General features: G+C 36.3%; 1 protein-coding gene, 1 long non-coding RNA gene and 1 other non-coding gene across 5 annotated transcripts; 1 reads left to right on the plus strand and 2 right to left on the minus strand.

Moving 5' to 3' along the window:
- Window positions 1–16,055: 16,055 nt before the first annotated feature.
- Window positions 16,056–23,755, minus strand: LOC125163915 (uncharacterized). 3 transcript variants are annotated; one of them, XR_007151584.1, is made up of 7 exons: window positions 23,668–23,755; window positions 22,216–22,297; window positions 21,665–21,728; window positions 20,303–20,323; window positions 20,203–20,229; window positions 19,030–19,131; window positions 16,056–16,215 (listed from the first exon to the last, which is right to left on the minus strand). It is a non-coding gene; the product is annotated as an uncharacterized LOC125163915 (long non-coding RNA). The 3 variants fall into 3 exon arrangements; XR_007151583.1 differs by lacking the exon at window positions 22,216–22,297; XR_007151585.1 differs by lacking the exons at window positions 22,216–22,297; window positions 23,668–23,755 and adding an exon at window positions 22,298–22,384.
- Window positions 23,756–28,973: 5,218 nt separating this feature from the next.
- On the minus strand, window positions 28,974–46,192 carry LOC125164007 (alpha-S2-casein-like). The gene is made up of 17 exons (XM_047856409.1): window positions 46,154–46,192; window positions 44,208–44,270; window positions 42,851–42,877; window positions 41,932–41,955; window positions 41,797–41,838; window positions 40,675–40,701; window positions 39,316–39,339; window positions 39,178–39,222; window positions 37,644–37,772; window positions 35,424–35,504; window positions 35,135–35,218; window positions 34,892–34,915; window positions 34,168–34,194; window positions 32,704–32,727; window positions 32,564–32,608; window positions 31,140–31,268; window positions 28,974–29,233 (listed from the first exon to the last, which is right to left on the minus strand). Exons 2-17 carry the CDS (start codon window positions 44,256–44,258, stop codon window positions 29,228–29,230), a joined length of 789 nt encoding a protein of 262 aa, XP_047712365.1. The 5' UTR covers window positions 44,259–44,270; window positions 46,154–46,192; the 3' UTR covers window positions 28,974–29,227.
- LOC125165028 (U6 spliceosomal RNA) lies at window positions 37,971–38,078 on the plus strand. Its single transcript, XR_007151935.1, has one exon. It is a non-coding gene; the product is annotated as a U6 spliceosomal RNA (small nuclear RNA).
- Window positions 46,193–55,423: the final 9,231 nt, after the last annotated feature.

The raw sequence follows: 55,423 nt of genomic DNA on the forward strand, positions 1-55,423 counted from the left end.
CAAAGAGAAAAAATGAGGCCAATTATACAGGGCTCTTGAGTATTGCCAGGACTTCAAGAAAGCAACTACACTGAATGGAAACTGATGTCAAGCAGAAGATAACTTGGGAAAAAACAGACTGAAGAGGTTAAGAGAAGAGACATGGCCCATTTAGAGACTGGAATAATAATCCAGATACATGATTATGGCAGCAGTGAGGGTGATGAGAAATTGTCACATTCTAATTATACTTTGAAGTTAGAGCAAATGGAATTTAATAGATTAGAAGTGAGGCATGAGAGAAAGGAAAGTTTCACTAATTACTCCAGATTTTTGGCTTGATCACCTGGAATAACCTGGTTACCATTGACTGAGATGGAAAAGATAGAGACAAGGCTGGTTTGTGGGGAAAACATGAGGAGATTAGTTTTCTAAGAAGTTAAGTTTCAGGTGCCAATTATAAATTTAATTAGAATATAGAGTAAACAGTGTACAATTACACTTACTTACCGAATGGAATTGATGACAATACTAATGGACATACTGCATACAAAACCCTTCTCAGTGTCAACTATCAACATCCCAGCCTTTGCTGACACGACTGATATGCAGCTAATAGGAGAATGGAAAGAAAAGGAAACTCTTACCATTAGTTAGAAATAAAAGGCGCAGAGTAGACAAGTTCAGTAGGATATAAATAAACTGAGAGAAAGGAAGTTCTATGGTATAAGAAGTCCTATATTATTTCACTGGGAATGTGTATGTACTTGTTGTCATATGTTTAATACCTTACAGTGATTATATCTATAGTTCATCAAGACACTCACACACAGAATGTCCTTAGGTATAAGAATCAGGTGGTCCAGAAAGAAAATAATGTGTAGAGGAGTTTGTGCAAAGTTGAGAGAATTAAGAGGTAGGTCATGAGAAAACAGGTACAAAGGCCAACGGTCCTGTGAGAATGGAAGAAAACTCAAACACGGGTTAATAAGAGCTAGGAATAATTCAAGAAATTTCAATTATTAAAAATGTCATAAATAGATTAGTGCATAAAATTAGTGAATATCATTAAAAATGTCAGTAACTGGCTAGTGAATGTTGATGCCTTGGAAATAATTTGGAACCTTTCATTAATTTCTAAGTCTGAGAGGAAGTGGCCTCTGGTAGGAAAACAAACATGAAATTAATGTGAGCTGTGAAGAATGATTTGTGAGAAATATATATAACTACTTCTATTTCTATAAAGGTTTAATTCAATATATTTTTGTATGTTTTGAGAAATCTATTAATACATTCTTATGCACGTTCCAAAAATACTTTTAAATTAAACATCTACTGTCTATTGTAATAGCAATGTGCATGTGTAGTACAAATATAAAGTAATGCCAGGGAAGGAGACAAATTTCAGAATCATGCTTACTGCTGAGGAGTTTGGTTGGAAATGGAACTGAGTGGGGAAAACAACACTTCAGTTGTATTGATGACAATTTCTCTTTTCATTAACTAAGAGTTTTTAAAAAATTAAGGTATAATTTATATTCAGTGAAATACACATATTCTAGGGTGTTGGAAGGCTGAGCAGACATGAAAATGAGAGAGACTATGGGGATCCTGGGGGCTCAGTCGGTTAAGTGCCCAACTCTTGATTTCGCCTCAGGTCACAATCTCAGGGTTCCTGAGACGGAGCCTTGCGTGGGCTCTGCACTGACAGCATGGAGCCTGCTTGAGATTCTCTCTCTCCCTCTCTCTTGGCCCCTTCCCTGCTCACATGGGTGCATGAACATTTGTGTGCTCTCTCTCAAAATAATTAACTAACTAACTAAATACATAAATAAATAAACATTAAAAGAGAGAGAGAGAAAGAGAGAGACTGACATGTGGGAGAAGAACCAAAAGTTTGATTGTGAGAGAAAGATTGGCAGGACCTGAGGTAAAGGCCCACAGGAGCTAAGGATTTATACCACATTTTGGGGATAGTGGGCAGTTATGAAATACTTTAAGCTGACATGTGACATGGGGAGAATTGCATTTTAAATTAATCATCATGGCATCAGTATAGAAAAGGACCGAAGGACAGGCAAAACAGAGGCCGCATAACCATCTAAGAGGGTGTGAATAGATTGCTATGTAATTATTTGTAGAAACGGCTCATTTGTAGAAACGGCATTAGGGGTGATGATTAAGACACAGACTGGAGAAATGTTTAGAGCAAGAGGTGGCAGACTGCTAAACAATCAATCAAACATTGCACAACACTTTTTCTTCTACTATGAGAAATAGAATTGGGGAAAAGTATTAACTTCTTTCTACTAATTTCTTAGAAAATAAAAGCATTTTTTACTGGCTTTACTGTAGTTCTCTAGCTCAGTTGTAAGCAAGGGAATTTAGAGCCAGTACAGTTAAAAATGAACCATATGTGAATTGGACATGTAAAAATTAAAAGTTAACACGAGGAATATTTTATAATTACAAAACTTACAAAACTTTTATATTTCATCTAGTTAAGAAATGTAAGAGAATAGTAAGTGGATTTCTCCTGCAATTTGTGTCGATAATGATAAAAGATTATGGAATGATATTACACCTGAAAATGGAAATATTACATTTCTGCTATCAGCATTTTTTCCATTTTAAGAGGTATTTATGTAGAGAAAAGTGCACCGTTTATAAGTATACAGTAGCTAAACTTTTTATATGCATTTACCTGTGGAACCTCAACTTAGTTCAAGGTATAGAAACTTTCAAGCACTGCAGAGGCTCACCCCTAACCCCTGTCAATAATCCATCCAAAAGGTGACTACTGTTATAACTTCTAAATCATGTTTAGTGGCACCTGATTTTGAACTTCATATAAATGGCATTATATAGTATATATCCTTTGTATTTGGTTTCTTTCACTCATATCTGTGAGGGTCATCCATATTATTGCATGTAGTGATAGTTGGTTTATTTCCATTGCTGAGTAATAATCCATTGTAGGACTAAGCTATAAATCATCTATTTTCCTACTGATAGACAGCTGGGTTGCTTGCATTTGTTTTTGCCTTTTGTGAATAGCACTGCTATGAACTTTCTTCAGTATGTCTATTGATGGGTGTTAGCACATATTTCTTTTGGTTATTAGAAAATTTTAATGATAAAACCTGTGAAAAAGTGATAATGACTCATGTATTATTTTACTTAGCACTTATCTGCCAGTTTTCACCATTTATTTACATTAAGAACATTGGGTGTTATTCAGAATATAAACTATTAAGAATATCTTAATGAAGTTTTCCAACATGCAAACACTGTTCATAATTTTTGACAATGTCATGATGTAAGAAAAAAATGCAAACATAGTCCTACTTTTCTTTGATATTATATTTAAATTAGAATAAGGAAGAAACTTAGAAAAACTGGTCTTTTCCTATCAAAAAATCTTATTTGCTGGCTTTGGAAAAACATTTTCAAGGATACAATTTTACACATGTAAGTAAGTGAAATTTTCTTTTTAAACAATTAAGATGTTAAGTATAGTGGTTGAGTAAAACAAGGATGAACAGTTAGTGCGTGTTATTAATAATGCAAAATAAAGGAAACTTTTTAATGATGAAAATAAAAATATAAAAAGGATGCAAAACTTAGATATGAGAATAAAATAACTTAAAAATGTCATGTCAAACTTTAAAACAATAGTTAATTTTGGGGCACCTGGGTGGCTCAGTTGGTTAAGCGTCCGACTTCGGCTCAGATCATGATTTCACAGTTCATGAGTTTGGCTTCCTGCTCTTAGTACAGAGCCTACTTTGGATCCTCTGTCTCCCTCTCTCTGCCCCTCCCCTGTTTGCTCTCTCTCTGTCAAAATAAATAAATAAAAATAAGTAAAAATAAAAAATAAAGAAATAAACAAAAAATATTTAAAAACAAAACAAAACAAAAGTTAATTTTGCAAAAAGACTATGGAAGCCAAGAGATAACATACATAAATTCTGAGTATAAATTCTGAATTTACCTTGAGGCTAAAAGTATAATTAATCATGGGGTGCCTCAGTGGCTCAGTTGGTTAATCATCCAACTAGATTTTGACTCAGGTCATGATCTCACAGTTTGAGATTGAGCCCCATGTGGGGTTCTGAGCTGACAACATGGAGCCTGGTTGAGATTCTTTCTCTTCCTCTTTCTCTGCCTCTCCCCTGTTTGTGTATGCACACTCTCGCTCTCTTTCAAAACAAACAAGGAAACAAACAGATTTAAAACTACAAACAAAGGTATAATTAATCACAAAATATATATTAGACTTTTAGGTAATAAATAAACTTACAAGCACTCACAAAAATAAATTAGTAACTCATCCTCCCTATTGGAAAGTGTCCTCTTTTTGGATCATAAAAACAATCTATATAACTATCTATATCTATATCTATATCTATATCTATATCTATAACTATCTATATCTATATCTATATCTGTATCTATATCTATATCTATCTATATCTACATATGATTGAGGGAGCTAAATAATTTAAATAACTTATTTTGCATTTGTTTTCTAAGTGTTCTAACTAAGTAGGCTTCCTTTAAATAACTATTGAATAAATCTGACTTTTAAAATATGCATTGTTAAGTCATGTACAATGTTCATTCTAATGTGATTATATTCTTTTTTTCCCCAGTTTTTCTTTATTCATTTTTTTCTTCTCTCTCTCTCCCTTCCTTTTTATATTTCCTTCTCTACTGTTTCAAACAACAGATATTCAGCACTATTATAGGCACTGAGATCACATTACTGAGTAGATAAAAACATATGGATAAAGTGAACATAAGGGATTTGGAATTAAAATTCAAATAATACTACTTTAATGTAAATGGAGATGTTTATAAACCACACTGAAATTTAACTCATCCTATATTTTATATTGGAATACTAAAGTGTTATATATTCTGTAAGGTATATTCAAATTACACTTAACAAAATAGGAAGTATGTGGAAAATGTTTGACATTCGTAAATAACAACTGGTGATTGTAAGCAAAGGAGTGGCATTCTTATTTTATATATTATCTTATATTCCATGACTAGTGGGTGATCTTAAAAAATCGATAGATCAGAATTTATACTGCTGTCTTCAAATAAAGAAGGAATGATTCATTTTCCTCCAAGACTAAATACTATGCCCTTGAAAATTTCAAGGTGTTTTATTTTTAGAATAGCTCAACAAAGAGATACTGATATCTCAAAGAATGGTACTCTAAGGGTGTAACCCATAGACAACTGTTATAATGAATTTTCTGGTTCTGTTTTGTAATCTCCTTTAATGACAAGATGATCTTTATTATCAATTCATACTAATGAAAGCTGGAGAGTCCCTGACAAATTCTTAGAGTATATTTTTAAGCCCCCAAAGAGCTTATATACATATAATATTACCGTTTCATTCTCTTGTAATATAGAAATATGAGAGGAAAAATTTGAAGCAATTTTTGAGTGCAACTACATATAAGATATAGTTTTGAGTACAAAGAATTCAAATGAAAACATATCGACACTGTGCTCAAGGTACTTACATATTAATCTGGGACATAAATATACATTTAGGAGATAGTTGAGTATATTTGGGGAATCATAAGATATAGATAGATGGTAGTTAATGTGGGTAAGTGATATAGGAAAAATGCAATCAGATAAGAAGTAGACCAAGGTCAGGGGCGCCTGGGTGGCTCAGTCGGTAGAGCGTCCGACTTCGGTTCAGGTCATGATCTCACAGTCTGTGAGCTCGAGCCCCGCATCTGGCTCTGTGCTGATGGCTCAGAGCCTGGAGCCTGCTTCAGATTCTGTGTCTCCCCCACTCTCTGCCCCTCCCCTGCTCATGCTCTGTCTCCGTCTCTCAATAATAAACAAATGTTAAAAAAATTTATAAAAAAAAAAGTAGACCAAGGTCAGAACCTTAGAGAACATTAATGTTATGTATGGGAAAAAGAAGATGAATCCGTGAAAACACCTGGAGGAAGTAACTACATGAAGAGATTTATGAGGAGAATTTCCAAGAAGACAAACATAACTAACAGAACTGAATAAAATGGGCATTACAAAGATAATTACTTATCTCTTTCAGCTTCAATTTTCTCATTTGCAAGATGTTATAATAACAGTTTTGAGGGAAAAAATGGTGAAAAAAATGCATATAAATCACACCGCACAATAAAGTTGATCACTAAATTTTAGAATTTATAACTGTCATTCTTATTTTTATCATTGTTATTATCATAATAAGAAAACAGATTGAGTAGGGAACAAACAGGCAGAGAAGTTCCCTTCAAAGTAGAGGAGAACCACACATCTTTTGAGACTGGAGAAAAAGCTAATATTCAGATATAGACTGAGCTATAGAAGGCTCTGACTAAAAGGTTGTCTATAGGTCTCAATATTTTCCACAAAGGAGGGCAATGAGAAAAACTATTAGAATAAAGCAAGTATAGAAATAAATTGAAATGTGGACACCTGTGTGGCTCAGTCGGTTAAGTGTCTGACTTTGGCTCAGGCTGTGTTCTCACAGTTCGTGGGTTCGAGCCTCACATGGGGCTCTGTACTGACAGCTCAGAGGCTGGAGCCTGAATTGGATTCTGTGTCTCCCTCTCTCTCTGCCCCTTCCCACTCGTACTTTGTCTCTATCTCTCCCTAAAAAATAAATAAACATTAGAAAAATTAAAAAAAAAATAAATGAATTGAAATACTGTGTGGCTATAAAATATCATCTTTTATATTTTAAAAACATTATGTGGAAGATGGACACCGTGTATCAGAAGGAAAATCCACAATTTTGTTAACTCTATCCATTTTCTCATATATGGAGATAAATGTCGCAATAAAATTGGAGCCTTGTTACTTATTTTGACTATTTAAATTAATATTTGACTATTGACTGTACTTATTTTGACTTATTAAAGTTAATATTTATTTTTTGTTATTTCATTTCCTGTCAACATTTTATAACAATAAAATAGATAGAGCTTCTGCCAAAATCCAATGTTCCACTAGGTTTGATCTGATAAATTTGTCTTCAACAAAATGCGCGCTTTGAGATCAGAACTTTATTGATGTCTCACTTAAAAAGTTGAACCCTATCGAATGAAATTTAATCTACTCAGTTTGGGTGTTGGAAGACCCATGTCCTTCAAGTGAGGCTGGTGACAAGTTTACATGTGATAGAAAAATAACTTTTCACCGCCTCTCCAAACAAATTCACTTAATTTAGTTCTTTTTGGTTGGATGATCACGTGTACTGAAAACGATCTTAATCCAAAGCAGGATCCAGGCTCTGAGCTGTCAGCACAGAGCCTGATGCGGGGCTTGAATTCATGAATTGTGAAATCATGACCTGAGATGAGGTTGGAAGCTCAACCAACTGAGCTACCCAGATAACCCTTGCAGTTTGATTTTGTATGTTTTAAGGAAATATTTCCAGAGCATATTAAAAAAACCCACTGGAATTCTCTCCCTTAGCCCCCTTTCAGCTAATATAAAGGAGAAGGTGTATATTTGAAGGAGGCAGCTAGATAATTTATACCAATAATTTTCACAAGAGGTTCCTAAACATTGTACATAGATGCATATAGGCTTTTCCCCAATGAACATCATCTTTTAAAATATTTTTTTTAACGTTTATTTATTTTTGAGACAGAGAGAGACAGAGCATGAAGGGGGCAGGGGCAAAGAGAGAGGGAGACACAGAATCGGAGCAGGCTCCAGGCTCTGAGCTGTCAGCACAGATCCTGACGCAGGTCTTGAACTCACAAACCGTGGGATCATGACCTGAGCCGAAGTCGGACACTTAACCGACTGAGCCACCCAGGCGCCCCAAAAACTAATTTTAAATGTAACTGGATCCTTATTTTAGCTTGTAACACTGAAATATATAGGTATTATTGATCCTTTTTAATTCAAACTATATGGGAAGTGTACAGATTATGCTTAACAGAAATAAGAACAGATGACAGACACAAAAGTAGCATTTTTATGTTATCTATAATCTCATACTCATGAACAGGAGATGGTTTTAGAAGACGGATGAGCAAGAGCATGTCCTACAACTTTGCAATAAAGGGGGAAATAAAGTATTTTTATCTCCAGTACTCAGTTCCATGTCCTTGAAAATGAAAGAGTGTTTCATTTGGAAGACGAATAAAGAAGAGCCAATGCAATTTCATAAAGATGGTGACCTAAGGATGCAGTACATGTGGAGGTTTTATCCTACTTTTCCCATTTTAATTGAACTACTCCAATTAGTAGGAAAAGAATCTCTTACTGCCAACCTATCCAAGTGAGAAAAATTAGTCTGGTGAGTGCTGGGGGAGAGCTCAAATCCTAGAAGCCTATTTAGTTATCTGCAAAAGCAACTACACTAAATAATGTATTCCTATTTCATATTAATATAATAAAAAAATAGAGACAACAGATTTGGGACAAAATGCAAATTCACTTGGATGTATTGGCTATTGTAAATACGCTGCAATAAACAGGGGTGCATATATCTTTTCAAGTTAGTGTTTTCTGCTTTCTTTGGGTAAATAGTAGTGGAATTACTGGATCATACAGTATTTTTATTTTTAATTTTTTGAGGAAACTCTGTACTGTTTTCCACAGTGACTGCACCAATATACACATTCCTACCAACAGTACATGAGGGTTCTTTTTTCTCTATATCCTCGCCAAGACTTGTTATTTCCTGTCTTTTTGATTCTAGCCATTCTGACAGGCATAATGTAATAGCTCATTGTGGTTTGATTTGTATTTCTCTGATGATTAGTGATGTTGAACATCTTTTTATGTGTCGGCCACATTTCTTCTTTAGAAAAATGTCTGTCCAGGTCCTCTGCCCATTTTTAAATGGATTATTTGTGTTTTCTATATTGAGTTTTAAATTCTTTATATATTTTGGTTACCAATCCCTTATCCAATATATCTGACTCACTTCATCTGGAGTGATATTGTGGGCTCTCTTGTGCGCAGACAGGAACTGTGACTGCCTACTTGAGAATTTAGGTGAAAGTTGTTTGGAATACACACATGGGAGCAGGAACAAATTAAAAAGATGTTACAGTGAGGACTAAATCTTCCTGCGAGATAGCTGTAGTGGGGCTTCTAAACTGAAGCTTCCAAGGCACTGGGTCTAAGAGGCACATGCGAGATAGAAGGCCCTGTGAGTTTACAAAGTTACTCCAGTGCCATCCACATGGCCTTAGTTGTTAGAGAACTGGTTATTCTGGTTACAGTGGCCTGGTCTCTAAATATGAGGAATGGAAATAGAAAGACCACACAGATAAAAATACATCCGATGAAATATGGCCTTTTGTAGCAACATGGATGGAACTGGAGAGTGTGATGCTAAGTGAAATAAGCCATACAGAGAAGGACAGATACCATATGGTTTCACTCTTATGTGGATCCTGAGAAACTTAACAGAAACCCATGGGGGAGGGGAAGAAAAAAAAAAAAAGAGGTTAGAGTGGGAGAGAGCCAAAGCATAAGAGACTCTTAAAAAACTGAGAACAAACTGAGGGTTGATGGGGGGTGGGAGGGAGGGGAGGGTAGGTGATGGGTATTGAGGAGGGCACCTTTTGGGATGAGCACTGGGTGTTGTATGGAAACCAATTTCACAATAAACTTCATATATTGAAAAAATAAAGAAAGAAAGAAAGAAAATCCATTAGAGAAAAAAAAAAAAGCATCCGAAATTTTAATGTTTTGGCGAGAGATGTGGGCTTCTGTGTCTCAGCCAGAGGCCTAGACACTGCAGTTAAGTGTCGATACAGTTAAAATGATAGCACAGTCCAGATCTAGCATATCCAACATGAACGGAAAGGAGGCATACAAACAATACAGACAATGTTACATACAATCTTCCTTTGGCTCAGGAGTGTTGCCTTTTCAACAAGCAAACATATTGATATATGAAGTGATATGATAGATATGGAAACTACGCAGAAATGACTTTTCCAATCAAACCTATCAATAAAGAAAACATACTTGGGGCGCCTGGGTGGCGCAGTCGGTTAAGCATCAGACTTCAGCCAGGTCACGATCTCGCGCTCTGTGAGTTCGAGCCCCGCGTCAGGCTCTGGGCTGATGGCTCAGAGCCTGGAGTCTGTTTCCGATTCTGTGTCTCCCTCTCTCTCTGCCCCTCCCCCGTTCATGCTCTGTCTCTCTCTATCCCAAAAATAAATAAACGTTGAAAAAAAATTTTTTTTAAATAAAAAAAAATAAAAAAAATAAAGAGAACATACAGGATTAGCTATAAAATTTATATTGCAGAATGTACGTATGTAATACGTATGCATTGTATGTGTACATATATGTATGCTTAATACATATAAGCATGCAAAGATACATTCTGGCTTAGCAGAAATATAATTGTTTATATGCATTACTAAATAATATTTACTAGTGCCAGCTATTTATTTTAATTATTCTTTTCTGAAATATCCAGATGAAGAAAGTGGTCTCGGGATCATAAACTAAGCAGCTGCTGGATTTCTAGAAGCATTTTAGAACATTACAACCCCTAGGATAGGTTATCTCAGAACTATTCAAACATTGTTTTTTCATGATATGGTAATTCTGTGGTTCAAAATACTTAAAAAACCAGTTGAATTCTAAGAAGACACTATGATTAGAAATATTTTTTCCAGATTACTTCCCTACAGATTCAAAGGAGTGCTTTAACACAGTTTGATTTAGAACATGATAACAGGAAACGAGGATGTTGTTGTGTATAATGATTACCTATATTTTGTGTGAAGTTTCTTCTGCTATGAACTAGTTTTTTGACTGAAGAAAAGTTTCTTTGTACTTTTTCTTCTTTTTGTCCTGGGACCTCCTTTCCTGTAAAACAGTATGGTGTTTTGGATAAAAATATTTCTCTAATGCTTTTCCAGCTGAATAAATATCTGGAATGAATTCTTAGTTTTCTTTTTATCTCTTGTTTTGCTTCTATAAAAATGAAATAATGATGATAAAAATAACAATATTACCTAATGTAAAGACTGTTGAAAAGTTGGTAATAATGAGTATAAAATACATATATATTTCTATGGAAACCACTAAAGCGGATTACAAATTCAAAAACCTACATTGACATTGCAGGTGATCTAAATGTATAATGAAGGTCCAGGTGTAAAAAAAAATAGGACATGGTGGGACCATGGCTTCCCTAAGAGTGGTCTTCATCTTGTAAAATGAAGAGTTAATAGTCTGCTCTAGAAAATTTTGACTTATACAATTAATGTCCTTGTCTTAGTACATCTTCTAATTTTGAAGGATAGGAAAATAGTTTATTTATTCATTATATATTGTGATTAAAAATATTTGAAATATTGTGCAAACCAATCAAACACAACTAAGTGTTGCCTAAGGGATGCCAGTGTGAGGCTTTCATGCAAAATACCTGTATATAGTGGTTTGTGTTTATTGGAGAGCTAGTAATGTTTGGAAAGCCAATATGCTGGTTATCTGGCAAATGCGGAAGCTTCATTATGTTAACTTACCATTTTGTGTAAGAGTTTTTCTAAAATTTATCCCACACACTATCCTTGTAAACAATAAAGGACAATGTATATGAAATTTAGCAGCTGGTGACAAAGTGCTTTCTCTTAAGGTAATATTGTCTAGCACTTAAAAAATTGTGTTTGATTTTACATCTTCTTTGTTACTGTCAGTCAATTATGTTGCATTATATCAAACTATTTCACTAAATCACTTTTCCATCCAGAGTGGAGGAAACCGGACTAAACCATCTTTGTAGTTCCAGCACCTGCGCTGACGTGGCGTGTTGTGCTGTTCAGTAAATTCTTTACTGCCTCGCTTGCTTTTTGAGCCACCTCTTTGACTCTTATTTGCGACTTCTAATTCAAAAAGCCTAGAACTCACGCAACCGTGCTTTTCCAATTCTCCCCCCTCTAAAAAAGTTTTCTATGACTTAAAAATTACTGAGTGCCTACCTCCTTGTCTTCTCTCCTCTAAGACCTTTTCATGTGTTTAACTTCTTTCTCATGTATCTTTGCTTCCTTTGTACGTGATCGTGATCATTCCCTAAGTCTACAATGTTCTTTGGGATTCTCTCTCTGCCCCTCCCCTGCTCTCTCTCTCTCTCTCAAAATGAATAAAATAAACCTAAGTAAACGAATAAATAAACAAGCACCTGGGTGGCTCGTTTGGTTAAGCAGCTCTTGATTTCAGTTTAGGCAATGATTTCATGGTTTATGAGTTTGGGCCTTGTATCAGGTTCTGTGCTGGCAGTGAGGACCCTGCTTGGGGTTCTCTCTATCTGCCCCTCCCTGCTTTCTCTCTCTCTCTCTCTCTCTTTCTATCAAAATGAATAAAATAAACTTTAAAATAAATAAATAGAAACAATGTTCTTTAGTTCTCTCTTATCTCAGATACCATCCCTTCAATTTGTGCCCCCACAAGTCACACCACGAATTCACTCTTTGCACTGAACCCCCCCCCCCCCCAGCTTCTTGGAAGACTCCATGTATGCGGTTTCTTCTCCCTAACCCTCCAGCCCACTGCTTTTGCACCAGACATCTCATCATCTCCTGCGCGGACAGTCCCTCTGGCTTCCAAATTGGTCTCCAAATTTTTATCAGTCATTTCCAAAATATATTTCTACAGCACCCCCACAATACTTTTTAAAACAATGGATATTTCAGGTAACTGCGTAAAAACATTTCTCTGGCTTCTTATCATGTCTGAGGTAATACTGAAGCTTTTTCACGTCATATTCAAGGCCCTTTGAATTTTACACAGCAGATATTGGTGGCTCCCATTCTTGTTCATCCGGTACCATTCCACTCTTCCTGAGAACACCACGGATGTTCACATCTCTGTGACACTCCATTTTGCCTCTGACCAAGGATGCCCCCACTGACTTTCCTGACGGGGTACCCGATAAATTTCTGTAGTCTTTCAGATCAAGTTCAAATTTGAACACAGCTGTGAAAATATCCTGCAAATACCACAGAACCCAATTCCTTATATTGTTTATGTAAAATGTCTTCTATTTAATAAAAACAATAAACAAAAATGAATATGAAGTTAGAAGCTGCTATATAACTGAAGATTACTAAATACTTACTGAGGACTTAATATATGCTGGGAACCCTTTTACACATTGAGAATAGACAGTGAACAACAGCGGCAAAAATCTCAGACTTCATGGAAGTTATACACTAACTGGAAGGAGACAGAACAAATGTGATAAGCAATAGGTGGTGGGTTTGCTAGTGATATATACTAAGAGAAAGATGGTATGGAGGAAGATTAGACGTTTTGGTAGGAATGTATTTCCAGTATTAGGTAGTGTGGCCATGAAGTGCCTTCCTGAGCAGAAGAGTAAAACTTCAAGGAAATAAAAAGTAGAGTATAAAGATAGAGAGAAGGGAGCACTCCAATCCAGGCCATGGGACTGGCCAGAGAGGGGAGCATACCTGGAACACTTAAAATACAGCAAATAGAACCAGTGTGGTTGGAATTGAGGATGTTTGGTGAATCAAGGTCAAAAAAGCAAAAAGGGCCAGATAATACAGGATTTTTAGGACACTGTAAGGACTTCAAAAGGCTTTTAATCCAGAAAACAGCTTCTGGTGATGACTGCATTTCAGAGACTACATTCACCCTCATGCCTTAAGTAACTTAAGAGAGAAAACAATATATGATATCTCAATTTTAATATATTGTACATTAGGAATTTAGAATGTATCCTCCAGAGAAGAGAATAAAGGCAAGATAAATCCCGTGATTGCCCCAGCCTGTTGGCTAGAGAAAATTTACCAACTGTACACAGCAAGGTGGTGCCTATAAGGAATCCACAATTCCCCTGACTTGAGGAGAAATAGTTGAGATTAGTGTAGGCATGGGTCTGCAATTAATGTAGCCAAACACTGAGAAGGAGAACATTCTAAAAGCAGGAGAAAACTTCCCAGAGAAAGAATACTGGAGATCTGAATCTTCGGCTGACGTTTGATTAGTAGAAATAAATGTGAAGGAACCCCATGAGGCAGGGACTGAACATCAGAAAGGAGCATGTATATAGTCATTGGGAAACAGATCAAAGAGATGTGATCAGTGACAGACCTGATATATATTGGTATATGTAAAAGATGAAACAGCAGAGGAGAAAAAAAATCACTCATTTCTCTTAGGCTAAAGTCTATACAAGGACAGGTGAAATTAACTAAAACTCAGGAAGAGAAACAACAAAAAGTTCTATTTGGAGTTTGTTAAGTTTCAGGTCTTGTAGGGCTGGTTCAGGACAGAACACACAACACACTCAACTCAACATTCTACCAGCTTCCCTTCATCTTCCCTTCATTCCTCAGCCTCTGAGTCTCAGCACCCTCCTTTTGTTCCTTTCAAATGTCTTTGGCCCTTCACATTTCTCTCTGCTGTGTGCAACCCTGTGGGGTTGGCCTTTAGTTTGGGCTGCTTTTCTCCGGAAGAGAAGCCCTGTCTGCATGAATTTTGGTGAATAAAACGTTCTATCTCATAAAAATTGTCATTCAGTGTAATTTGTAAACTTTAAGCTGTCAATATTTACAACCAGTAAAGTATAGCTAAAAAAAGCACAGCTGAGATTTTCTTCTAAGCCACTTGCTAAATGTGCATTAGTTTTCCTTATGTGTATGATTAAAATTAAAGGCAAGATTTTGATTAGTATTCTAGAGGTTTCATGAAAATTGGATGAATTGGAATGTCTTCTAGTACAGAAGATTTCAAGGAAAAAATGAAATTGCTTAGATGATTTTCATGCCCCTTAAATAACCACCCAGGTATGTTAAGAATTGCTATGTCATAAACTACTTTATTTCATAATCATTGTCCCAGAAGGTTATGAAATAGCACTGTGTGTCTTTTCTTTAGAAATTTTGGTACAGTAAAGACTATTATGAGTTTGGGCCTATAGTGGTTGCAGAAAAATTATATTGGGAATCAAAATAAAGATGGGTGGAATGGGTTCAGTTGTGTCCCTCCCACAGAAGATACACTGAAGCCACTATCCCCAGTAACTCAGAATGTGACCTTATCTGGAAATGGGCCACTGCGGATGCAATTGCGATGAGTTCGTATTGGAGTAGAGTGGGCACTTAATCCATTTGACTGGTGTATTCCTAAGAAGAGAGAGACTCACAGGGAGAAGATTGCTTTGAGGCAAGAGAGGCAGAGATTGAAATAAAGCATTTACAAATCCAAGAATTCTAAGATTGCCAATAAATTGCTAGAAACTAGGTAGAGGTGAAGAAAGATTGTGCCCTAGAGATGTCAGAAAGAGCAAGGCTCTACCAATAGAATATGAGAACATAAATTTCTGTTGCTTTTAGCCACCAGTTTTGATATTCTCTTATGCACCCCTGGAAACAAATACAATGAGAGAACCAGTAATTGCTTGATAAATCAATTTATTATTAATGATAATTTTCTTTTTAAATTTTATAATTTAATTAAAACAGGGGGAAAAAAGGAAATTTCAAATAGGAGACTTCCATGACTATTGTTTTAAAAATATTGATCATTGATCTCAGGTGTGGATTGTTCATGTAATACTATTTGATTGGAATTCTCTTTTGTTTTGAAAAGTTAGAATTTATTGATGGGTCCAGTTTTTTGGGGGGGGAATTTTTTTCTTTTAATGAAAACATTATATAGAAAAGACGCAATTATATAGAAAATATTTATTTTGTAATATCACGGCATGTCTGAAATAGCTATAGTTTTAGCTACAGTAGGAGCTGGCTTTGATCTTTAATAACTAAAGTAGAAGTTTTAGTTTTTGAAGTTTTATGATTTTGGTTTGAGCTATTGGAAGTAGTGATCTGGGAAAGAATGGAGATAATGGATCAGAAAGTCATCAGGACTAGAACATCAGGCTTCCAAAAGCACTATGATGATGATACAATCCAAAGAATAATGATAATATGAAAGTATAATAATAAGAGATATTTGTACTTTCTTTGGGTTTCCTAGCACCTGAATCTCTCTTATGCTTCGAGACTTCCTCAGATGGGTCCAGTTATTTTTAAATTCTGATATACTACATACCATAATAAAAGTAAAACTGAGTGTTTTAATTACTTTTCACATGATTTTAAAAGTACTTTGGGTGTATTCATTATACCCGGGCTACAAAATTTTGCTAGGTGGGTAAAGGACTTTTGAATAGGAAGAATCATCATGAAAGACAGCAAATAGGACTTTCCACCAAGCCTGTGGATAAAGAGAAAACATTCTTTTTATTAAATTTGAACTACAGATCAAGTCATTGCTAATACCCTTATGCTTTCTTGTTTTTTGACTTGTATCTAAATATATTCCTCTGTGACTGACCAGGTGTTCACAGTTGCCCATTTGTTACCCTTTGCTTGGCCTGGATTAGAGGCTTAAGAGGCTTCTCTCCTTCCTATAGGCTCTGAGCTCTGTTTAGCCCAAGTCTGAAGAAGCAGTAAGGATGGAGGTGCCCCCTTATCAACTTACCCTGAGAATCAGCTAACCACAGTGCACACTTTCTCTCAGGTCCTACTGGTTTCCTCTGCTTGCCCAAGCTCCCCTCAAAAGTTTCTGCTGATCTTTGCTTACTTCTTCTTAGGCAGTGAAAGAAAAGGTTTTTCTGTTGGATTTTGAGACACTTGGCAGATTTCTGAGATTTAAGCATTCTCCTCATTTAGGCAATGGATTTTGTTCTGAATAAAGTCTTTCCTTAACTAAGTTTGGGTTTGTTTTGATTTGACATGACACAAGATCCCTTACCAAAAACTGGGCCTTGGTCAAAATCATCCACAGAGGAAAGCTGACTAGAATTGTTCTCAAATACTTATATAATCGGACTCTGCTTTAGAGTAAATTGCTACCATCTCTATTAGTTTTTTTTTTTTAATTTTCGTCAAGCTTTTATATCTCATCCTGAATTATTTTGGTAGTTTCTCAATGGCCTTCTTCATTGTCTATCTAGATTCCTCTCTCTCCAGCTGCTATAGACCTGCTGGTAAAATAGGCCTAAATACTTCTTTCTGAAATGATTTTCTGTGTGTGTTTTTACATCCATCTTTAAAACTAGATAATGAGCTGTGGAGTGCAGAGATTCTGGCTAATGGTATTTATATCTCTAATGGCTGTCTCACTGTTGCTCGTGATCTGGTCAATGAATAGCGCATGCCTGAATGAACATGAATTTCATTTCAAACCTTATTTTCTCAAATAATGACAGAAGGATTTGTATATATTTCCAATTGTTTCTTTCAATCTTTTAAAGAACTCCTTGATTTCCATATCTTCAAATTTACTATGCAAACTAATTACATACTAAGTAATTAGATTTCTTGGTATTTTAGGGGGTTAAGGAATATTGAATCATTATTGAAAAATTGATTAAATGAATTTTTATCTTTTTTGTTCCCTAGTCACTTTTCAATCTGAATACTATGATTTCACACTTAACATAGCCAGAGTATTTTTAACATTCCCTACTTAGACCAAGCAAAACATAGGCACACGGCAAAATTCCCTGTGGGAAAACACCACCACCACCACCACCACCACCAACAACAACAACCAAAGCCAAGAAACAGATGGGAAACAGCGGAACACTGTCTTTCTGAAAGGAATATTGCTGAGCACTTTTACTTGCTAATGCAATGTTGACAACTTCATCCATTTTTTTTAATCCTTCCTTGATTTAGTCTTTCATTCAACTCATCATCAAATCTGTTGATTGCCTTTACTAAGAGTCTCTTTCTCATATTTCATGCAGACTCTTTCTATCACCGACCTATTTCTCTCTCTCCACCCTTCAGCATAACTATAGCCTACTCGTTTCATCCATGTTAATCTCTCCCAAACAATATTTTATTTAATTACTTAAATTTCTTTTAAGTTTATTTATTTATTTTGAGAGAGATGGACAGAGCATGAGCAGGGGAGGGGCAGAGAGAGGGAGAGAGTGTGTTCGTACTGTCAGTGCAGTGCTGGACATGGGGCTTGAACTCACGAACTGTGAGATCATGACTTGAACTGAAATCAAGAGTCAGTAGCTTAACCGACTGAGCCACCCAGGCACCCATCTCCCAAAAGATATTTTAATATATCCTCCCTTGATCAAATATTATTCATCTATTACCTAATGGTTAGGGAGTCAAGTTCAGATTCTTTGCCCTATCTTTAATGGCAATAGGGAATTAAATTTGAATGAAAACCCCATGTGCACTTAATTATAATTCAAATCCTTGGGAACTATTTTTACTCTGAAATGTAGGGCAGTCTTATTTTTCCCCCAAAATATTGCTTAATTTTATGGTGAAATATTGAATCATTCATAGAATTCATAACATTCAATGTTGAGTTAGATAAAATTGACATTCTAAAAGCAAATTGGTAATATCTCCTTTCCTTCTTGTTGGCATTATATTCAACCAGTTGTCCCTATCCTATTGCTTGTCAGAATCCCCAAGGAAAAGTTTCAAACTTTACTGTGTTATGAATCTTATAAAAATATAGGTTCTGATTGCATAGGTCAGGGTGTAGCCTCAGACACTAACTTTCTGACAATTGATACAGCTGCTCTAAAGATTAAATTTTAGAAGAAAACGTTTTAAACAATATTAGGCACAGATTTAGGAGCAGGGCAGGCTGCCACCTGCAATTACAACAATTCTGACCAAGGTCATTTATGTAATGTGTTTTAATAGTTTCACCAATTCAGTGAATTGGCTCAATATCATCATAATGCCCGTTTTGTCCATGAGAAAATGAAGATTAGGAAAGATTAGGAATAGCTCAAGGTCATGAAACAGTAATTATCATAAGCAGGATGAAGATAATGGTGTTCCCATTCTCACATCCCAGCCCTTAACCATACCAGGACAGAAGATTTCTTTTGGAAACATGTTAGTAAATAACTACATTTTAGGAGAGCCACACCAGCAACTGGGGCTGCTTTTGGTTTAATACCTGGCTTTTGTTTTTTCTTGTTTTCATGTCACCATTGATAGTTCTGAAGAATATAAAATGTTACTAGACCCAATTTACCTCTGGAATCATATCCTGGGATTACCAAGCAGCATTGAAAGGAGCTGGATAAGGACCTGGAAGCATCCAAGGATATTGACGTGGCCGATTGAAATACCATCTCTAGATAGAAACAAAATAAAGGGACAATTGCAGAGAATTGAGGCAATGACCATGTAAACCTATTTCACAATAATTTTCATGAAAAACTTAGGTTGTTAATGTTGGTAGGAACTTATATATCATCTACATGATCGTTTTTTTTTTTAAACTTGGGTTAGGCTTCCCTTTTTTAAATGTTTAGAAGAAGATAAAAATGATAAAGCATTTACTTTTTACTGTTTGTTGACAATTTTGCCATTTCATAATACATGTGGGGGCATTGATTACAGCCAACCACTTACAAAAGGTTTCCATATTCTTTATAATATTACCTTCAAGCTCCTACTTCAAGCTTCCTACCCCCTTGAATATTCCAGGGAGAAGGAAAGTCACTAATCCAGGTCAGGTGGAGCTGCTACTTTGACTTTTGACTTATAATAAGCTTCCTCTCTCTTAGTAGTCCCATATTCTTTAATATTAACTCTGTTAATCCAAATGTCCCTCATCTCTCTTTCTAATTCTTTTTATTTGGTGCTAATTTATCTATTTATTATATTACTAAGAATTTTTGAGACCTTATCACACTGATATGACATGTCAAAATAATAAGGGATATCAATAGTACATTTTACTAAGAAAAATGTTAAGTAACTGAGGTTTTCTATCTTAACATGGTCATTTAACTTAACCTAATGACTTTATCACTCTCCAAAAGATTCAGAGGGTGGAGACACCACCTCATACATGTCATTAGCAGCCTCTATGCTCCGTTAGGCATGTATCGTACTTAAAAGAATTAGAATTTCAGCTATTTTTCTGGCCAATGCAATTATTTGTCAGACAGAGATACTTAAGTATCAAGAGAATAGTTGGCTTCTTCGGGGTGGCCTTACAAGTTTCCATTTAATTGTTACTAGTTGCACAAGACTTGGGGTCTTTTACCAGTGTATCATAAATAAGTAAAATCAATGTGTACTTTAATCATTAATTATATGGAGATGATTCAGAGATGAGTATTGATTCTTCTCATAGAATAAATATTCACGAACAGAATATGTCTGTATGATACCACATTATCAAGGGAATACTCACAAGCGATGCAGGATACAATCTATGTTTCTGTTAAAAAAACAAATTAAAATGTTAATACATGCTTAATTATCAAGTTTACCAGTGAATGAAAGTGTCTTACCTCTTCAGATGAATCAGCTCCCTGGGAAAAAAGAAACAAATAATAATGAACACCTTCATTTTATAACTCCAAATTGAGTGTAAAAATGCACCAAGCTGCCATAATTATGATTAAACATAATGAAGACAAAGTCTTAGTTGCTGATACACTAAACTAGTTTTTGTTGTTGTTGTAGTTGTCTAATGACATCTTTAAAATGAATGAAGAGTAGGTTTTGTTATAGTTAATTTATTACATTCTAATATCAACTTACACTTGCCCAATTTTGTGTGTGTGTGTGTGAAAGGAAGAAATACCAGTCATGTATGAATGGTAGAGAAATTGAAAAGCTACACTTCAGACTTGTTTAAAACAATTTTTGTAACAGCTATGTTTCATGTAGGTTAAGAGCTACTTATATGAAAATGTTTTATGTGATAATAGAGTCTGGTATTATGTTTTTCTCTATTCTTGAATTTTTATTTTTCCAACTTCTGTAATTTTACAAAAAATAAATTTACTGTGATACCATACACAATCTTTTTGAAACATCCACTAGACTTTGTCGGATTAGTTGGAAAAGTATTATTATTTCTTGATGAATTTCTCTGTAACTAGACACAAAGAATACCAAAGCAAAAGGGACCATTAATTTGAAAAGAATAATAAAAAAAAGATAGAGGGAGGACAATGAGGAGGATGTGAAGGAGGAGGAAGAGGAAGAAGAGAGGGAGGATGAGGGGAAGGACATAAGGAGGAGGCTGACGAAGAGGAAAAGAGAGAGGGGACTGAAGACGTTAGGAGGAAAAGGAGGAGGAGAAGGAAGTGAAAAAGGAGCAGGGGAATCAGGAGGGGTGTAGGTAGAGTAAGAAGACAAGGAGGAAAGGAGAGGGCTGAAGAGCAAAAGGGGAAGGAGGAGAAGGAGGAGGTTAGAAGATGGAGGAGGAAAGGGAGGAGGTAGAGGAAAAGGAAGAAGTGGAAGAAGAAGAAAGCTTCTAACAGGGCAGTTTTACCTGGTGACACACAAGTAAATGACTATACAGGCAGGAGCTCCTGAAATTTGTTTGGCCTAGACCTTATAATATTTAAATGTCTTTTATTAGCTTCTCAGTCCCACATCTTTATGAAGCTCTTTAAAAATTTTTATTTTTACATTAAATTGATTACATTTGAGTGTCCATGTTAGTTTAGTGTGTGTACCCAAGATTTATTCTAAATCCTTAACGAACATATTTAGATTGATTAAATGAAAATGCCTATATAAAAACTTTAAAATTGTTAAAGCCATGTTCAGGAAAATGCAAATATAGGTGAAAATACAATAAGGAGAATCCTTGGATAACTACTAAAAACATATTCTTCAAAATTCCCGGATATACTTACGATCATGGCAACCATGAGAGCCATGATAAAGGCAAAGACAAGGATCTTCATATTTGGCTGAGTCCTGTGAAAGCATATGTGAAAATCAGTAGCACATTCATTCCTATATTTATAATACTGGAAATGCAAAGACAATTGAAACACATTGCCTGACATCAGGGAACCTTAGAGACTGGTGGGGACCTTGATTAGTAAAGATAAGCACCATGATATGGAAATAGTAAGGGCTATGGAAACACTCAAAAGGGACATCTTGAACAGACCAAGAGGATGGGGGCATTAAAGTAAAGCAAAAGCGAAAATTGTGCTAGGCTATATAGGATAAGTAAGGAGAGGTGCTGGGAGCCAGCCAAGAGACACAAACGAGAGAGAGGATTGCATGTTGGAAATGACATCACTCAGCATGTAAGGGGGACACTGATGGAAACAGACTGGCTCCTTAGATTGTTGTGAGATTATAGGGTCCACAGAATAACAGGAAGAGAGTTAAGGCAGTGTTTAAAGAAATGTTTAGAAGGAAAAAAGGCAAGCAACAGGGACTGATTTTATACCAGAGTGCAGGAAAATGAGCCAGGTTCCTGGCTTGAGAATGGTGTAGATGATGTGACCCCGGTATTAGAGCATGAATGATACCTGGCAGAGAAAAATCAATTTGAAAAGAAGTTTCAGGGAGAACATCTGTAGGTACTTTGACAAATTGAATTTGTAAAAACGATATGCTTCTCCAAATTTTCTTCTTTAACCAAATTAATGCTATCTCAGATTATTTGATATTGGTTTGTAATTCTCTCTATGCAAGTGAGCACAATTTTATTGCTGTTGAAAAAGAAAGAAAGTAGATTATTTATTTCTGAAGTGAAGACATATAAATAAAAACATTTTCAAACTATAAAATAAATAATAGGTATTGTCTTTTTTTTTTGAAGCCACCAGTTTAGGTAGAACAAATAGTAACAACTTATGTCTGTGATGGAAGAGACTGTTTTTCTGCTAAATAACTCTAAATATTAAACGTATGCAATAGAACTAAGAATGATGGCATTTTCCATGTTCCTAACTGCTTATTTGGCCTTATTGGTTTAAACCAGAACTGTTACATTACATTAAACAAATTATAAAAATTAAATCTTCTTGGTGAAGTTTTTCTATCATCTACTAGTTAAACCAAATATTCAGTCATATGATACAATATAGGGTGTAACTTTTAGTGTTATTACTGGCATTTTGTTGAAAGTAGAGGATTGAGAGAGATTTGCAGAAGGCAGTCTTGCATAGATAGATGATAGATAGATAATAGATACACAGAATGATAGATAATACATAGATAGGATGATAGATAGACAGAGGTGGGTCTTTGAAAAAATATTTCTCAAGGAACACAATGATAAATAGTATAAACTTTTTTAAGCCAAATTATGATTAAAATGAAAATGAGTTAAATAAAAGAAATTATTAAATTAAATAGTCCTTTATGCCATGTTAATGATGCAGAAAAACAAACTATTTTGAATGATGAAAAGGAAAATGAAAATGTTATGGACAATGAATTAATGCTGGGAATAAAGTAATATTTAAAAAAAGATGATTTAAACCTTTGAAATACACACATTTCCAAAGGAGAGCTGACACTATTCAAGAATTCATTTTCTCATGAAATTTAAACTCCAACTTTAAGCTAAAGGTAAAAGTAATTATTAACAAAGTCAATGTCACATATTTAGTCAAAGAAATAAAAAGGCTTTTAGAAAATCCCACCAGCAGAGGTGATGGACCATATCTCTTCTACTTTCCACATCATTCTCTTTGTACAATCATTGCTGTCAATTCAGAGGCACTGAAATCCAGAACTCAAATTTAGATCCTCACATCAGGTTATTATGTCTTTCAATTGTTTCTTTACGACAAATTATCAGTCAGTAATATACATTTTATAAATGGTTTTCAACTGATTCTAGCAAAGATAAAAATAAGACATCATATTTGATTGTAAATGAATATATTACCTGATATCCAAGATAAGACTCAAGAGTCAGAGACTGAAATTCTGAAGTCCTGAGAGATGATGTGCTTTTCCTGAGAACTTATTTAAATACACTCATCCTCCATGTGTTATTCTAAATCATGTCAAATATGAGATCCTATTATAAAACTGACAATAATGCCGAAAATCTGTCCCCATAGAAACCGAGATAAACAGAACACAGTGATTCACAATAGAAGGTTGTAAAGCAGATGGCCAGGAAACAAATGGATCCATTCAGTAAGAATCTCAGTGCTAGTCTAGGCATTTGTAAATAAGACAAAAGGAAAAGTTAGGCAAAAGAGTCAATCAAGTGTAAAATGATGGAAATGGAAAAAAACTTTCTTTGGAACACCATCTACCTTATTCCAACAAATATACGTCTGAAATAGAACTACTCAATGCCAAAAATGGTATCATTTAAAAAAATTTATCTGTCTAAAATGTGGTGGCAACTGTCATAATAAAATTAGTCTTCACTTATTTCAGTATGTTTGCTGCAATTTATTAAACTGTGCTTTTATTCTACTGACTTTGGAATATTTTAAATCTTAATGTGTATCCAAAATTTGGCAAAACTCACTAATCCACTAAGTGCTATATGACAAAATAATTCTTATTTTCAAATCAAATGGCCATAGATGCTTAGTACCACAAATCTCACAGGTAACTGAGGCTATTTGTGGATTTAATTTATTTCCTCTGAACCTTTAAGGGTTCATGTTTCTCTGTGAAAGCCATGTGTACATGATTACAGTAGATATAAGGGAAGTTTCCTTTCACTTAATCTCTAGGTAAATTTGTATAACAATTCACGTCTTTTCTACTGGTTAAATAATTCACTGTAGTCAGAGCCGAATATGAGAAAATCACTTTAGGGTTTGTAGATTTTTTGTCCTAGTCCATTGTTACTCAAAATGTGATCAGAGGAACCATCAGAATCAGAATCACCTGAGAGTTTGTGGAAATGCAAGTTCATAGGCCTTCTTTCAAGACTGACTGCATCAGAAGCTTGGAGGCAATTATTTGTGTACCATAAAGTTTTAAAAACCAAATGATAGACTCATAAATGTATTATTTGTTTATAGTTATAGACTAGATACTATAAAGAAAATTTAAGGTTTAATTAGTCTCAGGTGTTTTAAGAAAATATTCATTAGGTAAATCTTCTGTGCTATATTTGAACCATCTATTAGAAATTGTTGTTATTCTCTGGGTAGTATACAAAACATTACAAATGTTTTATAAGGTGAAGAAAGAATTGTGTTCAAATTCAATTTAAATTATTTTATATTCTTCATTGATTTCTAAGCCCTATAGATATAAGGTTTCTTCTCAAATGCAAAGCAAAACTAATCTTTAGTATATTCTCAATGGAAAAAAAAAAGATATATAGGGTTTAGTAAGTATAAGTCTGATTTTTAATTTTTTTTTAATGTTTATTCATTTCTGAGAGACAGAACAGAGCGTGATCTGGGGAGGGACAGAAAGAAAGGGAGACAGAATCCAAAGCAGGCTCCAGTATCTGAGCTGTTGGCACAGAAACTGACACGGGGCTGGAACTCACTGATTGCAAGATCATGACCTGAGCTGAAGTCGGATGCTTAATCGACTGAGCTACCTAGGCACCCTGAAACAGGTCTGATTTTTAAAATAAGTCCTGCTTATTAATTTTGGAATTGTCATATGACTTCCTTCCTAAGTATTTTCTTTCTCTGTCCCTCCAAGTCTCACTTACTTTCTTCTTTCACTTAGGAAGAGAAGCATGGGGATTATGTGTGACAGTGGGAAACAAGAAGGTGGAATTTAAGCACTATAACCTTTTTGTATTTACTATGGTGCCACCCTCAGGGACAGTAGTTCATTTTATAATATTGATGGGCCAGAACATGTCCTGATATTTTATAATTAAGTAAGACAGTTATCATTTCTTCTATAATCAATCACCATTCTGTTTGAAAATGCCAGGGTTTACATTTACAAAGGAAAAATAAACAAAGAGCTATTGCTATATCAAAATGTGACATTCATTTGGAGGCATTATTATGTAAACAATGATGGGTGTTTGTGGTGGTATTTTGCCGGATATATTTTCTCCCTCTCTTTCTTCTCCACATGTTATTTTTCCTCCTTGTTCTTCATTTGTCTCACAATGAAAAAGTCTATGACAAAATCCATGATGTTTATTTATTTAACGTAAAAAACATTTTGTGGATATTCTCTTGTGAATCATGAAAATGAAGAGGGAATCCACAGTAGATTAGCAGATGTAGAGGAATGCATCAGTGGTCTGGAAGACAGGGTAATGGAAAACACCCAAACTAAACAGCAAAAAGCATAAAGAATTTTAATAAGTGAATATAGGTTAAGTGATCTCTTAGACAACATCAAAAAAAAATGATCATTTGCATTATAAAGGTCTAAGAGGAAGACAAAAAGAAAGGGGCAGAAAACTTTGCTATTTATTTATTTATTTATTTATTTATATTATTTGAAGAAATAATACCTCAAAACTTCTCCAACCTAGCGAAAGAAATGGACATCCAGGTTTAAATGCATAGAGAATTCTGGACGAGATGAACCCATAGAGGTCCACTCCAGGAAACACTAATTGAAATGTCAAAGATTAAAGATAAGAGAGAATTTTAAAGCACCAGAGAGAAGCAAATGTCACATACAAAGGAAACCCTGTAAGTCTATTAAGTGATTTTTCAGCAGAAACTTTGTAGGCCAGAAAGGAATTGTATGATATATACAAAGTGTTGAAAGGAGAAACTCTGTAACCAAGAATACTCAACCCTTCAAGGTTATCATTCACAACTGAAGGAGAGATAAAGAGTTTCCCAGAAAAACAAAAGGTAAAAGAGTTGGTCAACACTAAACTAGCCGTATAAGAAATGTTAAAGGGAGTTTTCTAATTGGAAAAGAAATGACCATAATTCGATGTAAGAAACTGTGGATAAAAAGATGTAAAATATGATAGCATATACATAAAAAGTAGAAAGTAAAAAAAAAGTTTTTTTTAGAACGTGTTTGAACTTAAATGATCATCAACTTAATATAGACTGCTATCCATTCAGGATGGTGTTTATAATACTCACGGTTAACTGCAAAACCCCAAACTTATAAGAGATGCACAAAAAAAAAGAGAGAAAAAAACCTAAACATAACTACAGAAATCCATGAAGATTGAGAGCAAACAAGAGGGAAAGAATTGGTATATACACACACAGGTGCATGTACACATATGCATGCACACACATACGCACAAACACAAACAGGAATATTACACCGCCATAAAAAGAATTAGATGCTGACATTTACAGCAACATGGATGGACTTAGAGGGTATTATGGTATGTGAAATAAGTCTAATAGAGAAAAGCAAATACCATATGATGTTACTATATGTAATCTCTGAAAACAAAAAAAAACAATGAATAAACATGCAAAAAAGGCAGATTCAAACCTACCAATTCAGAGAACAATCTGATTGTTTCCAGAGGGAAAGGGGTGGGGATGATGGACAATGGGGATTGCTAGTTACATGCGTCTAGTAATGGAATGAATGACCCATGAGAATAAAAGACACAGCATAGGGAATATAGTCAATGGAATTATAGTAGCATTCTATGGCGACAGATGGTAGCTACGCTTGTGGTGAACACAGCACAACATGTAGAGGGGTGTTTCTGTGTTGTACACCTGAAACCAATGTAACACTGTGTGTCAAATATAATCAAATTTTAAAAAGAGAAATGGAAAAATTAGATCTTTTGTTCCTATAGCATTTATTATAGGATGTGTCCTTTTATCATAAGAGAAAAATTGTTTTGTAAAATAATTTTAGCACTATTTGCAGTGGCAGAAATATTGTCAGTACATGGACTGTTGTGTCTTCAGAGTCTTAGAATAATGTCAGGTATGTAGAACCTACTCTATGGATATTTGAATAAATAGATTTAAATATGAAATTAGGCAGTACATGAATAGAAGAGTTTTCAAAAACTTTTTGTTTATATTAATAAGCGTCCAGGGGCACCTGGGTGGCTCAGTCGGTTAAGCATCCGACTTCAGCTCAGGTCACGATCTCACAGTCCGTGAGTTCGAGCCCCGCGTTGGGTTCTGGGCTGATGGCTCAGAGCCTGGAGCCTGCTTCCGATTCTGTGTCTCCTTCTCTCTCTGCCCCTCCCCCATTCATGCTCTGTCTCTCTCTGTCTCAAAAATAAATAAAAACGTTAAAAAAAAATTAAAAAAAAATAAGCGTCTGAAAACTGTACCTGTAAGTACATAGTAACCTTGTGACTTGGGTTATGATTATATAAAGTTTCTCTTAAAAAAACACTGGTAACCAGTCTTGGGTAAAAATATTAGATTGTCAAAGGCAGGGAGTCCATGTGAACTCTTAAATGAGGGTTAAAATGATCCAAGATGAAGCCCAGGTGAGTGGGAAAGTGTTGATGCCCAGTGGAAACAGGTGGGATGGAATGCTAAGGGGTAACCTCAAAACAAGATGATTCTTTGAAGTCCAGCAAAAAGTCCTCTTGATGTACTTGTTTCCCCTTCTCCAATATACATCACAAAGTGACTCTTTAGGCACAAATTGCAAGGCCATCAAGGCCTTGGCCCTGCCCTTTGAGCGCCTCCCAGCCCCCACTGCTCTCAAGCCATGCTCAGCTCCCTGGAGTTCTCTCCTTACTCTGCACAGAAACCAGCCTCAGTGAGGTTGCTCTTTCTGTGCTCTTCCTCTGATGATTAGAATGTGAGCACCATGAAGCCAGGATCTTTGTTTGGTTTTCTGTCGTACAATAACAACCAGAAAACATGTTTGGCATATCATATGTGCTCAACATTTGTTGGAAAACAGCCTAACCACCAATGGAAGGCCTTAAAATGTTTAGGTTCCCAGTGCCTGACTCGTTTCTTATTGGGGTGATATTGTGGGCTCTCGTGTGGGCAGACAGGGACTGTGACTGCCGACTTGAGAATTTGGGTGAAAGTTGTTTGGAGTAGACACGTGGGAGCAGGAAGAAATCACAGAGATATTATAGTGAGGACTAACCTGTGCTGAAGAACAACTGTAGTTGGGCCTATACACTGAAGCTTCTAAGGCATTAAGTCTACGAGGCACATGTAAGATAGAAGGCCCTGTGAGTTTACAGTTACTCCAGTGCCGTCCACATGGCCTTAGTTAGTTGTTAGAGAACGGGTTATTGTGGTAATAGTTGCCTGGTGTCTAAATATGAGTAATGGAAATAAAACACCACACAGATAAAAATGCATCTGAAATTTTAATGTTTTGGCAAGAGATGTGGGGTTCTGTGACTCAGCCATCAGGCTGCAGACTTCAGTTAATCGTTGATACAGTTAAAATGATACCGCAATCCAGATCTAGCATATCCAACATGAACCGAAAGGAGGAATACAAACAGTGTTACACAATCTTCCTTTGGCTCAGGAGTGTTGCCCTTTCAAGAAGCAGTCAACATATTGGTATGAGGTGATATGATAGATGAAGAAACTATATAGAAATGATTTTTCCAGTCAAGCCTATAAAGAGAAAATTCTAAATTAGTCATAAAATTTATATTCTAAAATATGCATATGTAATATGTATACATTGTATGTGTACACATGTGTGCATAATACATATAAACATGCTAACTGACATTCAGACAAGTAGAAATATAATTATTTACATTTAATAATAATTAATATTTATAAGTGCCAACAGAAAAGATTCTTAGCACGCATTTATATTCCAAATGAATAAATGATTGACAGATAATAGCCAGATTCTGCAATGGTTCTATTTACTGCCTGAAATAAGTGAGAAATATTTATATCTTTTAACACATTTGAAGGAATATTTTAATTTCCATCTACTGTTTTCAGCATAAAACACATTACTACTTCTTAAATGACTATGTCTTGATTTAATTTGAATCTATCTTTAAACACTTGTATTAAGCAAAATGTCCTTTGAATTTTTTTTTAAATCTCTGTAAAAATAAATCCTTCATGCTTAATTTTATTAGATGCTTTTATGTATAGGTTTATTTTGTAAATCTTAACACTTAGGAAACTTCTTTATAAAGTTGTTTCTCTTTCTGAAGATAAAGTTGAGGATATTTCTATCTATCAAGTCTCTCAATTAGTGGTATTCATGATAAGCTATTGCAAAATATAAAATGAATGAATGAATGAATGACATCAAAGTGAATGTTCCTATTCAGAAAATACCACCACAGCCAAGCTTTTATCCATATCAATCATGTTTTTTTCTTCACATACAGTTATTTGGAAAAGTAGTCTAATCCCTTTTCATCATCAGGAGGACCAAACTGGTTCAGAGAACCAAGCTGTGGACCAAAGCCATGAAAGGTAAAAACCACCCCTCCATGTCATCTCCAGCTGGCATGTGTGTGCAGTGTAGCCTCAGTCGTGGAGAGTTTCAGAGGCAGGACACTAGGGCTTGACTCCTGGGTTGGAATCCTGCCTCTTGCACTGATTACACGCACTGTGATCACGGGCATTTTTTAAACCTCCCTGTGCATTTACACCACCTACAAATTGCTGCTAATGGTACTACCCTCACTGATGTGAGCATGACAGAGGGTTTAGAACTGTGGCTGACGCATGCTAAGCACTCAGTAAATATCAGGCTTTGCCATAGGATTTGCCATTGCCCATTTGCCATGTTGGCCACTTTATTATTTATTATTTTATTGTGAACATATATGGGTTTTGACCAGGAATTTAAATTTGAAGATGTAACTTAAGAGAGTTGATACTAGAGTTCTCTTCACAAAAGAGAACTTTTTTTGTTTTTGTTTTGTTTTCACGTCTATATGAGATGATGGATACTTGCTAAATTTATTACAGCTATTTCACTTCCTTAATTTCAAGTGTTTTTATAAAATAAACTAATACATTCTATATCTTCTCATCTCAAGGAATGGCTGCCAGAATCAAGCAAAATATATACACCAGTGATTAGGAAATTAAAATTCAATACAATCCAAATCTTTATCACTATTGTTATGGTTTTACATTGTTAAATTTAACTGTATGATTTTTAATTTTAACTGCTGGCCTAGGTTTTAAGTTAAATTGGATTTAATTTCTATGTGAGAATTTAGGATTTTTACTTATTTTATATATTTATATGCTTTTTATCAGAAGGCCAGAAGGGGCACCTGGGTGGCTCAGTGGGTTAGGTTAAGCCTCTGACTTCAGCTCAGGTCATGATCTCATGGCTCTTGAGTCTGAGCCCCTCATCAGGCTCTGTGCTGACAGCTCAGAGCCTGGAGCCTGCTTCAGATTGTGTGTCTCCCTCTCTCTCTACCCCTCCCCTGCTCATGCTCTGTCTCTCTCTCTCTCATTCTCAAAAATAAACATTAAAAATATTTTTAAAAAGGCCACGACATCTTACTTATTTAAAAATGAAACATACCAAAGTGAGAATGAATGGGTAAGTATTTTCCTTAAGGCGATTCCAAGGGTTCAGAGCTATCTGCTGTGGATGAACAGCCTGGAAATAGTGGGGGAAGGTGAACTTCTGTTGATACTGGTTGATTTTGACCTACAGAGAAATAAAATTATGAATCACTACTCACATAATCTCTGGCAGGGTGCAAAAGACAGACAGAGGCAAATGAACTCTAGCATTACCTATTTAGATAACTTATAAATTATTCTAAGTCGACCTGGCAAAAAGAGAGTGAAGTTACATAGAAATTACTGTAAACATATTTACATTATAATATTGAAAAAATATGATGGGCATAGAGATCTGGCATATTGCCAGTCACATATTTTATGTACATAGAATCTTCCTGCTTTCAAGTTCTTTAAGCCTATTCCATAAGTCTTATCATAGGTTCTTGTATGGAATAAAAGTAGAATTAAAATAACTATGTCCCAGAGAATAATTTCCAGTGCTTATGAATGGGAAGCTATGTTTTGAATTGCAAAGGACCAAGTTTTGGGTAGATCCATGGCTATAATACACAATTCAGAAGAATGCTACTGGAATCATGTTGACAAAATATAAAGGGAAGTCTAAATACCAAAGAGAATTTCCTAAAATCAGACTGGTTTTCAATTGGGAGGATTATGGTTGGAGATCACTGAAGGAAATCCTGCTTCCGTTATAAAACCTCCAGAGGGCATTTCGGCATTGTATAGGACAAAGATTAGAATAACACCTAATGCTGTTGGTGCATTTATTGTGTCCCTGGCATTCTCTTATGTAGTTTACATATATTACCCAAAATGATCTTCACAAAAGCCCCTCAGTCAACAGTGTATTTCTATGTTTACATTTCAGGTGACGGTAGTGTAGCTGACAGAGATTACGTACTTAAGAAATGTTACACACATAAAAAGTGGTGCAGCTGGAGTTGGAATACAAATATCTTGACCCCTAGCCTGTGTCCTTTCACTGAGATACATGTGTCTCCAGCCACAATATTTGGTCTAAGAATGCCTGTGGTTCCAAAATAGTCTCCAAAAGACGTTAGTTTTGAGACATCAGGTCATGGCACACTGTCCAAGAGAAGATGAAGCATAGTCACTGTACATGGGTTCCAGGGTAGGTCGTTTGGAAAAACCAAATATGATCCATTTTTGAGGTGTGCAACCATTTCAAAGTCACTCAGATAATTGCTCAAAATCATTTTTCTTAGAGATCAATCCATACCTAGCCACAAAAACAATGATTTCATATCCAGGATGGATACAGAAATATGTCACAGAAATATGATTTATGTTGAATGTGATGTAAAACATTTATTTGGAATGAAATTATTTGTTATGACTTATTTGGAATAAACTATAATTTGTGTGAAGGAAAACTATAAGTTTGTTAAAAGTTACCAGCTGTTTCAGGTAATTCTTTTCTTCATCATTCAGCTGAACTTCCTGTTAAGAACCAAAAGCAACTTTGGTTATAAAAGCACAAAGGAAATCACTACCTGAGAAATTAAATGTATTTCATTTCAGGAAACACTGCTTACCTCAGGGGTCCCCTCAGTGGATTCCTTAGGGAAAGAAAGTACAAAGCAGCTTCACTTGGATGACACAATTGTATTTGCATCCAGCTACTTATGGCAGAGGAGCTAAGGCTGATGGAACACCTGAGAGCCAAGCCACTATTTTCAAATCACAGTCCTAATTTGTGATGTCGGATTTAACCAGGAGCCAAAACACCGAAACTTTCACTGTGAGAGCCACACTGTGTGTTAACATACTAACACATTGCTGAAAGATGTTTTCTTACAGTCTCCTCCATGTGCATCCAAACAAGGAAGAATGACCACCAAGAGGAGCAGATAACTCAGCGGGCACACAGAGCTGGTGGGCCCACAGAGCGGGCACACAGAGCAGGAAATGAGAGCCTGCAGGTCATTTCTGGAAGTGGCATGGGCTCTCAGGATGAGATCAGACGTGAAAGGACAGGAACGGTTCCTAGTATGACTCCTAGGGCTCTGATGAGGAAGACCTCTGTCCGGGCCACAGGCCACAGGACACCGGGCCACATCCAGGCTTCACCACCTCGCAGCAACCTTCCCATGGTGCTCCCCACCCAGCTCTTTCCGTCACAAGAGGTATTTGTGTACCACTCACCTACACAGCTCTAATGACTCACTCTGCTATTCAATCTCCTAAATCATGTGGGGAGAGGAAAACCATGGGGAAAGCAATTTTCAGACTCTTTTGTTCCTATGGGCTCTTGTTAAAAAGTGACGTTTCCGAAGAGTCAGAAGGAAAGTGTGTATTTATCTGAGAAGTTACACTAGAACAGTTAATCTTGGCTAAGTAATACTTAGTGCCATACCCCCAAGTAACTTTGAGTTGAGCATTTTTGTCACACGCTTTTTCTTTATCTTTGTTGTATATTTTGATGTTTGTTAAAAAGTTGGCAGCTTCTCATTTCTGTGAGATAACATACGAGCTGAAAATGTGCTGTCCTGGAGAGACCAGTTGTTTCTTTATTTTAAAAGAAAGCAGTTTAGAAAGTGAGCTGCTAAAAGTCTTCTTAAGAAATTAAAACGATGAGTAAAAGCAACCAAACTCTAAAGACCACGAGAGCGGAATCTGCAGCATTGCCATGTTGTTTGAATTGCCAGTAGAAATAGGCAAGTGTATGTCACCAACATGACTGTTACTGTGACAAGCAAAAATAAGCAATAACCCGAGGAAAAAAAATGAGGCTTTCAAAAAATTGTAAAAATCAGTCCAATTTTTAAAAGTAGTGTAAAAGACAGAAAATATAATTAGATGTAAATGAAAACGTCGGATGGAGAGAATTGAGAACAATTATAGGAAATACAATCCAGGGGCCAAAGAAAAATTGCATTTCTTAGGCAATTAAAATGATGATTTTTGGGTTTATTAAGAGACCAAATTTGCAGGCATGCCACTTCTTCTCATTAACATTTTAAACCCGATGTAGCAGTATATAAATAAAAACAGCTTACCATATCAACAATCTTCCCTGAAGTTTCCTTAAAGAAAGCAGAGAAAAGTGAAACCCATTTCATTCCATCGGGTATACAGAATTTCCTTTGGAATACAACAAGAAAACCAACGTTCCATAAAGAAAGAAGAATAATGCATTCATTTCCATTCTTTGAGTTGTATCTGAGTTCCCCAACCGGGAAACACACTGATTGTATTGTATTAGAATGCAAACTCCAGGTGGAATATGATTCCCTTCTTTTAGTTGTTGTTGTATCTCCAAGCCCTAGAATCATGTAAGGGACATAGTACTTGAGAAATACATATTTCTGAAATAAATATCTACTTGAATTTAATGACTTCTAGTATGAAGTGTGCGTTTAAATGTGTGTGTTTGCTGCAAAGATCAGTAAGTGGGTGTTTGTATAGAGAAGCATTTCTTCAAATCTGTGTTTTGGGTGGCTTTTATGTAAAATTTCTACTAGAATAAATTTCAGGAAAAATATTTGCTCAGCATTTGCTTACATGAGCAAAGATAGTCACAATAAAGGAAAAAGTCAGGATTTTGTTAAAATCAAAACCATGAAATGCTGAGATCACCTCTCCTCATGGGACACATGGATTTTAGTTCATGATTTGAGTCTTGTGCTTCTTAAAGCAAGGTACATGCCATGTATTTTATAACCATTATGACATTTGAAAGTAGCTTTAAAAGTTGATTTAATTTTAGTGGTTCTGACTCACCTCCTGGGAGACGCTGGTAGATTCCTTGAAGAAGAAAGAAAGAAACAATGCATTTCAGTTATGTATTCATATAAATGTCATTTTGCCCCAAGCAGCTTCCCACTTTCTCATAAAGGAAGTACAAGGAGCCAAAGTAGGCCTAGCCTTAGGTGGTATCAGGGTGTCTTTAGGCATTTAGCTTATGCAGCATTGGTAGGAACATATTTGGAAATTAGAACTTGACGTATGAAGTTGAGTCCTTACCCCAAGTCGGATTCCTCTCAGCCATTTTGTCAAATTGAGGATGGGCACCAGGACTCTTGGAGTCACATTATTATTCAGTGACCTCTAGCAAAGGAAATGGTGTTGAACATTTTTGCTCGGTCCCTTAGCACACAAATCTGATCTTGTTCACTTTGACTATGTAGGGTTTTAGTCTGCTCCCCTAAATGTTTGTGATCGTTGCCACAATTTGTCTTCTTTTTCTGTAATTCCCTAACCAACTTGATGCATGCTAAATAGAAATTGAGAATCAAGACTGTCTTGTACAGACCTTAATCTCTGTTTCTGGATGCCATGTTTCTGTCCTCACAGGAAAGCCCCTCACCTCACTGGAGGACAGGTACTCTTTTTCCTATATAGAAACAAACATAAGTTTCAACTGTATGGTCCAATGAAATGACTATCATGTGGAAATACCGTTTCCTTTTTAGGAGGACTTTAGTTGAATTGGGCTTCCTTTGCCAAAGTCTCATGGTTTCCTACATAGTAATACACAAATAACTCTGTACGTGAAAGAAATTATTGTTCTCACTTAATGTATTTTTATATTTAGGAGCTGCTTGAAGTGCTGCATTGTAGATATTAAAGTTGCCACAGTTTTTTAACGTACGATATTATCGGTGGAAATTAGACAATAGTACATGAGGAAATACTACAGTAATTTAACATAATTATGGGTTCTCAGGTAGGAAATATACACTTAGTTTGATGATCAATTCTAAATATATAATACTGGGCAGGTGTTCTCTATCAGAGGCAAGTCCTGAAGATGAAAGCATATTCTTGATATACATCACTGACATAAAATTCCAACCGTGGCAGAAGCACGTGTGTATTAGTCACCTGCCAGTGACTGCAGTTCATGATTAGGTGAGCAAAAGTGTAAAGGAGAAAGAATGACTGAGGCCACCTACAGAATCAAAAAAAGGGAAGAAGGTGGTTAAGACTAGTGAAGTCTATGGGAAAAGGAACTGTTGTCCCATGTAAAATTGATCACTGAAGTAGCTTGCTTCTCTTTGCCTACATTGAATTTATTAGCATTTGCAATTGTCTACCTCCTCTTGACTGTTGAATTGGCTTTAATGTTAAGGAGACATCAAGTCTCATCAAGTAAATGAGGTAAGAAAGATTCTGAGTGCCTTAGGTAGATGGTGGTCTTCTGAGATGTAAATTGAGGGTCAGAGGAGGGGTTGGTATGGAGTTTCTTAGGCTTTGCAGAGTAAAGGAGTAATTGGAAATACTCTTTATTTTTTTTTTTTAATTTTTTTTTTCAACGTTTATTTATTTTTGGGACAGAGAGAGACAGAGCATGAACGGGGGAGGGGCAGAGAGAGAGGGAAACACAGAATCGGAAACAGGCTCCAGGCTCTGAGCCATCAGCCCAGAGCCCGACGCGGGGCTCGAACTCACAGACCGCGAGATCATGACCTGGCTGAAGTTGGACGCTTAACCGACTGCGCCACCCAGGCGCCCTGGAAATACTCTTTAAGTGACAATTACATAACACTCGCATATTATATGTATATAGCTATTTTTATTTACTCTAAGATCACTGAAGCTTTTTCCTATGTAACCTGGTAAATTTCTCGTGATATTGACATGTGACTTCACATAGCTTCCTTGTTTTACCCAGAATGAATGCTATGGAAACAAGCTGACTTTCTCATCCTATTTCAGGTGGGGTCACTGCTTTCTTTGTTGGTTAATAGCTCAAATCTACATAATCTATGGATTTTGCTTCCCAAATCTGCCATCTTCTGGACACAAGAGTTTTTCAGCCCAAATGAAGAAACATTTTGACCTTTAGGTTATTCCTTAGGCATGTGGCATTCAAACCAAGGTACTAAAGCTTACTTCCCCTCATGGTGGTGATGGTATATTTAACCTCCATGGGTCACCTAAGCAAACCATTCCCATTCAAGAAATAGGAAGCACAGAGAGGGAGGTGATTTCCCTAAAGTCTCATATCTTGTTCATGGCAGGTCTGGCACTCTTTTCCAGGACTTCTGACTCCACATCTCACATTGTTTACAGTTAAGTGCCCTCTCCTATGGTCAGTTTCCTGCTCTGCCACTTAGTCCTTGTGTTTGACAAAGTCCCTTAGCCAAAGATGATTGATGAATGCAAGTGGAGATGTGAACTGGACTGTTGACAAATGATTTCATGTCTTTCATTTCAGTTCCCTTAGTACAATGGAGATGATATTCTCTTGGTCTGCCTCCTTCAAAGACAACTGCCAGATTCAAGTAAAATGACCTAGAAATGAATACTTAGGACAGTTCAACTTATTCTTACTCAAAATTGGTATTACTAATGCTATATTTATAGCGTTTTGAGTATATGATTTGTGACTTCATTTCTGACCTAAAGAATTACATTTAAGTTTGTTGCACTTTCTACATTTAAAGGGATTGACGCATTGTTTCTCTCCTGTTAATTTTTTTTCTTTTACAAGAATGTCAGAAACCAACAAACAAAAAGTGGAACTCACCAGAAGGGGAAATAGATGATAGCCATTTGTCTTAATGTGATTCCATGGGTTCCTAACACTGTGCTGTTGATGATAAGCCTCAAGATACTGGGGAAGATTCCATGCCTGATAAAACTGGTTGATTTTGCTCTGTAAGAAAAGAAATATGCCAGTATTTAACATCAGAATGGAATCTTTTCTATGGGCCAGAGCTTATATGGACAAGACAAAGTGAATTAAAACTTGATTTAGATAAAATCTCAGTGATGCCAAACTGATCAAAGACATTTCTAACCCAAAATTGACTGTTAGAGATATTTACTATCTCCATTCATGGAGTGAACTTCAGTGCTTGCTTCTGTAGCACATACACTAAAATTGGAAGGATACAGGGAAGATTGGCTTGGCCCCTGCACAAGGATGACACAGACTGAACCTCAGAATTAAAGATGCAGTCTAGCTACTTGAACGCTTCCACATGGAAATAACTGAATGTACAAAAGGAACAGAAAGTATAAGAAATAGAGTGGAGAATCGTTTAAAAAATCAAACAAAACCACCGTCTGAGTTTTCATTTCTGTTTCCACAGCTGGTTAAGAAAGCCTGGTTCTCATGTCATGGAACACTCACCTTCTATTCCCATGGCCCTGGGCTGGTCCTATGCCTGTTATGAAGTTACCCTTTAGTGAACTGATGATATATGTGGAGTGATTTGGATCCTACAGGTCACATATGTCTAGCTGAACAAATTCTACCTTGATTTGGCTTTGGGTGTTTGCCCATATGTTAGTGTAGAAATTGAATGTGAAATCACTTAATTCTTAGAAAGATTCACTTCATACTGATGATAAGAAAATCAGTATGTAAAAGTCAACATGTCTTTAGAATTGCATGTGGATAAGTGTCAGATGGACACATGATTATGATAAGGATGATAGAAGGAATGTTATTAGAAATATCTAGAAAGACTAGTAGAGCTATTAGAATGTTCTAAGAATAAATGGTTTCATTTGAGAGATCTCGCTTTTAAATGCTCAGTGGGAAGCAGTTCCTGTTAGAATGCATTTAGAGCATATTTTTCCTATGTGTATAAATTCAATAGCAATTGGGACCTTTGGTGCACATTTTTGTGTTTCGAGGATTCTGTTAAATAGTTTACATATCTAACTCCAGAGGGGGTTTACCAGATCTCTTACAGTTGGGGTAATAATAGTTAAAAGCTTTTTACCTTAACATATCAGGTTTTGCTACTTGAAAGAGAAGTTCAGTGAGCAGTTATGTACTTTGAGACCACAGTAATAGATCACTTAAATTTAAGAACACTCTGAGGCTTGTAACTCTTCCTAATTTATTGGGTCATACATTTTACTGAAAACTTTTGTTTGTTAAGATAATCTTTACATATCCTGATCACAACAATTGAACAAAGTAATTTTTAACACAAATTTGGTGTGAACTATGTCATAGGGAACATCCAATAAGTGATCATCTGGGAGAGAAAAGAGTTGTCAAACAGATTCTTTCACTGGAAGTAATTAATTATCTAAGAAATTACCAGTTGATTGAGGTAGACCTTTTCTTCCTCAGTCAGCTCAATTGTCTATCAAAAAATAAAGCACATATTAGACAAAGATAAGCAAAACCCCAATTCATAATGTTGTTAAGTTAATTTTTAAAAATAATGATTACTTACATCAGTAGGGACATCACCAGTTTCCTAGTGTGACAAATAAAGAAATAGCTTATTTAAATGACGTAGCAGTAGTTGTCTCTAAACAATATGATAGAAAGGGAGGGGCAATAACTGAATAGCCAGAGTCCAAGCTACTAGCCTGAGAAATCAAGTATATATTAGCAATTAAGTAAGTTAAACTATTAATTTTCACAACTCTCTCATTTTGTGCCACTAGAAAACCATGACTCTAAATATGTCTTATTTCAAAAACATTATCAATCTTAAGTTGCCAATTTTACATGCTGACAGTGTAGACAGGTGTCCCCAAATAGCAAAATAGACCAGGTGGGCTGTGTGGAAAATGAGGCCTTGTGGCTCTTTGTGGAAATGACAGTCATGGCCTGAGACTCTCAGTTTGCATCTGGAATGTGGAAGTGGACAAAAGATCAAGCAAGTTTCCCAAGTCATAAGCTGGGAAGAATCCAGGCAGTGCCCAAGGCACAATGGTCTGGACCGTGACCCATGAAGATGTTTCCTGCTCCTTCGAACACTCTCACACTGTGACTTTTGCTACCATAGAAGGTGTTTCTTGTACTGGTGACCTACACATGTCTTCACTCCAAAGCTCAACTCAAGCTCCTTAAAAGTGGTTCCCAAAGCTTAATGTCATCCATATCACATAGTGGCCTGCCTGAAATGCAGATTGCCTAGTTGCAACTCAAACTTTCTGATTCAGTATGTGTGAGGTAGGGCCGATGACTTTGTGTTTCTCATAATTTCTCAGGTGCTTCTGATATTACTTACATCGTGACAATCTGTATGAACTGCTTCTCTAAAGAATCCGAAAAGTTTTCGAAAGTGAAACCACAGTGAAGGCAATTGGCAAGCTCTTGATTTGGCACAGGGTTGATTTAAAATACAGTTTCTTGGGGCGCCTGGGTGGCTCAGTCGGTTAAGTGGCCGACTTTGGCTCAGGTCATGATCTCACGGTCTGTGGGTTCGAGCCCCGCGTCGGGCTCTGTGCTGACAGCTCAGAGCCTGGACCCTGTTTCGGATTCTGTGTCTCCCTCTCTCTGACCCTCCCCCATTCATGCTCTGTCTCTCTCTGTCTCAAAAATAAATAAATGTTAAAAAAATTTTTTTTAATGCAGTTTCTTATGGATTCATATACGTATTTTCAGAGAGATCAGGGTAGAACAAACAATTCTTCTCAGGAAGATTGTCAATTGCAGTCACCAAAGATATTTTTAGAACTTTTCCATTACATCCTTTAAATGTTTAGATGTGGATTTGCTAAGGATTATCAAAGTACTGACTAACACGAAAGCTGCCATTTCTTGAAATAGCTCTTTGGCTTTAACATAAACAGGATCTTACCTCACTAGATGAACTGGTGGCAGATTCCTGAGAAGTGAAAAGATAATATAATAATACAAATCTGGCACAAAAGAAATTGAATCTTCAACATTATTTTTGAATATCAGTAGTTACTTTATATGTGCTTTGTAGTAATTACCTACTTGATGATTAGTAGGAAACATTAAAATGTATTGAAATAGAACACTTAAATCGATTTTTAGAGATAATTATTGCAAATGACCTTGGTAAACCAATGGGAAGACAACAATATACTTTATATATGCTCCTCATGCTTTTATTTTAATACGTACTTATTTTAATGTATATTAGAAAGTATATAACCAAGTCAATCAAACCAGTGACTTGGGTAGACTTGATAGAGACTTTCAATTAAAAGCAAATTTAGTTACTACTAAAAGGGTAAATTTTTGAGAAACTATAAATATCAGCCTAACTCATTAAAACACAAAAGGACCTGGTCAAGGACTGTATTTCTCCTGGCAACTAACTGCGGAGGAATTTATTGGATATGTTGATTCATGCGTAAATAAAAATTCAATTAATTAGTCCTCAAATTAGGACAAGTGCATGGTTTTGCCTTGTTTTTCCAATATTCTTGATATCGAATATATTTGTCATCTCTGCTAACGTGTAACTTTCCTCAAAGCAGTTTTATACTAAACAATATGATGAGATTTGAAATCAAGATTATTATCTTAATGGGAATGCAGCGAGTGTCCTCCTTGAGAGCAGCCAAAATCAGGGCTGATCTAATCTTGATTCAAGAGAGAGTTGCTTCTCCATCATCTCTATATTGAATTTTTTGGCAGAAAGTGATGCTTATAAAATATAATGGTCATGAGGTCCGGAATTGGGACGGAGAAGGGAACATGATGGACCATATATAAGAACCCCTGTAGAAAAATGGCATTTTGAAAACTTGGGTCACAAATGGAACACAAATGCTTCCCTGGAATCCTTTTCACATGGTTTCACAACAAATAAGACCATGAAAACATCACCCATTTCACACTCAGAGGTGAACAAACACTACTTATATGAGCAAAAGTGAAAAGAACATAATTGTTAGAGAAGATACCATATTCATCAAGCAAAAAGATATGAATGAATAACTTTTACCTGATTGGTTTGGATGACCACATTATTGTCCTGCCTATATTTCTGCAAAAAAAAAATACATACTGTTTATTTCAGAGCCTATGTGAAAATGAAAAAGTACTTGAAATGTATTTAATGACAAGAGTTCTGACTTACTTCTTCAGAGAGGATGGCAGATTCCTTAGCAAAAGAAATTGATAATGAATTTTTATTTTTTAATTATGGAATTTTTACTTATCCTCCCTAAGAAAGTACCCTTTTACATACATTATCCAGGATGTCAAGATAAAATATTAGTCTTTGAGAGAATTAAAAAGTGAATTTGACCTAATTTTTTTCTCCTTAGATACCTAGCTCATTATGTTTTAGTTAAGTAACTTATACTACACTCTCGTATTATAAGATTGCACAACTACAACATTTTTACAAATAACGACAGCAGGGAAGAAACAATTTATTACTCCTCTGCATAGAACACTTTCCCTTCTTTCTTTCTCTCTTTCGTTCTCTCCCTCTCTTTCTGCCTTCCTTCCTCCCTTTTGTTCTTTTCTCTCTTCTTTCTTTTTCTCTCTTTCTTTCCTTTTATCTCTCTTTCTTTCTTTCTTTCTCTTTTTGAAATGGAATACAAAGCAAGGGAGCAGGGTAATTCTTTGAGTGACTTTAAAGAAGTTTTGTGCACATGTTGTGTATCCCTGGGCAACAAGAAAATTAAGAAATTAGCACTTAATGTGGATTCAAATGTGCGCGAGTCTCCTACTCCAGAAGAGGATAAAATAGATCCTGTCATTGCGTTCACGACATGCAAAATGCTCACTGTTCCTCCTGTGCTATTATTACTATTATTGGATAGTGGCTTGAGAAATAAATGAAAAAAAGGTATAAATCTCATCCTAGTATAAGTGGAAGCACAGAGTTTGGTTTACTCTTTTCAAATTTTGTAGCAATTGACTGCACTTCTTGTTTTTCAGGATTCCGTACCTCTAGTGTTATTGATCACAAAAATGAGGATAATTAACCCAATACATGTTATGTGCTACTAGGTGCCAGGAATTGTCTTCACAATAATGTGCCTTACCTCACTGGAGGAGAGCTGCTTTAGCTCCTATATAAATAACAAAAACAAACAGAAATTTAACTTTTATGGCTTATTTAAAATGCCAAGGTGATTCTCTGCCTCTACTGTTCAATAGCAATGATTAAAACAATTTCTTTGTAACCTAGGGAAATAGGGAATAGAAATCAGGCCTCCTTCAACATATTGTTCCAAATACGATCAGTAAACAATGATACTGTTACTTATAAGTTGCCAGGACAACTGTGACAGTCCTTTTGAATATCCTGATTTAGCACTGGCTAGTGGCACCTCCCAAACTGTAGCCTAGTAACCTTGTGGATTAAGAGGTATGATTAAGGCCAATGACTCTGTAGAAAGGAAAGCAGGAGGGTGATTATGTCTAGTGGAGTTTAAGAGCAAAGAGGTCATTGATGCTATATGGTATTGATAACTGAAGCCTTTTTGTTGTTTTTTGAAGTAACTTGTTCTTATCAGAAATAAGAGTCTCACTTTAGATTTATTCTTAAATTGGCTACAAAGGGAAGAAGGCACAAATCCCTGTCTGCATGTGTCTCCTGGATGTGGGGACACACGTTAGGGCAAAGGCTCTGAGCACCACAAGGAAACTTGCCCTTGTCACACAGTTTGATGTTGGGGTGGGAGGGAAGTGGGCATGTGAGTTCCCCCGAGAACAGTGTGGGAATAATGCTGATAGACCGGCATGATATATACTAAAATACATACGTAAACATGTGTATGTATATCTGTGTTTGTGAAGCTCTTTCACATGCTTTATCTCTGATATACTCATTATTTTGTGACATGAATGTTACTATTGTATTCTCGCTAGGTCATTGGGTGAATAATTTACAAAGTTTCCACTCAAATCCAGAGCTACAAATTGTCCCCTGTCACTGGTCCTTGTTTTGTATTTTAACATCATGATTTCTCAACTGCTTGTATCAAGAATGGTGAAATTCTGTCATTTCATTGACAGCTGACTGTCGAATTCCAAATTGGACAGCTGACTGTCCAAGTGGTGGGACCTGCTTACAATTCGAGAGACATTCCAGGGAGTGGAGAAAGCTCCTCTGGAAAATTCCATCAATTAGCCAACATAGGATGCAGGGGAATTTATGCCTCCCTCCCTATGGCGATAGCTTCCTTGTCATTATCGCAAAATCACTTCATAAAGGTTTGTTCTTCTTCACAGTCCGCATCATGCAGGCCCGTACTATCCTTGGTCATACATTAAAGGGTTACATCCTTAGCCTCTCTTCCATTGCTGCCCACATCTGCATCTTCTGCGTGTAGTAAAAAGGTCACTCTGATGTATCTAAGAAAGGATCCCATTATATGTCCCATTATCCTTACTTACATGCTTTGCCAGAGCCACAGCCAAAAGGCAGGTAAAGAGGAGGAACTTCATGGTTACTCGGGGCTGCAAAAACATATATGGAAGACCAAGAAAAGATTTCAGCTTCTACAAATTACATTCTCTGACATTTCATGTTCTATTATTAACTTTACACCAGGTAATGGAGAAAGGGCACCGAAGAGGACTAAAAGTAGATGCTTTTAAGGAGCTCGTGAATATGAATGTATCACAGTTTATTTTGGAAGAGGCATTTATGTCATTCTCAATCAACAAGACATAATGTAATGCCATGCTTGCTGAAATGTGGAAGGTTCATTCAGACATAGTCAGTTCAAGGGATTATTCTCACTGACAGGCCTTTTGTGAAGATCAACTATCAGAAACACAAAGCACAAGAGGCACTCTTTTAAATCAGATACAGGTGAGGCAAAATGCAGCCTGGCTCCCTCCTAAGAAGTAGCAGGTGGCAGTGATTGGGTTAGACATCACGTGTCCTCCTAGTTCCAGCTTGACCCTGGACTTGGCTGCTGAAGTGTTCGCTAGCCTGGGATAACACTAGGTCTCATTGACTGCATCCAACAAATGGGACTGTGACTCTAAGTTTGCCTCCAGCCAGCTCACTCTCTAATTCTATGGCTACAAACAAATCCATGAGGTATTTGACCGATTCGAGTTTTTCCCCTGTGATTAAGTGAATAAGCAAAGATTAAAATAAGGTTATTCTGTTGTATTTTCCATATATTTTATTTATCATAGTTTGCATATTTAAAATCTACTTTGAAGAGTAATTTTAATGTTTACCCAAACAACTTCACAATGTTTGTGACCCATACTTATGTGAATGAAGACGGCATATATGTACATGTACTAAATTATCTGTCTTAATCCTGGATTGTATAATATTAAAATAATTCCAAGTCTATAATATAAAACCTCTCGGCTTTATACTGAGTAGTAATGGCATAGAGTTGATGTGATATTTTTCTCTTCTAAACAAAAATAATGTTTCATCCATACGGTATGCAGAAGACATATTTCACATTGCCAAAGGATTATTTTAAATTGTAAGGGATATTTCATTGCTTTTGATGAAATAAGTGCATTTTATATATCTGTTTGCATATCATTCTTAGTTAGAGATTGTATTTCACATAGGTGAAAGAAATGAAACGTGTAAAACTGCGAGTTCTTAATTAGACATATATTTAACATGTTAGATGGACATTTGAAAGAGTTGTAGGGATTCAACAACTGCTATACGGCAAATACTGTGCCTGACTCCGTATAATATTCAATGTGTTCTTCAAAATAGCTTTGTGTTTTCTGTATCATCTCCAATTTCTAAATAAAAATATGGTCCCGGAACTACACACCAAATAATCAGTTGCTGGCGATCTAGAAGCCTGGTACTTTGGTCCTTCCTCCAGAAAGAAACATTGCACTTTATGGGATAGAGAGTCATGGGAAATATTGCAGTGTCTACATATTAATTGCATATTTATTTATTAATTACTTTATTATTTTGTTTTATTTTAGAGAGAGGAAGAGTAATTGATGGAGAAGTGCAGAGGGAGAGAGAAAGAGAGAAACTGAGAGAGAGAGAGAAAGAGAGAGAGAGAGAGAGAGAGAGAATCTTAAGCAGGCTCCAGGCCCAGTACAGAGCCTGACACTGGGTTTGATCGCACAACCATGGGATCACGACCTGAGCCAAAATCAAGAGTCAGATACTCGACCGACTGAAACACCTAGGAGCCCCTAATTTCAAACAAAACAAAACAAAAAAAAAAACCCAAAAAACTAAAAAGAAGATAAATGATTAGCTTGTATTAATTTTTAAAAAATCCTCAAAATTATAACTTTTTATAAGTACTTAAGTGTTTTTTAATATGTTTAAAATATCTTTTACCAGGCCATCATAGGAGAGAAAGAACATATATAAACATTACCTTGCTCCCCAAATGGAAGACCAGAGGACCAGGCAGGGAATGATCTCTGATGGGTTATGTCAGTACTATTTAAATGTTGTTCCTCCGTGATATGTTAATTTTGTGGTTCAAAATCCTTAAAAAGCCTGTTGAATTCTAAGAAGTCCCTCTGATTAGAAATTGTTTTTCTTCCAGATTTTTTTCCCCCGCAGATTCCAAGGAATGCTTTAACACACTTTGATTTAGAGCATGATAGCAGGAAATGAGGATGTTGTAATCTACAATGATAATCTGTATTTTGTATGTGGCCTTCCTCTGCTATGAATTAGTTTGTTGATTCAAACAAGTTTCTTTTTTTTTTTTCCTTTTCTCTTGGCACCTCCTTTGCTGCATAAGAATATGGTGTTTTCGACAAAAAATAGTTCTCTAATGCTTTTCCAGCTGTCAAATACCCTGGAAAAAAAATTCTGGAATGAATTTTTTCTTTTTCTCTCTGGATTTTGCTTCTATAAAAACGCTATCATCATAATAAAAATAATAATATTGTCTAATCTAATGTAATGATTTTACAACTTGGCACTAATGTATATGAAGTGGATACATATTTCTATGGAAATGACTAAAACGGATTACAAATTCATAAAACAACATTTTCATTGCAGGTGTTAAAAATGTATAATAAAAGTCCAGGTGTAAGAAAATAAGATATAATGAGACCATGGCTTCCCTAGGAGTGCAAGCTTCTTGTGAAAGGCAGAGTTAATACTCAGAAGACTATTTTGACTTCTACAGTTAATGTCCCAATCATGACATGTCTTCTAATTTTTAACATTAGGACAAGAGTTGAATATTTATGTGAATCTGATTTTCATATATTGCTAACTGTTTAACACGTTTGAAATATTGTGCGGGCCAATCAAACACAACATTATAGCCCCTGCCTAAGTGCCACCAGGATGAGACTCTTGGGCAAATGCCTACATGTAATTATTTGTGTCTATTGAGGAACTAGTCACATTAGGAAACCCAATTTGCTGGTTAGCTGACAATACAGGTTTAAGCTTCAATATGTTAACATATTTTTTGCAAGAGTTTTTCTAAAATTTATCATGCATACCATATACTTGTAAACAATAAAGAACAATTAGAGTATATGGTACTTAGCTGCCATTGAGAAATGATTTCTCCTAAAGTCATAATTTTTGGCCTTAAAAAATTGTGTTTGATTTTCTATTTTCTTTGTTGCTGTCAGTCAATTACATTGCATTGTATGAAACTATTTCATTGAATCACTTTTCCATCCAGAGTGGAGGAAACCTGACTAGTTCTAGCACATGCCCTGACACCTGTCATGTTGTGGTATTCAGTAAATTCTTTATTTTTACAGCTGGCCTTGCTTGCTTTTTCAGCCACCTTTTTGACTCGTATTTGATACTTTAAATTTCAAAGAGACTGGAGATCATGCGGCCATGCTTTTTCATTTCTTTAAACGCCAATGAACTTTACTTTTTCTCTGACTTAGAAATTACTATGAATGCACATGTACTTGTCGTTTTTCCTCTAAGACCTTTTCATGTGGGTAACTTCTTTCCCCTATATCTTCACTTCCTTTGTTTGCATTTGATCATCCCCTTAGTCTACAATGTTCTTGAGTTCTCTCTGGTCTCTGATGCCAATGCTTCAATGTGTGCTCCCAGGAGTCACACCACTAATTCACTCTTTACACTGACCCCCCAGCCTCTTGAAAGACGACATATGTGCAGCTTCTTCTCACTAACTTCCCAGTCCACTGCCTCTGCACCAGACATCTCATCATCTCCCGCACAGTCAGTCCCCTCTAGTTTCAAACAGGTCTCCAACTTTTTATCAGCCATTTCCAAAATCTATGTCCCACAACGCCCTCACAAAACTTTTTAAAATAATAGATATTTCAGGTAAGTTAACTGCCTAAAAACATTTCTCTGGCTTCTTATCACGTCTAAGGTAATACTGAAGATTGTTCTAATCATCTTCAAGGCCATCTGATTTTTGCACAGTAGATATCTGTGGTCTCAATTCTTGCTCCTTGTTGAGTCATTGACCTTCTTTCCTGAGGTCACCATGGATGTTCACATCTCTGTGATTCCACATTTTGTCTCTGACCAAGGTGCCCACTCACATTTTCTGTGGCAATACATGATAACTTCCAATGTGTTCTTTCAGATCAAACTCAAAATTGAACACACCTTTTTATTTTGTTTTGTTTTTAAAACTAGAAACACTTATTTATTTATTTAAAAAATGTTTTTAAAGTTTTTATTTATTTTTGAGAGAGAGAGAGACAGAGCATGAGCAGGGGAGGGGCAGAGAGAGAGGGAGACACAGAATCTGAAGGAGGCTCCAGGCTCTGGGCTGTCAGCTCAGAGCATGAATGCGGGGCTTGACTCACAGAGTGTGAGATCATGACCTGAGCTAAAGTCGGATGCTTAACTGACTGACCCACCCAGGTGCCCCCTTATTTATTTATTTTACAGGTTATTTCTTTATTTGAGAGATACAGAGAGAGAATGAGAGGGAGAGGGAGAGCAGGAGGAGCAGAGGGAGGACAGAGAGAATCCCAAGCAGGTTCCACACTGTCAGCATGGAGCTCATTGTGGGCCTCAAGCCCATGAACCATGAAGTCATGACCTGAGCAGAAACCACGAGTCAGATACTTAACAGACTGAACCACCGAGGTACCCTTTGAATACAACTTTGAAATTACTCTCCAAATATCACAGAAACACAAATCCTTATATTTCTTGTGCAAATTTCTTCTATTTAATAAAAATAATATATACATATAAATATAAGATTGATGCTGATATGTAACTGTAATTCATTTAAGGTCACAGACTTTGAGTCTGGAGTTCTCTTTTGTCCAGCAAGAGAGCAGATGAAGAGTTGAATATGAGAGAGGCTGATAGCTAGGAGGAGACAAGAGCCCTGAGTAAGGGTCCTTGCTCTGTACTTATTAGGATCAGAAGGCTTATAAGTGTGATGGATGTGCAGAAAGAGACAATGAAACAGTGATCATTAACTCAAGTGTGTGAGAGAATGGGGTTTTGATGCTATGCAGTGTGAGGGATTTGGGTCAATACAAAACAAAATCAAGGCACTGAGCAGATGGCTGTTTATGGTAGGCAGTAAGCACCTTGTCTGTTTATCTTAACTTGCCTAGAGGATAAGACAGAACATGCTACCTCAGGGTCAACAAGGCACTTGTTGTTTTTTTGTTTGTTTGTTTTGCTAACTAGTTCAGGGCAATTTCACCCTGCTGCCATGGTCTTTCACCCTGTTTACCTGTTTTTGGTCTTTCACCCTGTTTACCTGTTTACCTATTCTCCAATGCTTTCATCTTGTGGAAATGGCTTCCTGATCTATGCTTTTTTTCTACACTGGGGTCGCTTTTGCCCCATGGCCGCTTTCTGCTCTAAGCCTTGTCAACCCACTGGTGCAAGCTCAGGGAATTCCTAAACTTATTCCCCACACTTTAACAAATAATTATTGAGAGCTAATATGTGCTGGGAGCTCCAATACACACTTAGAATAGACCATGCAGACAAGCAGCAAAAATCTTAGACTTCAGGGAAATTATACTGTAACTGGAAAGAGACATAACAAACATGATAATTAATAGGTGGTTGGTCTGATTGTGATATACACTAAGAGAAAATTGATTTGGAGAAGGGAGTTAAGAAATTTGGGAGGGAAGGCTTTTCAGTATTAGATAGTGTGGCCAGGAAATGCCTTCCTGAGCAGGAGAGTAACAACTCAAGAACATAAGAAGTATACTATAGACATAGCTGGGAGAAGAGACTCCACTCCAGGCCGTGGGAGGGGAGCACGCCTGGTACTCTTAAAAACTACAGCAAATAGAACAGTGCAGCTGGAGTTGAGGATATTTGGTGGATGAGTTCAGAGAAGCCATATGCCCAGGAACTACAGGATTTGGGGGCATCACGATGACTTTAAACGAGTTTTACTCCATCATTTAGCTGCTGGCCATAATTGTGTATCAGGACTAGATTCATCTTCTTGCTTTAAAGAACAAAAAAAACCCCTCAAAATATATGATACAACAATTTTAAGACCTTATACTACAGGAAAGGAAAATATAATCCCCAGGAAGAGAGAGAAAAGCCAGGTAAGTCCTGTGATTAAGCCAGCTCATCACCTGGAAAGAATTTACAAACTGTGGCACAAGAATTTGGGGCTTTAAAGCAATAGGCAATTCCCCTCAGTGGAGAAGAAGTTGTTGAGATTGCTGGAGGAAAGGACTGCACTTGATGTAGCAGAATACTGAGAAGGAGAGCATTTCAAAGGCTGGAGAGGACTGCCAAGAGAAAAGACTTCTGGACATCTACAGAGGGTTGCTCTTATTCTTCTGCTGAGTTTTCACGAGTACAAATACATGTGAGGAAACCCCATGAGGCTGGGGGCTGTACATCACAAAGGAGCATGTTGTGCAATCCCTTGAATCCCTTGAACTCAAACGGGACTAAGATAGACCAGGTTAGCTACAGCCAGGGTGGAAATAGCCTGTAAAGCACCTGGCATTGGTAGCATGCTTTAATAGAAGTGTAAATTTATGTGGAAATGAAAGCCTCTAATTGCCTCGATTGTCTAATAAAGCTTAAAAGCAAGCCTCTACAGTGAAAAATTGTTTACAGGTAGCTTCATTGTGACCCACAACATAAATCTATAACATTCAAGGGAATAAAAAAATATTCAGCACCCCCTCTCAAAAAGGCAAAATTCAATGCTTGGCATCCAGTCAAATTTACGTGGCATGGAGCAAAGAAGAAATATATGACTCACAATGAAGAGAAGTTTACATTGATAGAAACAGACTCAGCAGTGACAAATAAGATGGAATTAGCAAACAAGCCTATTAAGAATCTTAGTGTAACTGTATCTGATGTGTTTAAGTAGAGGAAACCCTGAGTGTATTCGAAACACATGATGGTAAGATGAAAAGTACACTGAATGTAGGTAGTAGCATGTGTAAATGAAAAGAGTCAGGAACTTGAATGTATAGCAAAAAAGTATCCAAAATAACATGGTAAAAGAAAGTGCCAAAAGAAAAAACAGTCCCTTGAAATATCTCTGGGGAAACCGTTTGTGAATACATATGTAATTGTAACAAAGAGGAAAAGGAAGGAACAATATTTGAATAAATAAATGGCTGACATTTTCTAAATATTAGGAAAGTCTGATACCATAGATTAAGAAGCTCAACAAAATGGCAGGTGAGAGAACATGAAAAATGTACATCAAACAACATAATCAAATTGCTTAAAAGCAGTTATAAAGAGAACATCTTAAGTAGCCAGAGTTGCAAAGATGCAAATGACAACTGACTTAATTTTGAAAAAAATAATAGAAGGAAAAGAGAATAGGAAAACTTTTTAAGCACTGAAAATATATCTGTCAAATAAATAGCGCTCAATCCCATGACCTTGGGATCAAGAGTCACATGCTCAACCTACTGAGCCACCCAGGTGACCTGAAATTATACTTTGAAGTGAAGATACAATAAATCTTTCATACTCCCAAAGGTGAAAAATCAATGACAGCTGGCTTACTTTGTAAGAAATATTAAAGGAAATCCCTACAGGTAGAAGTAATAACACCTGGAAATCTGTAAACTACTCAAAGGAAGCACATTAGAAATAATAGAAATAGGGTAAATATGAATCGCCTTAATACTTAACGTCTTAAAACTCTATAAAGGGTAAATGTTTTTTTTTAAATAACAACATATAGGATAGTCTGAAACACATAGAAAACTGAACATATAAGGCAACATCACCACAAAGGGTGTGAGATGGAAAAGGAAAACTATCCTTGTAAAGTTCTCTTTAGAAGGACTATTATAAAAAAAAAAAAGATAACAAGTGTTGGTGAGGATGAGGAGAAAAGGGAACTGTGGAGAAAAGGTGTACAATGTAAATTGCACATCTATTACAGAAAACAGTAGGGAGGTTCCTCAAAAAGTTAAAAATAAAACTGCCATTAGATCTTGCAATCCCATTGGCATTGACTTGAAATTAATATGATGCAGTATTTGATTTGTACCTCAATGAAACAGTGTGGTTGATCTATTAAAAAACTAGAACTATCACATGATCTAGGAATTCCACTTTGGCTATTTATCCAAAGCAACTGAAATCAGGATATCAAAGAGACACCTACATTCCCATGTTCATTGTAGCATGATTGTGTAGCAGCAGCCACAGTAGCAAGATGTGGAAATAGAAGTGCCTTGATGGATGAATACAGAAAGAATATGGAGTATATACACACACTGGAATATTATTCCTCTTTTTTTAATGAAATCTTGCCATTTGGGGGAACATGGGTGGTCCTGAAAGATATTGTGGTCAATGCAATAAACCAGACCTTAGAAACGTTTAGAAATGCTTAGAAAGATAAGCATTGTGTGGCCTCACTTATTCGGAGAATCTAAAGAGTCAAACTTACAGAAGCATAGGGTAGAATGGTGGTTCCAGGGGCTGGTGTTGGGGCAATGGGAACGTGATGGTCAAAAAGCACTGTTGTGGTCCTGTCTGATAAGCAAGTTCTGGAGACTTCCTGTGCAGGGTAGCAGAGTATCTATAGTCACCAAACTGTACAGCATACTTCCAATTTGCTAAGTGATTAGATCTTATGCTAAGTGTTCTTACCACACACATGCACACAAAATTATAATCGCAATAAATGATGAAGGGGATGGGAGAAAATGGGAGGCAATAGATAGGTCTCTGATTTTGATAGTGGTGATGGTTTCCTGGGTGTGTACTTATCCCCAAACTCATCAAATTGTATACGTTAAATGTGTACCGCTTTTGCATCTCAAACTCTATCTCAGTGAAATGGTTTTAAAAATAAAAAATAAGTGGGGCGCCTGGGTGGCTTGGTCGGTTAAGCGTCCGACTTTGGCTCAGGTCATTATCTCACAGTCCGTGGGTTCGAGCCCCGTCGGGCTCTGTGCTGACAGCTCAGAGCCTGGAGCCCATTTCAGATTCTGTGTCTCCCTCTCTCTGCTCCTCCCCTGTTCATGCTCTGTATCTCTCTGTCTCAAAAATAAATAAACGTTAAAAAAAATAAAAAAAAAATAAAAAATAAGTTTGTATTGTTTTAAGCCCCTAGATCAGTGATAATTTGTTGCAGCTGCCATAGGAAACTAATACACGTGGTGTGGGGGTATTATAAATAGCCTGGGCTTTGGAATCCAACGGACCCAAATATTGATTTTTTTTCCTCTAACAATATACCTATTGTGCAATTTGGGATGAGTAACTTAATTCTGTTCAGTGCTAGATTCTTTCTCTGGATGTAATCATACTACTTCTTCAGGATTGGGTAAAGATTTAATAAAATTACTTCTGGGAAAGCATAGACAGTGATAATCTCAAGTATAGAAACTGTTCTTACCACACACCTGCTGCCATTTTTAAGCTTTTGCTCTTTGTCAGACTGTGTATATGTGCCTTACGTTCGTTATTACGCTAATTCTCCAGCAACACCTTTAAGTTGTCATCACACAAGAGAAAATAGGGTTCAGACAAGCTTAATTCCTTGGCCAGAATCATGTCACCAGGAGATGAGAGCCATAATTGAAACGTGAAAAAAATATGTCCATGTAAGGTTATCTACAGGAGAGGTAGGCCACACTGATCAGATTCTTTAAAGCTCATACTTGAAAGTGCCTTCTTTCAAAGAAAACCACAAAGCAGAGCTATTTCTAGATGCCTAATTTATTCATTGTGTAACTGAGACATATGTCATTGGAGTCACACTGCACTTGATCTACTGTATAAGTAACATTTTCATTGTGGTCACAAATACTGGGTGTATATAGTGTGCATGTGTGTGTGTGTGTGTGTGTGTGTGTGCATGTGTGTGTTACAGGGACAACCTACCAGATATACATTGGGTATATGTAAAGAGTGAAAGGCAGAGGGGACAAAAATCACTGTTTTCATTCAGGTTAGATTCTGTATAAGGACAAGGTGAAAATCACTAAGATTCAAGGAGGAGAACACCAAAGAGCTCTTTGGTATCCGTTAAATTTCAGAAGTCTCTTACACACCAAAGTGTGTAAGGTGGAGGGCCAAAAGGCCCATAACACACCCAACTCAACATTCTACCAACTTCCTTTCCTCTCTGCTTCTTTCCTCAGCTTCTGAGTCTCAGCACCCTTCTTTTTGCTCCTTTCAAATATCTCCATTCCCTTCACACCTCTCTCTGCTGTGTGCAACCCTATAGGGTTTGGGGGTTGGCCTTTAGTTTGGGCTGATTTTCTCTGGAACAGAAGCCCTGTATCCATGAATTTTGGTGAGTAAAATGTTGCAGCAAAATATTGTCATTCAGCATAATTTGTAAACTTTAAGTTGTCAATATTTACAACCATTGTACAGCTGAGTGGTACAGCCACTTGCTAAAGTGGCTTGCTCATTAGTTTTCCATGTGAGTATGTTTAAAATGAAAGGCAAGATTTTTAATAGTATCCCCGTGATTTCATGCAGGTTGCATGAACTGGAAAGTCCTCTAGAAGAGAGCATTTCAAGGCTAAAATGAGATTGCTTAGATGATTTTCATGCCCCTTAAATAACCACCCAGGTATGTCATGAATTGCTATGTCATAAACTACTTTCTTTCATAATTATTGTCCCAGAAAGTTATGAAATAACCGCTTGTCATTCTCTGGAAATGTTGAGATGGTAAAGAATATTATGAGTTTTGGCATATAATAGTTGCAGTAAAATTATACTGGGAATCAAAATAAAGATAGGTGGAAAAAGTTCAGTGTGTCTCTCCCACCAACGATATACTGAAATCCTTACCCCAGTAACTCAGAATGTGACCTTATTTGGAAATATGTGCTGCTATGGATGTAATTATTTGGGAGAAGTTCACACTAGAGTGGAGTGGGCACTACATTTGACTGCTATCCATTTGACTGCTGTCTTTATAAGAAATATGTATATATATATATATATATATATATATCGAGAGAGAGAGAGAGAGAGGGAGAGAGAGGGAGAGAGAGAGAGAGAGAAGATAGATTTGAGATAAGAGAAACAGATTGAAATCATGAATTTACAAACCATGGAATTTTAGGATTGCCAGTAAGTTGCTAGAAAGTACGTAGTGTTGAGGAAAGATTTTACCCTGTCAGAAAGAGCAAATCTTTTCCAACAGTTCTATGAGAGCATAAATTTCTGTTGTTTTTAGCCACGAGTTTTGAAAATCTGTTATGGCAAC

Source organism: Prionailurus viverrinus, chromosome B1 (genome assembly GCF_022837055.1).
Source record: "Prionailurus viverrinus isolate Anna chromosome B1, UM_Priviv_1.0, whole genome shotgun sequence".
Classification (NCBI taxonomy): domain Eukaryota; kingdom Metazoa; phylum Chordata; class Mammalia; order Carnivora; family Felidae; genus Prionailurus; species Prionailurus viverrinus.

Coding starts and splice junctions, on each gene's coding strand:
- LOC125164007 (XM_047856409.1), bottom strand. CDS start 44,258: ATGAAGTTCCTCCTCTTTACCTGCCTTTTGGCTGTGGCTCTGGCAAAG. Junction 37,773..39,177: donor AGGTCTACCTCAATCAACTG/GTAATTTCTTAG, acceptor CTTTTCTTACAG/AGCAAAATCAACCAGTTTTA. Junction 35,505..37,643: donor ATCATCTATTTCCCCTTCTG/GTGAGTTCCACT, acceptor GTTTCTATATAG/GAAAAAGAGTACCTGTCCTC.